Source organism: Hermetia illucens, chromosome 1, assembly GCF_905115235.1.
Source record: "Hermetia illucens chromosome 1, iHerIll2.2.curated.20191125, whole genome shotgun sequence".
Classification (NCBI taxonomy): Eukaryota; Metazoa; Arthropoda; class Insecta; order Diptera; family Stratiomyidae; genus Hermetia; species Hermetia illucens.
This window is the reverse complement of record NC_051849.1, coordinates 164,150,796-164,222,884: the sequence shown is the minus strand read 5'-3', so window position 1 is coordinate 164,222,884 and position 72,089 is coordinate 164,150,796. Positions and strand designations below refer to the sequence as shown.

At 43.2% G+C, this 72,089-nt stretch overlaps 4 protein-coding genes across 4 annotated transcripts in view; 1 reads left to right on the top strand and 3 right to left on the bottom strand.

Annotated features, from left to right (window-relative positions):
• LOC119661620 (pancreatic triacylglycerol lipase-like) overlaps positions 1-12,680 on the bottom strand; it is an 18,987-nt gene extending 6,307 nt beyond the window's left edge. The window contains exon 1 of the mRNA XM_038071040.1: positions 12,195-12,680. Coding sequence (XP_037926968.1) covers positions 12,195-12,469 — 275 coding nt within the window. The 5' untranslated portion in view covers positions 12,470-12,680. The remainder of the gene's footprint in view (positions 1-12,194) is intronic.
• Positions 12,681-19,190: 6,510 nt separating this feature from the next.
• LOC119661575 (pancreatic triacylglycerol lipase-like) lies at positions 19,191-31,413 on the bottom strand. The gene is made up of 2 exons (XM_038070974.1): positions 31,107-31,413; positions 19,191-20,008 (listed from the first exon to the last, which is right to left on the bottom strand). The coding sequence occupies exons 1-2, from the start codon at positions 31,385-31,387 to the stop codon at positions 19,276-19,278; spliced, it is 1,014 nt and encodes a 337-aa protein (XP_037926902.1). The 5' UTR covers positions 31,388-31,413; the 3' UTR covers positions 19,191-19,275.
• A 10,888-nt stretch (positions 31,414-42,301) lies between these two features.
• LOC119646495 (lipoprotein lipase-like) lies at positions 42,302-52,138 on the bottom strand. The gene is made up of 3 exons (XM_038046953.1): positions 52,002-52,138; positions 43,070-43,211; positions 42,302-43,004 (listed from the first exon to the last, which is right to left on the bottom strand). The coding sequence occupies exons 1-3, from the start codon at positions 52,051-52,053 to the stop codon at positions 42,302-42,304; spliced, it is 897 nt and encodes a 298-aa protein (XP_037902881.1). The 5' UTR covers positions 52,054-52,138.
• A 4,868-nt stretch (positions 52,139-57,006) lies between these two features.
• LOC119646486 (phospholipase A1-like) lies at positions 57,007-59,375 on the top strand. Its single transcript, XM_038046947.1, has 3 exons — positions 57,007-57,062; positions 58,664-58,767; positions 58,861-59,375. Exons 1-3 carry the CDS (start codon positions 57,007-57,009, stop codon positions 59,373-59,375), a joined length of 675 nt encoding a protein of 224 aa, XP_037902875.1.
• The last annotated feature ends 12,714 nt before the right edge of the window (positions 59,376-72,089 follow it).

Here is a 72,089-nt window from a genome sequence, read left to right as displayed (position 1 = left end):
CTCACAAGTCCTTATGTATTAACTTTTAAAACTCTTCCCTTGGTATACCACATTTTCGTAGTGGGGTAGCCAGCAGTAGTTCGCTACTAAGCTAGGAGTGCCCAACTCACATCAAGATGGAAGCAACGGATTTTAACTCTACAAGTGTTAAATAGTCTCATCAGATTCATATTCCTCAAAGAAAAAATCTATAGAGGACGTGCTCTCAATTTCAACCTGCACTCAGTATCTACAGGAACTGAAAACCTGATTTCGGTCGAACTTCAGCTGAAAAGAGGGGCCTGTCAGAACCTTCTTTTCCGCCTCTACCAGGAAAAGAGGAAGAAAGGCAATCTAGTTATGTGAAAGCAACTGGTCTAATACTGGTATGGCGGAGCAATACTTTAAACTCGCTCCACATGACTGACTACAATGAGCAATAAACGGCCCGGAGGACACGCTGAGAACTAAGGTCGCATAGGATGTGCCAGTCAGACATGCCGACAACCGAAAAAGGACGCGATCCGCCGTAAGGTCGTTGAAGAAGCGGGTCTCTACCCAGTGGAGCGGATTCTCACGACAAAAAAAGTTGGTCCAAAGCTGTCATTCTCGTCATTCCGATCTATACAACTTAGGTAACGCCGTGCATTAAATTACTAGCGTCTGGTAAAAGTTCTCCCCTAAAAGATTATTCTGCGCATGCAAAGTGTACCCCATAGACACCACGAAAAAGGCAAAGCTTCTTGGGAATGAAAACGTGGAACGCAAGAAAGCGTAACTTTTGATGGGAGACTGGAACAAGTTATTAATCCAGGTGAGACTCACACTGGACGCAGCACACTCTCCAGTTAGTGTTAGTGTCACGGCGTACAATATGTTGAACTTCTAGGGGTTTCATTTGGTATCCCCGCAGCCAATAGAGCCTTCAACTCCTTCATTCATCGATCCCCTTTCACAATTCAACATTCCACCAGATCTTATTACGCCCCTTCGGGACGAGGCTGACGACCTGTGCAACATCCGAGAAAACAGCATTTTTTTTCTGGCAGCACAATGTTCAGTGATATTGTTTGCCGGGTTACTCAGTATATTTGCCGTCCAATAAGCAACTTAGCTCTCCCACTGTTCGTGTTTCCCCATCATATGCCCGAGCAAGGTGTTCTCAGAACCTACCTTGGAATTCAAATCACCCACCACAACCACAATGTCACCTTTAGGAAACGTCTCCTAAACTGCCTATTATTGCTCGTAGGCGGCATCCTTATCCACTATATCAAAAGTTTCCGTTAGTGTAGAAATGAGATGCTCATTAACCTAGACCGAAATTTTGCAGTTAGGAGTCTTCCAGAAACCGACTCCTAGGTGAAAAGAACGCGCCGTGCGGTAGCCATCAGAAACAACCCGACATCAAATTCGCATCTCCTACCACAGTACAATGACGATATAGCAAACCCACTTCGAGGGAAAATAACTCTCTGCGGGGGGAGAAAGAGCTTTCATCAACAAGGAAGGGGGCCGCCCTTATTTTGCTCCGTATATAGTCATGCTGGGAATCAAATGAAAGGTCTCGATTTGGAAGCGGTTGCGAAACCAGTTGAGTGAAGAGGTCGCATAAATAAAGGGGCCATTCTCAGAAACTACCTACCAAAAAAATCTGAAAAAGATCATGATGATAACCCTATATGACACCTAGGCCTCGAAATACCCTCCATACCGATATCTGCTCAAATGAGGTTAATACTAGTATATTATTAAATTTTTAAAATTAATTGCGAACCTACGAACCTACGAAATCTTACTATTATTAACAAAATTATAGTAGGTCAAAGTTGCCTCTTTCGCGTCAAATTACTACTACCTACGAAAAAAATGTTAGTACCACATAGAATTGAATATCGGGTATATACAACGGATGTCTACTACGAGCTATGTATAAATGAAAACATAATGTACCCAAATATTATGACATAAAAGATGAACAACCTTTCAAACATGAAGCGCAGACCTTCCGGTGCCTGACTTGTTATATAATAGACTAGCCGAACCCGGCAGACGTTGTTCTGCTTTTGTATATTTGTAAAATCTGCGGGTTTTCTTCGGATAATGGAAGCAGTGTACCAATTTGGTGTACCTTTGTCCTTGCACTTTTGCGCTCTAAGGTAGCGAGGTAGAATAAAGGGCAGCAGCCCTGTCGGCCGAATTAAAACCAAGTGGCCGCGGGGAACCCTCACATGATGACACCAAGAAACGCTATACTCACATTGACTTGCTGGTCATGATATAGTAGGCGAATGCCTCAAGGCCTAATTAAGGCGATCAAACAAAGCGTCATTAAAGGTTATCTGATACCATGGGACCCGGAATATGAGTTCATATGACTCCGGAGAATTCCTGGGGCATGTGTTCTCAGTCCGGTTACTCGCAGTTGGCTCCCCACTGGGAATTTCACGGGATTGTGGTTATGTCCTAGTAGACAAAAGAGCTTCGGGCCTCAAGCATGGAGTTGCACTCCCAACTCGGGTGCCGTATTCCCTAGTTCGACAGAGATTTGAGTAGGTCTTACATCGACCAGTATGAATGCTGATGCATTCTTTAATCGTAGTCTCTATGATAACTGAATGCTGCTTTATTAAGATCGATCTTCATTCTTGACCAAATCCGCCATGAGCGTTCAATTTTCCATCATGTGTTGCTCCTCAATTATTGCAACAGCTCTTAAAGTAATTCTTCCTCGAAAATTATTGATACGTACATCATGTTGCTGAGATTTTCTAGCACCTCTTTAAGTAGAAGCTCGCAGGTTGTCAAATCTTGCGTTTCCCCCTTTTAGTATTTCTCGAAAAAGATGCTGTGATATTTGACTTAGAAAGGGATGCTCTAATTACAATATATTTCGCAGATAATAATCATACCCGCCTTCTTCTCGAAGACGGTTGCTAAGAGTAAGTCCTACGCTGCCTAGTAGTAATTAAGTTTAATCAACCACGCTTCAATATAATGTTGAAACCTTTTACAAATAATAATGAGTATATTCTGTTCCCTACGGACACCCTCTTCCTGATTGTAAAGCTTCATCTAGGCCTATTTCTTTTCATTTTCCCCATATTTTCGTTTTATATCTTTGAAAAACGCTCCCTGTTGAGAAGTGCGTATTTCTGGGTTCTGTAAATTACAACACTTTTGTAGATATTGCATCGCATATGGGTTACACCAATATTATTATAGGTTTTTTTTGGATATGACATGATTCTTAAAACGTTGTTCTTCGCCATCTTTGATCTGAGGTCTGCCGAACCCTTGTTTCCCGCCAATTATGTCTCCTTCAAGTGAACTCAGGACTGCGAGGACTTGTATTCTACCTTATTAAGTAAAGCCACACATCACTTTGAGCGTCTTTATTCGGAATACCGGACAGAACTGGATAGTATGCTTCAGTGAGTGGTGATGTTTAAATATCAGAAAATTTCTCGTCTAGTGAAAATTCTTCCTTTTCACTAACTTCAGATATATTAGCCACCACATGACACTTTGGAGAACTTAATTAAATTGCAAATTACGTTAAATCCACTGAAGAGAAAAATACACTCATTACATGACATTTTTCAACTTATCAATATTCATATTTTTTAATTCAAAAAATTAATTAATTATGGCCTGCTCCGCCACGGAGAACACCGATGGTGGCCACTGTCAATCGAATTAACAACATTCGAAATTTATTTCGACAGGGTCCCGCATCAACTTAATGCCTGACCGGACCAAATGGGAAGCAAGTTACTCCCTCTTTTTTCGGTCTACGGACCCCTCGTTTAGGGCTTAGCACCCAAACATTACAAAAACTAGGGGGACCCCACAATTCTCAAAAAAAAGATATTTTCAGCTCTGGCCGAGCTCTGGCCAATAAGGCGGATTTGAGCTCAATATAATTGGTAGTCATGTTGTGTTCTGCGAATTATATAAAGGAGCACTTCACATCTGCGAGCCGCTTCGGTCACGCTGCTCTCAGGGCAGAGGTAAGGCAGCGTCTAACGATTTGCCTCTGTCCTGGTAAGAAACCGTAAGCCGTCTTCTAATTTTTATAAAATATTTATCAATTTGTGGCGCGGCAGGATCTGCAGCATTCGAAATTTATTTCGGATGTTGCGGATGCGGACGGGTAGATGGCGCTGAACTCCGAAACTCTCCACTCACTCGTTTTCTGAACGCACCAGGGGAGTGGAGAACCAGCGGTAAAAAAAATGCCGTTGGTTGGGACAGTAAGGAGCGCATGGAAATAAGTCGGTCTCTTCTGTTTCCAACCACGGCGGCGTTGACACGAATTGCAAATGTCCGGTCGAACTGTTCGAAGTTTACTTTAAAAAAGTCAAATATTTAAAAATAAAGTTAATGTGTACAGAGTTTTGAATTGCTGATGTTTGTTTTGATGAAACTTAATATTTAAATATACAAATTTTTATTTATTGCCAACGAGGAGAACGAAACATCATAAGTAGCGTAAGTGCTAAAAATTTATGGGGTTATATCTGGTTGAAGCCTCCAAACAAGGTTTTTTCGAGATATTTCTGTGAGGACATTTTTGAATCCGTAATATACCAACGAATTAAGAAACTATTCAGGAGTCCGAAAAAAATTGTAGGACCGTGCAAACAAAATAAGATTTTTTGAGAGTCCTCCGCGGCGAGCGGTAGAACTCCCTTGGATCACCATCTAGAAGCATATTTTTTTTTCATAAAAGAAGCTAGTGAAGTGCACACAATTATAATTTTCGAATTTTTTTTCGAAGAATGGGAGGGCTTGAAAAAAAATTCATCTTTTCAACAAAAATGCACAAATTAAGAAGTTCAATTTTTACGTCGATTGGCTGAAAACCCTTTGAGTTCTACTGCGCCCCGATTCCGAGAACATGGAGAAAAGCGTATTTGAAGTTTAAAAAGGCTATAACTCTCCGAAGTCATAATATCATGGTCCATATTCAATGTTTTTAATTTCACTCTCTTACCCCAGCATCAGACAATTGCCCTTTTGCAACCATATTTTCCTCTTACATATTGAAAGTGAGTGCGTTTTTGTTTTCGTAAGAGTTCCTCCTGAGAAAGTAATTTAAAAAATTTTTCTAACTTGTTTTTGTACAAGATCGCGATTGATTATGAATCTAGGAATATTTGAGCGTATTCTTCTTCTAAACAGTAAAAAATTGAAAACAAAAAAAATTCAATAGATATAACTCCTTAATTCGCAGAGTGTAAAAATTATTATAACATATACCGTTGTCATAGGCCCCTATGTGAGGTAAAGTACGTCAATCACACGTACGTGGCGTTTGCTATCAGTCGCTGCTAATGGGCTTCAGCAACTCCCACGATTTGCCGAGCAACATACATTCATTCTCCACCATTTTACGCCACCTATTCACTGTCTTCTCATAGATATGTTCACGGGTATCTGATCGTAAGTCAGACATCAGTTGGCGAAAACTTCAAGTTTTTGAGTAAGAGTGGTAATTTTACATAGGAAAAAAGATGTTGAGCCAAAATAGCATGACAAACGTCATCAAGAAGAAAACTATCAGTGATAAAATGCAACCCAAGTGAACTCCCCTTTCGAATTTAAACTCCCCTGAGATTCTACATCGATGCCGCACACGAAATTTTGCGCCCTTCCTGTTTAGAACTCTCCATTTACACTCCTCATTCACCCTGTTGAAAGTGTTCTCGAAATCAAAGAAAAACAGATGAAATGGTGTACTAAACTCTCTACTCCACAATAATCCAAAGGGTGTTAATGTGTGTTAAAGAAGGATCCAGAGCGGAAACCAGACTACTATTTATAGGTCAAGCTTTCGAAGTGTCTTCACCAGGAAGCTCGCAAATACTCCTCCAGCTGTCACAGTCGAGATGGGTGCCCTTCTTCGAGATCTTAACGATCACCCCTTTTCCCACTCATTAGGAAAGATCTTCTTCTTATTTCCCTTTTCCACTTTCCTACTCTTTAATTTTCAGGAAACCTGTTAGGCTCTCCCTTCTTCTTTGATGATTTTATTTATCCTCGTATTATTATACTGAATCTTTCACCATATTTTTAATAGAACAATACGCTTGCCCTTGATGAATTCAGACGGATCAATTGTTCTTCCTCCGGACAGAGAAACATTTCATATTGAACTGAAACAGTTTCAGCGTTACGAGTATGCAATAAAATGGAATCCTGATTTATTTTATAGGTACTCCCGAAAATTGATAATCCCGATATTTTCTACCAACTTGACAGTCCCTTGACGATACCAATTAGCGGGATTCTACTGTATTATAATACCATGAGAGAGTGGACCAAAACGTGACGGTCAGGAAATCGCGAGCTACCATTTTCTAACAGGAAAGGAAACAAGTCGGGAAACCGGAAGCTGGGTCGTTTCTGAGAATGGGTGCGTTAAAGAAATCATCACTTTGCACCCCTCCCACTTCCCGCCTTTTAAACAAATCTCAAAACTAAGACCGGCTTCGAAAAGTAATCGAGACCTTTCATTCGATATCCCACATAACTATATTTGGTGAAAAAAATTTTACAGCCCCCTTTTACATGTATGGGGACCCCCCCTAAATCTCAACGTAGAAGGATATCACTCACTGCATGTCGGGGGGTCCACAGTTCCCACCTTCTCACCAAATTTCGTGTCAATCGGTATAGCAGTTTCTGAGAAAAATGCCTGTGACAGACAGACAGACAGGCAGTCAGACAGACAGACAGACTGACCTGTGAGGAGTGGCCAGATCTCCCATCAGGCGCGACCCCAGCTGGCGGATAGGGGCATACCTATTGATGTGTAAATATGTGTTCATGCACTTTTCTTTTTTGATTGTGCATGGGCTAGTGTTTGCTCATCTCTGGTGCGCGGACCAAAATGGCTATGGGAAGGATACCCAGAACATAAAACCACCATGGAAGACGAGAGAAGGAGGAAACTTACGGTGCAGGGACTCGGAACCCCAGTACCGGCGGCTTTTGGGAGTGAGCAAGCGGGCTCCCGGTCGTCGATATCCCTCGACCGCAGTGCCTCGGTGGTGGACAACTTGGCCACCTTGGCATATAATGCTACAAGTGATTTGGATCTGGAGAAGGAAGTATTCAAGCGAAGTACGACTTTACCGAGAACACCAATAACAAGACCAAACAAAGATGAACTAAAAGCAGCTTTTTGGACAACAAAAACCGTGACAACACCCACCGCACATGTTCAAGATGTTCGACAGCAGGAGGTGCTCCAGGAACAAGGAAGAGATCCATTCAAAAGAAGCTCATCAACTTTGAGATCTCCACCAATGCCAAAGACGATGAAGGACAAAGTACAGGCAAGGTCAACAAACGCCAAAAGTGAAGGACCGTGTAAAAGGGGTAACCCTGCCGGGACTTATAGGGAACATAGTCCTGATCTGGAGGAATTACCCTTCACCCAGCTTGGGGCAAAAATAGTTGAGCTGTCCGAGTTTATCAAGGACAAGCACAACGTGCACCAAGCCATAAAGAATATGGTGAGGGCTATTAGAGTTCTCTATAATAGATCACAGATGGAGGAAAAGAACGATAAGAACACGCCGAACCACGCTGTGCCAACAGTATCACAAGCGACCCAAGTGACGCCTAACCGTACTACCATCGAATCCCAGCGAAATAAGCGAGTACGTGAAAAAGAGGGGGATCCTTTAAGTAATCAGCAGGCGCCTAAGAGAAAAAAAGACGGACAGGACATCCGGAAAACCAACACCAACAGGTCAGAAGGAGGAAACCGTACAGCGAATCTAGGAAACTCGACCAGCGTTGCGAAGCCTAAGACCAGCGAAAACGATGGATGGACTAAAGTTACCAACAAAAAAGCGGAACGAAAGGCAAAAGTGCGAACTCGTCCAGATGTAATTGTTATCTCCAGTAAGGGCAATCTGTCCTACGCGGAGATACTCAAAAAGGTCAAAGCGGATCCCGGCCTAAAAGATCTGAGCGGAAATGTAAACCGAATCCGAAGAACCCAGAAAGGGGATCTCATGTTCGAGCTGAAAAGATCCAGCGTGGGCAAAACTGATGACTTTCGCACTCAAGTGAAAAACTCACTTGGGGAGAATGCCGCAGTGCGTGCCCAAAAACATGAGATCTACCTTCAATGTAAGGATCTCGATGAAGTAACATCGAAAGAAGAAATTTGTATTGCTCTGAAGGAGCAATTCAAGTTGAAAGAACTCACCGAGGAGTCTATTGTGGGCTTACGAAAAGCCTATGGTGGTACTCAAACAGCCACAATACGAGTACCAGCGGAGGCAGCACAGATGTTATTGGCTGCCGGAAGGGTTCGGATTGGATGGGTTGTCTGCCGTTTAAGGGAACAAATTTCACTGAAGAGGTGCTTTAAATGCCTCATGTTTGGACACTTCGCGAAGGCATGCACCAGCAGTATTGATCGATCCGATCGATGCAGAAGGTGTGGGGAGAAAGGCCATATTGCCAGAGAGTGCAATAGGGACCCCAAGTGCCTATTGTGCGAAGTAAAAGAGGGACAGGATAACCGGCATATTGCCGGGAGTGGTAAATGTCCAGAATTTAGGAAGGCGCTCACTGCAATGAGAAAATGAGGTTTATTCAAATAAACCTGAATCATTGCAGGGTCGCTCAGGATTTACTTGAGCAGGCCACGTTCGAATCTGAGATGGAAATCGCCATCATAAGCGAACCGTATAGACACCGTCACGGTGGCATATGGGTCAAAGATTCGACTGGTGGAGCGGCGATATGGGCTTGCGGTCGACAGGCCATACAATGTACTGCAAGTCAGGCAGGCAGTGGCTTCGTGTGGGCGAAAATAAGTGGTGTATATGTTTACAGCTGCTACGCCCCGCCAAGTTTGACACTGTCTGAATTCGAGCAAATGCTTGATAATCTTGTTCTCGACGCGAAGGAACGAAGTCCAAAGGTGATTGCTGGTGATTTCAATGCTTGGGCCCTAGAGTGGGGTAGTAGGGAATCAAATGCTAGGGGGCGCAGTTTATTAGAAGCTTTTGCGCAGATGGACATAGTTTTGGCTAACGAAGGTGCTGTAAACACCTTCCAGAAAGGGGGATCAGGCTCGGTTGTAGACCTGACCTTTGTCAGCCCTTCGCTGGCGCGTGGTATGTCCTGGTGCGTCAGTGAACGCTACACCCACAGCGATCACCAGGCAGTTTTCTTTGAGACATGTGTCGAACCTCAGGGCAAAGAGCTATCATGCCCGAAACCGAAAAAGATTTCAGGCTGGTCTGCAAAATCTTTGGATGAGCAGAGCTTCTTAGAGGTGTGGTTGGATCAACCTGATATAGCAGGCGCCTCTACGGAAAGAGCTGTCCATCTGGCTCAATGCATCGCCAAAGCATGTGATGCGTCCATGCCTAGGAGGTGCGCATTCCCCCGTAGAAGACCAAACTACTGGTGGAATGATGAACTGACCGGCCTTCGATCAGCCTGCCACCGAGCGAGAAGAGCGGCTCAGAGGGCGGTAGGTAGAGTAGATCAAGGGCAGAAAGAGTGCGCCTACAAGGCAGCCCGCAAAACCCTCAAGCTCGCCATCCAGCGAAGCAAGAGGAAATGCTTTAGGGAGCTCTGCTCAGAAGCGGACGTAAATCCGTGGGGAAGAGCTTATGGAATCGTGATGGGACGATTTAGAGGCCGTTCGTCTCCGCAGATCACGTGCCCCGCCCTCTTGTTGAAAATCATCCAGGGGTTATTCCCCCAGCAAGAGGAGAACACCGACACATTCCAACCACCTCTGAATGTGACGGCAATCCCGCCAGTCACCAGAGACGAGCTCCTCGTGATCTGCGGCAGAATAGGAGACAATAAAGCACCGGGTCTGGACGGAGTACCGAATAAGGCCCTTAAGCTTGCCGTCAAATCCAGGCCGGACATGTTTGCTGAGTTGTTCGAAGCGTGCATGTCCGAGGGAATATTTCCAGCGGTATGGAAGCGGCAGAAGTTGGTGCTTCTGCCTAAGCCTGGTAAACCACCAGGTGAACCATCCTCATACCGACCCATATGTCTTTTGGACACGGTGGGGAAAATGCTAGAGCGGGTAATCTATAATAGATTACTCCCAGTAGTTGAGAGCCAAGGCGGCCTTTCACATCGGCAGTATGGATTCCGTAAAGCCAGATCAACCATTGATGCCATCAAATTGGTTACTGGCTTGGCCGAAGATGCAATCCACGGAAAGGGTAGTACCAGCAAATATTGCGTGGTAGTAACCCTGGACGTGAAAAATGCATTCAATTCGGCCAATTGGAATCTAATCCGGAAATCCCTAGCGAAGGTTGGTATTCCCGCCTACCTCGCCGCAATTGTCGATAGTTATTTAACTGAAAGGGGACTCTGGTACGACACTGATGACGGACCGCAGGAGTACGTCGTTTCCGCGGGTGTCCCGCAGGGCTCCGTATTGGGCCCACTACTGTGGAACATCATGTACAACGATGTACTTAATCTTCCCCTTCCGGAGGAAGCCACAGTGGTGGGTTACGCTGACGACATTGCACTGGTTGTTGTCGCAAAGCATCTCGAAGATGCTGAGTTATACTCAAGCGAGGCAATCAGTGCTGTCAAATGCTGGTTAGAGAGCTCTGGTCTGACGCTTGCGGAGGAAAAAACGGAAGCGGTCCTCATCACGAAGCGCCGGAAGAGAAATTACGCCTGTGTTAGAGTCGGGAATCATATCATCACTTCCAAGCCGGCCATCAAATACTTGGGGGTGGTGATAGACAGGAAGCTCAGCTATAAGCAACACGTACAGTATGTTTGCGATAAATCATCCACTGCCAGTATGGCCCTGGCCAGGATGATGCCGAACGTGGGAGGGCCACGGCATACCTCTAGGTTGCTTATAGCCAGGGTGGTGACCTCAATTATGCTCTATGCGACCCCAGTTTGGAGCGAGGCGTTGCGGATGTCAGTTAACACTAGCAAACTGAATGTAGTCTACAGGAGGACAGCCCTGAGGGTATGCTCTGCCTTCAGGACTGTCTCAGATGATGCAGCATTCGTCATCTCTGGAATGATGCCCATTGACATCTTGGCAGATGAGATGGCGAATATATACCATGCGAAGCCAATCTCTCCCTTATTGCAGACGAAGAAGGCTGAGAGGGAGAGATCCATAAATAGATGGCAAGAGCGGTGGGAACGCTCGGGAAAGGGTCGGTGGACTCACAGGCTCATTCCTGCCATCAGGGAGTGGTTGGAGAGACGACACGGTGAGGTTAATTATAATCCCACCCAGTTTCTCACGGGACATGGAGGATATCTCCAATACCTTCACAGGTTTAAATTGGAGACTTCACCCGACTGTCCAAATTGCGATGGAGTCCCAGAGGACCCAGAGCATGTATTCTTCCACTGTCCGAGATTTGTGGAAGAAAGGAGGAACCTAGAGGAGACTCTAGGAGAGGTGCTGGTACCAGAAAATCTGGTGCCGAAAATGCTAGCACATCAAGAGAATTGGGATGCGGTCAACTCCATGATCGCATCGATTCAAGATAAGTTGCGAAAGGCAGAGGAAAGCAGAAAAGCGCGGTCACGTGCGCCGCGTATAGAAGAAATGGGATTAAGCTAGAGTGAGCTGACTCCGCCCCGTGATGTAATACCTTATGGTGGTGCCGCGGGGCAGGGAGGGAGTCGGGGGTGGTTTTAGTGGGTAAAAATCCCACACGCTGGTGTGTCCAGACCAGTGTCTTTTGAAGATTTCCACCTCCTCAAAAAAAAAAAAAAAAAAAAAAAAAAAAAAAAAAGACAGACAGACTGACTGACTGACTGACAGACAGACAGACAGACATTGAACCGATTTTAATAAGGTTTTGTTTGTAAAAGAAACAGGAAAAAAAGCCAGTTTTAACCCACTAGCAAAGTATCTTTTGTTTCTGTAACATTTCCCAACAGGTAATAACAATAATACAGACGGAGTCCTTTGAGTGGCATCCTAGTTTGATCGGAGCTGTTCATATTCGTAACATAGATTTGCTCATATCTTCATCGTAAATTGCCTGCCCAGATGAGTTCCGTAAAAAACTTTTAATTCTTACAGCTAATGCCTTAATAGAAAGGACTAACTTTGTTTGTGGACGCATGATACTTGATAATTTTACAGATGGAGGAGATCATACAATATACTTTTCGTAACTGAATTTCAATAATTTTCTGTTGTTTTGGTTTACCTTGTTGGATGTGCTGGATTAAAATTGGACCGTTGTAGACTATCCACATCCCCAGTAATGATTTTCTGGCCCCAAAGTAGATTTCTCCTCGTAAACAGAAAAAAATATTCGTTAAAATCACGCACCCGTGCTACTGTTGAGTCATCGAATAACGTAGATCTATTTACGGGAAATAATTGACCATTTTGATCTGATATCCACCCCAAAAAAGTGGGATCGAGAGCTTCATGACACTGAAGTCCATAAAATAGGAAAGCTATTGTAAATATTTTCATCGCGATGGAAAGGGTACAATTCAAATAACACGTGCCTAAATGCCTTGAAATATTCACACACACAAAACGCACTGATAGTCCAATTTCCCAAGATATCAACTAGAATCTAATTTCGCAAGCAGAGACATAATAAATTTCTTTTAACATTTGTGTCTAGAATATTTAAAAATTTATTTCTTTGTTATTCTGAAAAATATTCAGCCATAGATACATTCAATCACGAAAAACTAGTTAAGGTGTTCACATGCCGTTAATTATTGGCGACACACTCGGAGTCGACTGGCGATAAAAATGAAATAGTTTCTATATTTGCGATATACTATGTTGCTTACTTAAGCGTTACACTCAGTAAAAATAAAAGTGCTTAAGTAAGTTGCAGTAGACTTTTCAACCTTTTTGGCCGCTAGAATCTATCTTCAGACGAGCTAAAAGTGTGTAGAGCAGAGGTTTTGTGGGTTTTTGCAACTATCGAATCTGGTATTCTGGGGATCATCCTGCACTGTAAAAGGCATTATTAAGACCCTTCCCCTGGTGGCCAAGCTAGCCAGGGTGAACATTCTTACTGGATTACTCAAATTTAGAAAAACCGACTAAAATCAAAGAAGAAAAGTTTTGATGCCAGGCGCATCATCAGAAAGTGGGTTGACGGCATCCGGATGGGACATAGCAGCCGCTGAACGCAGTACAAGAGTTATGCTCAAATGAACAGCAGACACCACCAGAAGCGAACCTGCAGTCCGTTGGAATCCTGCTCGAAATCTAGTATCGGAAAACCCTCCATATTCCGAACAAGGTTGCACATAATAAGCAAGTCGATCATCATCATCAACGGCGTAACAACCGGTATCCGGTCTAGGCCCGCCTTAATAAGGAACTCCAGACATCTAGGTTTTGCGCCGAGGTCCACCAATTCGATGTCCCTAAAAGCTGCCTGGCGTCCTGGCCTACGCCATCGCTCCATCTTAGGCATCCTTTTCTACCATAGATATTGCCCTTATGAACTTCCCGGGGCTGGATCATCCATAGGGATTAAGTGACCCGCCCACCGTAACCTATTGAGCCGGATTTTATCCACAACCGGACGGTCATGTTATCGCTCATAGATTTCGTCATTGTGTTGGCTACGGAATCGTCCATCTTCATGTAGAGGACCAAAAATTCTTCGGAGGATTCTTCTCTCGAACGCGGCCAAGAGTTCGCAATTTTTCTTGCTACAGTACAGTATGAGCTTTGACTCTATGGTGAGCCGTTTCGAGCGGAACAGTCTTTGTAAGCTGAGATAGACTCCGTTGGCTGACAACAACCGTGCACGGATTTCATCATCGTAGCTGTTATCGGCTGTGATTTTCGACCCTAGATAGGAGAAATCGATACTGCAATGAAAAGACCTTGTTAAATATTATGTGATTCGGGTGTATAGACCAGTAATAAGGCTAGGCTGCAGAAGCTGGACATCAGGCATCTCCTGACCTGCAAAGGAGATGTACCTCTGGCTTTAGCACCTTGCACACGCTTCGTATATATGACATGACAGGATGCGAGAACCAGTCTTGGGGCTATCTCGGTCCGTGCGTGGCTAAGATCTGCGACGCCTGGGAAAAAGTGAAGCTCAAGATCACGCCATGCGATGAGATTTCCAGCAGACCTACGCGTCGTATCTGGTTACCGAAGCTCCGGATGGATGTATACAAATTACTCGAATCCCAATACCTTCAGATGCCCAGAATCCCTATGGGCGGAAAAAGAGACACTGAACGGACACGGAGAACGTATATATATATATATATATCTTCTTCGTTTACCAAGTTCACAGCCGATTAGTTTCACCAGAGAAATTACAATACCTGACATATTAAATCACATCTTCGAAGCCAACCTGTTACGAGAGTGTGGTGCCAATGGGAGGCACACTCTTGGGGCTATTGGAAAATTAACGGTACTCTATTCGACTTTACTTTTAACACAAACCCATCGGCATATAACACGGGCAATGCATCAACTTTCGACTTTCAAATCGACTGAAGGAAGTTTGGTCAAGTTATCAGGAATAAAATCTCCAATAGACGAAATATCATAGACAAGCAAAAGACAGTGCAAAAGTGGTGGAGCGAAGGCCTATACAATCTCCAAAAACTGGCCCGGGATGTCTTCAATAGCAGCCATAAAGGCATTGCTTGAAGAGGTGCAAGTCGGCGATCAGAATTGCCAGGAAATGTGCCTAGCTGAATTACTGCCAACACGTCGAAGGTATCGGCGATTTTTCGAGACTCATAAGATTCTGGCCAAGGAGCCTTCCCTTCTTAAGTTGTCGAAGGCTCCCTTGGATGTAATCTTCTGATAAGATCCTAGGCCCGCTAGTCCGGACGAGTTTCCGCACCAAATGCAGAAACCCATTTGGGAGTTATGCGTCACCTAGGGTCTAAACAACCCACTGCATATAAATCTCTGGGTGCAGACGACATAATGTCGACCATGCTCCAGAAAGAATAAGAAAAGATTGTCCTATGGATTGTAGAGATTTATCGGAGCCATTTTTTATTTGAACAAGCACCACACTCCAAAAGAAATACGCGAAATCGTGTTTATAGTCCGGAAAGGACTCCAGCGCCTACCCTAATGGCAATTCCGCAAAAAGTGCTCAGCACGAGGCAAGGAATGGGCGTTTACTACATTACAAGCAATCCATTTTCGTGGATATGAAGTAAACATTCAACAACCAAACCATCAAGAAGGCTTGCACCAAAATGATTATAGAGGGGCTGTTGGGAAAGTAGAAGATCCGGACTCAAGTTATGCATGTGTATCTAACCAAAATAAACCTGATGCTATCTACCACCATGGTACTTAAATTCGTCCTCCCGTGTTGGATGTAGATTGACACTTTCCTTGAAGGTAAAGTATCTGGGTGTGATCCGGAATCATCATCATCATCAACGGCGCTACAACCGGTATCCAGTCTAGGCCTGCCTTAATAAGGAGCTCCACACATCCCGGTTTTGCGTCGAGGTCCACCAATTTGATATCCTTAAAAGCTGTCTGGTGTCCTGACCTACGCCATCGCTCCATCTGAGGCAGGGTCTGCCTCGTCTTCTTTTTCTACCATAGATATTGCCCTTATAGACTTTCCGGCCGGGATCATCCTCATCCATACGGATTAAGTGACCCGCCCACCGTAACCTAGTGAGTCGGATTTTATCCACAACCGGACGGTCATGGTATCGCTCATAGATTTCGTCGTTATGTAGGCTACGCAATCCTTCATCCTCATGTAGGGGGCCAAAAAGTCTTCGGAAGATTCTTCTCTCGAACCCGACCAAGAGTTCGCAATTGTTTTTGCTAAGAACCCAAGTTTCCGAGGAATACATGAGGATTGGCAAGATCATTGTCTTGTACAGTAAGAGCTTTGACCCTATGGTGAGACGTTTCGAGCGGAACAGGTTTTGTAAGCTGAAATAGGCTCTGTTGGGTGACAATAACTGTGCGCGGATTTCCTCATCGTAACTGTTATCGGTTGTTATTTTCGACCCTAGATAGGAGAAATTATCAACGATCTCAAAATTGTATTCTCCTATCCTTATTCTTCCCGTTTGACCAGTACGGTTTGATGTTGTTAGTTGGTAGGTTTTCGATGCTGACGTTGCCACCATATATTTTGTCTTGCCTTCATTGATGTCCAGCCCCCCTCGGGTGGTTCTTCCCATGATGTCGATATCGTCAACATAGGCCAGTAGTTGAGTGGACTTAAAGAGGATCGTACCTCTTGCATTTACCTCAGCATCACGAATTACTTTCTCGAGGGCCAGGTTAAAGAGGACGTATGATAGGACATTCCCTTGTCGTAGACCGTTGTTGATGTCGAATGGTCTTGAGAGTGATCCTGCTGCTTTTATCTGGCCTCGCACATTGGTCAGGGTCAGCCTAGTCAGTCTTATCAATTTCGTCGGGATACTGAATTCTCTCATGGCTGTGTACCGTTTTACCCTGGCTATGCTATCATAGGCGGCTTTAAAGTCGATGAATATATGGTGCAACTGTTGTCCATATTCCAACAGTTTTTCCATCGCTTGCCGCATGTGATCCGGAATACCAACTTAAATTGTGGACTAAACATAGAAATGAAGGCTGTTAAGGCTGGTATAGCCATCCGCGCCTGCAAATGGCCCTTGCCTAGTCGATTTAGTTAGTCTGAGACGCTCACAAACAAAAAACTGTTCCAAAAAAGCTAAAAAAAATTGCCGACATTAACCGTAATTACTGAGGCTGCACTGAATTGTGCCGTCGACATACGCTTGTACGCTTCTGTGCTAGCCCAGCGAACAAATGTGGTTGAGGTTATTTTAGACATTTCTTTCTAAATAAATGTTTTGGGTCTAATATTATGTCAAAATGGGAAGTGGGAATCGAGAGGTTAAAAGAAAAAGGAATATTTTGCATACAAATAAAAGAATCTTCCCGTCTTGTTGTCACATTCTGGTGCCCTTCTTCGTAATTTGAACGACCATCCGCTTCTTCCACTCATTAAGAAAGATCCCAGATTCCATTTGAACGAGTCTATAGCAAAGACGAACGAAGCAAGCCACAAATACTACAAAATGAGATCTACAAGGATGTTTTCTTGGATGTATGCTGCCGTTTCACATAATTGGTTGCGCATAGGGGCTCTGTAATCCTTTCCATTGGATGCCTTAGTGTACTCCTACTGTCCGTCTTGACCTCCAAATTGAATACGCTTTATCGTGCAATGCAGTCAGACTCCGTTATTCCGTATGTGAAACAGCGCAGCTGCAAGGCGAAGTATCTTGGCAGCTCTAGACATTCTCGAAGGAGCACAGCTTCGCAGTAGGCCTCCTAACCAGGACGAAATAGGAAACCGGAGATGTGCTACGATGTTCCGGCACAGTATTTTTTACGAACGTACCAAGGATGGACTGTTGATCGAACGAATATACACAGTATAACTGAATTAGTCTTCTGGAGTACACTAGTGTATTTCAAACAGAAGTAACGTCGATGCCAGAGGTCTGTTCATGGGTAGATATGACCCAAGCCTCAAGGATAAGATAGACATTCTGAACGGCAACCAAGCGGCTATTAAGACTTCGTACTTAGTGGCGACATCTTTTATTTGAGAGGGGGAGGGGCAGAGCAGAAATACGCTGGACAATTTGGGCAACATGCTCAAAGTCAGGGGAATAAGCACGCCGACGGGTTAGCCAGACCTCCGCCTCATGATATTGTCCGAAAAGCCACAATGCTAAGTCAAGGAGGATTTGGTCCTCCTGCAACAAAATCGGATCGCATCCACGGATATCCGGCTAGTTCGCAAACCAAATTCTTCATATGCTACTATATTAGGCCAGGGTGTTGAATTTGTTGAGTTCAGTTGTGTTGAAAGCAGCATTTCAGACAAACTAGAGATTTAACACACATTGAATTCATCGAGCAACGTCAAGTTCGGTGTCGTCTTCGACAGAAAAAACGCTATTTGGATATACGAATTGATCGACGCCTTCAATGTAGTTAATGCAAATGCAAATAGGAGGAGGGCGGCCTAATTGAAAAGCTTCTTTTTATTGCTAGCTGAAGTTTATCTCTGCTTGTCTTTTTTTCCAGATTCCATGACTCGGTGAGAGATATGATCAGCATAGCCGTTGGTGTTAGAGGAAAGATGATATTGTCACATTGAACCCTTCCTAGTGTCCACAAGCAAAGGTAGCATACATAACGCGAATTTGAATTAACGTACAATTATTGGAAAAAGTACCCGCGACAAGATGCAACCCTGGTTGATCCCGGTTTGGCTCCAAACTCCCGTCTTGTTGTCACATTCAGGTGCCCTTGTTCGTAATCTGAACGACCATCCGCTTCTTCCACTCATTTAGAAAGATCCCAGATTCCATTTGAACGAGTCTATAGCAAAGACAATCTCGCGTTTTTTTTGGAGGAGCCGTCCGTATTCGTATCCATCGTTAATGTCTCTCACACTACCCATCTTTAACGTCTCTAACACTAACATTGACAGTCAACCGGTATTTTGGAACATGGTCGCCAACTCCATTAGCACCAGAGATAAAAACATTTTTGATGACGATCGTTTGCTGATTTGCCGAAAGCAAACTGGTTTTGTAGCTGGTTCTGTGGACAAGCAGTGTGTCGTCGATGACAAGGTAGTTAGAATTGCACCAAGACCAGGCCGCCTCATCATATATCGCAACTAAATCACCCATGACAATCATAATATTACCTTTAGAAAGCCTAATGAATTGCGTCTAGTTTTTCATAGAAAGCATCCTTCTCCTCTGCTACTGAAATCTTCGTTGACTCATTGCACTGCGCGATAGTGATGCTCCTTAATCTGGACCACAATCTCATATTCAAGATCCTGTCAGAAACCGTATTCCTACCTCAAAAATTGGAATGAATTAAATTCATTATTATATCCTGCCTGAATGTGCATTACATTTCCTCTCAACGATAGTTTTACCACTGATAATCTGCAGAACACTTCTGGTATATAAATCCCGTTCGCTGAGATATCACTATTCAAAACAAACACAAACACGAGATTAATGCTAGTCCTCTTCTCGGATAAGCCTTTAAGATTAGGAAATAATTGAAAATGCTCTCTGGAGTTACTTACAAGTAATCTGAAAATAAAACTAGCCAGGAAATAATTTAATATTAATTAATAATTACGAATTAATATCATCTATTATTTTAATCTGCTAATTAAATTTGATTGGGGGTTTGAAATCACATTTAACATCTAACGGAAAATTGAAACACAATTCGATTCATTAAATGCATTAAAATGTTCCGAGAGCATAAGGCGGCTTAAAATTTATCGGCAAATAGTAAATACCACTCACTCCTCTGTCATAATTCGACCGTTCACCTCCCATGTATGCCACAGGTCCTGTTTTATTGCAATCGCGGAAAATTATATTATTAAATGCTGAACATTGCGCCGCATAGAAGTCAACCGAAGCCTCTATAGATTCACCAAAGTAGACATAAGCGCGAGCGTGACTGCAGAGTGTCGTCACACCAATGCAACCTGGCTGTAGTGTGCCATAATTGGGAAAAAAAGATGCATTTCCAATTGGCATGTTCGGACCCAGAATACCAATATCAGTGTTAATTGTTTCCACATATGACCCGTCCCCGATATTCAGGCGATCATTAGGACCAGCAGTATTGAAAGGTATACCTGCAGGATCTAATCCGAAAATCGTGTTGATCTTAGGAGTTTGAATAAGTTTCCCAGCGAAGCCAACAATATGTGCTCCCAAACTATGTCCGATCAAGTAGGTGTTGTTCACATCCAGCTTAGCATTAGCTGCGAGATACTGGATAAAAGATGCTAACTTCGATCCAGCTGTTCTAGTATGAGCTGCTGCCTGGATATAATTTAAATCTTTCGATCCCTCACTCCAGTCCAGCACGATGACATTGAAGTTACCAACCGCAAGGTAAGCATTTCGAAGTACTTTGTTCATGTCCGTATCGTTGCCACTGAACCACCCATTGCAAATTATTCTGCAAAAGTGAGAAAAATGCATTATTTTGTTAGATAATATAACACACAACTCCAATGTGAGAAGTAAAATGAGACATTTCTTACGAAATCCAGGAGAACCGGAAGAGATATATTCTTTACAAGCCCAACGAGATAGGGGGAAAGAAGTGATTCCTCCAGGCAGGAGATTTTAACTTCCATTTTAGGGTTATAAAAGGTTTAACCTTTTGTGTGAAATAAAATTGGCGGCTCCCCATGCAAGCAAAAGGACGGTGATATTTCTTTTTTTACAGAATGTGGCCATGCGCCCTCCACGAAGTAATTGGCACGGTTGAGCGGTCGCTACAGTACAAGCAGTATGCCCTTGCTGTCTTCTTGGATATAGAGGGAGCTTTTAACAACGGATAATCCAATCGGATCTGGGAGGCAACCACTTGATCAGAGCTGTGAACAGAGACACGCCCCAGGGTGGCGCAATTTCACCGGTGCTCTAGTTAATAGTGAAGGTGGTGGCGTATGCTGCCGACTTGGTGATATTAGTATCAGGGATGTTTCCATCCATTATAAGCGACATCATGGAAGGAGCTTTGCGAAAGGTGCGCCTGTGGGCCTCAAGATGCGGACTCAGCATAAACCCAACCAAAACGTAGCTGATGCTATTCACCACCTAGATAAGCATACCTGAATTCCATCTACCACGGCTGAATGAACAAAGATTGGTTCTTTCCTCTAATGTAAAGTATTTGGGTGTAATCGTGGATCGTAAGCTAAATTGGAGATTGAACATAGAACTTTAAGAACGTTAAGAAGGCCTGTATAGCCTTCTATGCCTACAAGAGAACCTTTGCAAAGAAAGAGGGTCTCCGGCCGAGGATGGTTCTCTGGATGTACACCGCTGTAATGCGTCCGATCCTAACGTACGGCTCTATTGTATGGTGGCAGGCTTTGAGAAAAAAATACAATGAAGGAAGCTTAATAGGAGTCAAAGAACCGCGTGTGCGGGTGCTACTGGGACTCTGCAGTCCTGCCCGGCAGATGCCCTCAATGTACTCCTGCATCTCCTCCCCCTAGACCTCCACATTAAATATGTTGCAGCGTGCAGTGCCGTCAGACTACGTGAGTCCGGATGCTGGGCAGCGAAGTCCCACGGCCACAGCAACATCCTAGGCGAAATACCTCGGGAAATCTGGGCACCCCCCACAGACTATGTCACACGCAAACTGAACTTCAAGGGAAACTTTGCTGTGGACCTTCCGACCAGGGCAAAGTGGAAGACCGGCGGCGTGTTGCAAGACTATGATATAGTATTCTTTACGGACGGATCAAAGATGGCCTATGGGGTTGGCGTGGGGATTTTCTCGAAAACACACGCTGTATCCAAGTCGTATGGTCTCCCAGGTTTCGCCAGTGTATTCCAGGTGGAATTACTGGCGATATTGGAAGTCTGTCAATGACTGGAGCGTGATTTGAGCCCCAAGCGTAACATAGCCATTCTGACCGACAGCCAAGCGGCCATCAAGGCCTTGTACTCAACGACGACATCTTCCCGGCTGGTGGGGCAGTGCAGAGATGCGCTTAACCGTCTGGGCGGCACGCTCAAGATCACTCTCCTCTGGGTTCCCGGGGGTAGAAACATAGAGGGGAATGTGCGAGCTGCCGGATTGGCCAGGCAAGGCTCTGCTATTGGTGGTCCTTGGGCGAAAACAGTCGGTGTTCTTCGGCGGCTGTCGGAGGCCGAGCCTTTTCGCACTACTTAGCAGCCGCGTGACTAAGATTGCGAAGGCTTACAAGCTGTGCCAAGTCAAGGAAAATTTGGCCCGCTTATAACATAGCCTGATCACGAGAGCTCCTCTGCCAGACGTGTACAAATGCATTCAAGATTACGGCGGTCTGTACGGGGCACTGGCCCATAGAAGACCATGCCGCTAGGCTCGGCATAGCCTACAACTCGCATTGCCGAAGCTGAGGAGAAGGAAGGGAAACCTTCATGCATTTTCTCTGCCATTGCCCAGCTTTGGCTAGAATCAGGGTGCGGACACTGGGTAAACCATTCTTTGGGGACCTCAGAGAGATTTATAGCTGTAGAGTGGGAGAGCTGCTTTCCTTCGTGAATGCTACGGGCTGGCTTTGAAGATCCGAGCCGGCTGGACTCTGCCTCCCTGCTCTCATAACAACAGTCACGGTCTTAGGAGTTTGCGGCATCAAAACGGCGCACCAAAGCGCTAATTTGGCTTGTCGGAGCGGGCACTGATACCTACCTACCTACCCGTGGCCATGTGGGGTATCAAACGATAGGGCTCAATTAATATTTTTTCGAAACCACAAAATGTAGGAGATAACATAGCGCATAACTCTGGAAAATTTGAAGGAAATGGGAGGTCGGAAAGAAATATTTCGGTTTAGTTTTTTAATCATTTATATATCAATGCCAATTGCTCCCGACAGACATATGTATGTATTTATATGTATATGTAATTGAAGCTTTGGGGTAGTTCCTAATTCAGAAGATATATTTGTTCATTGATATTATGTACGAATATCGTGTGGTTTGAAAAAAATATCATGGAATATTTTGTGTTCTTAGCCATATACGAATGGGAGAAGTGCATAGACAGTTTCTCACATAAGATGAATACAAAACCTTTACACCCGAAGCGCCAGCTTCCGGTATTCCGACTTGTTTCAAAATAATTTCTGTACACATACAAACTTACAGAAAGAGAAGAAAAACAAAGTAATTGTAAAATTGCTAATTTCGCATAGTTTCTTGTACTCATATTAAAATTTGAACAATTTTTTCTGAAGTACACCGCAGCATGTTTATTAGGGTAAGCAATTTTAGGTTAAGGAAAATTGTTGGTAATCAGTGGCAAAAGCCTTCACTTTCTTTCCTCTGGTATTCTAGTACTGAATTAGAGTACAGTCCGTATCTTGAAAAAAGACCTAAAGCAGTAAAGAAAAGCCTTTATCGGGGTATAAATTCAATTTCTATTAACTTCGTCTATGTTATCAGAATAGGATGTTTTAATAAATGAAAATACGTAGATGACCCGTGTTAGAAAAGCTTCGATCAATCTGCCTATGTTAATCCTGCCAAAATTCCAAATAAATACCACACGATACTGAAGCGTTCTTCTACCTAGAAATTAATGATACCAGCAGTGAGTTGAGATATTCTGGATCCACCTTACAAGTTATCAAGAGTTTGTACAACTCTCTTACTTCCTCAGCATAATATGCCTTGAAACCGTTCGGCCAAGGAGGAAGACATCCGATGCCATGCATACCTTGAGTTTGTTGAGCAACAGATCAGGCTGGAGTTATCAGATAAGGGTTTATTATCCTTCAAGTGCACTAAAATATCTCAGCGTTGAGAATTTTTAGTTAATCTATTTGGACTTTTGCTCCTAGCTGATAACTATTAAGAAGTCTAGTACAATGTTTTATCCTAAACAACCCAGACTGCCAGTATGCCACGTTGCCACTACCAAAAATCTGCCACTCTGAATTTCGAGTTGCATCTTCTAGAACCCAAAGCAACCCAGGGTGAAAATTGCCGCAGGGATTTGTATCGCAAATGGAAGTCGGATAAAGAAGAGACTCGATAAAGTTATAAAAGTCAAATTAGATTCCCAAGTAATCAACTTTAGACGGATGTCAAACGTATCGTAAGCCAAGTAGAATTTCCGATTGAGAGAGTTGAAAAGTTCGTGGAGTACAAGTAAGCTCGCAAACACAACAAACCTGGACTACACAAGAATGTTGGGAAGGATGAGAGGGAGCATCTTTTGGAACTATAGAAAAGCAGTTTAGACAGCTCCATACGCGATAAAGGATGAGATTGTTCAGGCCGGCACTCAAATTAAGACTATCAGTCTACCGAAAAGAAGCAGTAAAAGACAGCACGAACTAATTTTGACAAATAAAATGGCAATAGACTAAGGATCGAAATCAAAATTACAACAACAATTTTTAGAAAATAACTATTAATTTTCAACTATAAGCATTTCAAATTTAATTCAGATTCAAAGGCGCTGAATAGCGCCAATGCTATTTGACGTCGCAAGTGAAGCCGACGAACGACAATAGACCAACGGATTGCCTCGTTTGCACTCTCCCTACTGCATCCTCTCCGTAGTTTTAGGGTTCTTTAAATCCCTGTTAAACTGACATTTCTCATATAAATTGGGAAAGATAAAACAAGCCCCAAACCGGAAGGTGCGCGCTTCAAGTACGTAAGTTTTTGTTGATTTCTTATGTAAAATATTTGGACACATAATTGTTCCATTTATATATACATAGCTCGTAGTATATATACGTTGAATATACCCGATATTCAATTCGGTGTGGTACTGGAATCTCCCAGAGAGTAGTCATTTTGCACAAAAGATGCAGCTTTTCTATTGAACTTCGTGTCAACGGTTTCTCGGTTTCTGAAAAAAGTGCGTATGACAGGCAGACAGAGACTTACAATGCCATTTCCCATACTAGAGCTGTATAGAACAATATCAAGCTCACATCCCTAGCCTCCAACCTTAGCCACAAGCAGACTTTACAAACCCAAGGATGTCATCTCAAGACTCATACCGATTGACATACTGGGAGAGAAGATGACGAACATATATCAATAACGTCAAAACCATCAATCCTTTTTCGCAGGCGAAGAATGCAAAGAATGAGAGATCTATAAATAAAGTGCAAGATCGTTGAGAAATCTCGGGAAAGAGTCGGTGGACTCATAGGCTCATCCCTGCCATCAAGGACTGGTTGGAGAGACGGCACGGTAAAATAAGTTGTAGCCTTAGCCACGGGGAACGGGGGATATCGCCAGGACCTGTACCGGTTCAAACTAGACACCTCCCCTGATTGTTCAAACTGCAATGGAGAGAACCCGGAGCTCATATTATTTCACCGGCCGAGATTCGTAGAAGAACCTTGAGGCAACTCTAGGGAAGTTGCCAGTACCTGAAAACTTGGTGCGCAGAATGCCAGCATGTCAAGAGGATTGGGGTGTAATTAACACGATGATCGGATCCATCCGGAGTAAACTGCGGAAGGCAGAGGAGAAAAAGCGCGATTACGGGCGATAGATTTCCACATCTACCGAAAAAGCACTTTGGCTTCGAAGCTCATCCCCCGATCAATTATCTTTTCAGCATTTTATTGAATACCATCCCAAAACCTTCCACTGTTTTTTTCTCATCCGAATCTCCAAAAACCAGACACCCTTGTAGTATCATTTCTACTTCACGTCATGCAAATTATCTTCGTTTGAAACAAAACCTTCTTAAATCCTTAACTATGACAGGGAAACACACTTTTCTCAAAAATAGCCTTTCCAAACGGAATTAAGTAGACATACCAAAACTGTCAAATCCCGCGCACCAACTGAGTGACATAAATTTGTGTGGAATTTACAGGATGTAAAAATTAACCTAAAAACTTCAAAATACATGCCATTCCGATATCTCTCCCTCGATGTTAACCTACCCTGTCATGCTCAGGGGGCTTCGTAAGGAAGATTCTCCAAGAAACCAAAGATTACACCTGAAGCTACCCCAAACCAAACTGTGACTACTGTGCCGAGGGCGGAATGCTCACAGAAGTTAGGATGTGGTCGTGACTGTGAACTCTAGGTACCAGCTAACACCTAGTTTCAACTAGCCTTGTCTCAGCAAAAGGAGGCTCTGCAAAGATCGGCTTATATTCCACGGTAACACAAAGGCCATGGCAACCAATTGTGAAAAAATTCAAAGCCCAAAACACAAAACAAAACATAAGCACTTCGATCATGACGATTCAACCTCCAGGCGAGTGCCAACTGTGAGCTCACCGATGAAAAACCTGAGTACAGACGCAAATTGTCCATTTATTCAAGTAGAAACCAACCCAATTGGGACGGACGAACTGAAACAGTCCCTTTCTGTCAGCATTCGTTACCCCAGCTCCAGTCGGACCACCTGCTGAGAATAAAGTCTGGCATACGAGTAAGCATCTGTCTTCGGGCAGCAAACAGCCTCCGGGCAAACCGCCTTCGGGCAAAAGGATGCATTTGAGCAAAAAGCCTTCGAGCAAACCGCCTCCGAGCAAAAAAAAACACCGGGCATCTGCGGCTAAGAGCAAACCAAAGCAGCAGCGACCATCTGGCGATCCCAATTCTTCAGTTCAAATGGCTATAAAGCCGGCTCTGCCAGCAACGGTCATTTGCAGCCAAGGCCATCGATACCGATTGATGGGTCTTTTATAACGATATTAATCCATTCAGCTACGATACCGAGCAGCGCAAACAGCTTAGAGGAAAACTCATCCTAGCTGTAAAGACTGCATCCTCGCAAATGATTACATAATGCTTTGAGCTTTGGGACCACTTAGTGTCCATAATAACCTCAACACCTTTATATGGATGCGGTTAGGCAGCAAAACAGGAGAAAATGCCTTTCCTTTCCTCCCTATCGGCACTCTTGAATTGGATATTAAGGAGGTTCGGGAACAAACGGGCTTCCTGCTCTACTGCGGGCTTGGGACCGTCAGATTACAAGCGTCGGTACCGAAAACCATCGAAGGGACATGCAGCCCACGGCATATTCGTCTGAATGGTAGATGAGGTGTCACATCTCTCAAATAAATATCCAGCATTGTAAAGTAACGATTCCACTCATCAGTCTTCGGATCAATATCCGCAACACACACATATATTGCATACAAGAACCATGGTTTGCTGGTGAGAAAATTATGGGCTTAAACTTCCGAGATGCTGACTTATTGAATGCCAATGGAAGTGATAGACCCCGTTCTTGCATTGTGGTTTCAAAAGACCTCCATTCTAGCTTGGTGAACGACTTATGTAGCTGATGGCTGCACAGCCACGATCAAATTGACCATAAAAAGTCAACAGGGAGATAAAGAGATTCTATGGTGCTCTGTTCATTTCCTTTATGACGTAGATGAAGTTCCCAGTGGGACATTCATCAGACTTAACCAATATTCCAAAAGTAAAGTAAAGTAGACATGGAAATAATAGCAGCATGTGATACCATATATGTTGAGGAAGTTTCAACATCAACACGAGAGGATCGAGTCTACTGGAGTATCTGCTAGGAACCGTATTGCAGATCCTCAGTTTGGGTAATGAACCCACTTTCTCCAAAGTGGTCAGGCAAGAGGTTATCGTCATCACTGACATTGCAATTCTTGTCGAAGAGTGAAGAGTACACACTACCGGATTACAAACGCATTGATTTCGTATTGGGCATGGATCCACCTCCACCCTCTCTATTTCGAATCCACGTAAGAAAGACCGGGCAACGTGCAAAACAGACCTGAGCGCCCGAGTTATGATCCCTGGGAGAGGCATCAACTCCAATGCTAGAATTGAGAAAACAACCCAGATGATCACAACTAGCATGAGAGAAGCTTTCAAAGAGAACTATTCACTCAAGATGTTCAAGAAAGGTAAAATGTTATGGTGGAACTCGGCTGGTGCTGGAAGGGTGCTCCTCAACCGTGCTCTAAAATCTGATTCAGCCACTGACTGGAATCAGTGCAAAGATGCAAATCTTTAAAAAAGAGCATAAGATCGGTTTCCGGGTAGCTGAGTGGTTAAAGCACAAGGCTGTCGTACTGAAGGTCGCGGTTCAAATCTCCCTGGAGACAGGGGGATTTGTATCATGATTTAACGTCGGATACCAGTCGACTCAGCTGTGAATGAGTACCTGAGTCAAATCAGGGTAATAATCTCGGGCGAGCGCAGTGCTGACCATATTGTCTCCTACGGTGTACTGTAGTGTACCGTTACAGTCTTGAATGAATTGTTCTAACACACTTGAAGGCCCTGATCTAATATGGATGCTGCGCCAACGATTATTATTTCCGTGTTATCACAATCTCGGCAGATGCCGGATTTTACCTAATACTAGCACTAAGTGCCAAGCATTTAGGCTCGGACGATCCTACCTACTTAAAAACTAAAGGGGCACTGGTGGTGGTGGCCGGTGGTGGTATTATTATTATTATTATAAGATCGGCTAAACGATCATCATAGAGACGCTTTTGTGAAGAGACCAACTCCCTTGAGGCAACCTAAAAGCTGAAGTGGATCCTTGTCAAAGAGCATAGCCAGCAGCTGGATTATCTAAGTTTACAGAGCAGGAGGTACACAGAAAGCAGTGAATAAATGGCAAACCCTTTGTTTGAAGTCCCAGGCAGCATCCAAAATCCTATCTCAGGGCCGACAATTGCATGGAGTCTTCAACCGAAAAGTTCGACTCGAGCATGCAAAGTTCAACTCTAGCATGGAACGAGGAAAATAGGCATTTAACTTGTTTCATAGATACAACTCTGCACCGACCGATCAGTTTTACTCCCTTTTTGCTAAAAGGACTTGCAAGAATAGTAAATTGGTTCATAAGGGATGCACACATCCCTAGATGGCGACCTCCCTCTTGACAATATGCCTACCAGAAAGGCAAATCCACGGAGGCAGTATTGCGTGAGTTAACAGGAAAAATTGAGAAGGCGATGGCTAAGAAAGAATACGCCTTAGGTGTTCATGGACATCGAAGGCGCTATTAATTATGTCTCACTTCCGGCGATTTGTAACGCTGCAAGGGTGCAAGGAATCGATCCGCTGTTAGTCAGTTGAATCCTTCACATGCTAGAGAAAGATCCACATGTTGATCGGACAGAATTCTATTGAGACATGATGTCTCAGAGTTGCCCACAGGGAGCAGTTCTCTCCGTCTGTTATGACTTCTACCTATGGACACCTTCCATGGCTCTTAAAGGACACAAAGGTCTTCGCACAAGTATTTGGGGACGCTCAAGCCGCAATAATTATCGACAAGTTTGTGGACATAGTATGTAACCGCCTGAATGGACTCAAGGTGAGCGCTACGAAGACTGGACTAATAATGTTCACTAGGAGCGTCAGGTGGGGAAGCTGTACGCTAGCTTTGCAGAGGTGGATATCCAGCTGGTACAAACAGTCAAATATCTAGCAGTGCCTCTCGACTCCAAGTTAACGTGAATGCACTATATTCGGGAACAATATCAGAAATCCTGCAGACTGGTCTGTACACCTGGAATAGATACGACCTGGGGATTTTCCCCACAATGGAGTCATTGGATGTATACATTCATAATAAAACCCACTTTGAAGTATGCATGCATCGCCTAGTGACCGAAACTGAACTTTGCTAACAGCAGATTCAGAGGCTCAGTTGCCTAAGTATTACTGGAGCAATGAGTAGTGCGCCGATCGCGCACTCGAAAGCTATCCTAACTCCACCCCCATTCACCCCAATTCCTTGGCAAATATCAGGTGTCTCTGATGCCGCCAATTATATGGTTTCCAGATTCGTCTTTAAAAAAATATACTCCGTCGTATTCACCAAAAAAGAAGAACCGTCGATAAATGGTAGTCTTTCGGGATTAGAGACTTAATGATTTTCACCGATGGGTCAGCCATGAATTCGATTATTTAACTGGTTCGACATCTCGGAAAAATGACGACCATATTCCAGGCGGGGCTATATGCCATTTCATTGACAGCAGAAGAATGTTTGCGACAAAAATAGAGGGGTCGCACTATTCGAATCTATTGGGACAGTTGGGCAGTAAACCATACGAGAACCTCTGTGCTAATACATGGCTCACTGATTAGACTGGTGACGTAGCAAAATAAGTGTTCGTTGGCTAGCTTATACGCGATTGTCTGAGACAACTTTGTGTCAGCTAAAGTAAATGAGGTGTATTGCTGCTGTATTTCCTTAAATCTTAACTTGATGAATTGGAGAAAATTATTTAACAACCAGCTCTTCTTTGTCCAAGTGCAGACTAGACAATACTGTAGCTAGAAAAGGAACCTATAAAAAACCTTCAGAGTTTAAAATGTGAAAAACCAGCAAGACCGATGGATGAGCACACTTTTGAAGAGCAGTGGTGACATCAAGTATCAGCAGTAAGAGAGTTTTTTACAGAATAAAATGTGACTTCCCCACTAAGTTGCGGAAAGTGATTCGAAATTTTGGAGGATCAATTTTGATGCTGGGGAGTGCGCAATTCATGTACGTAATAGCACCTTTGTCTGTGATGTTGAAAAAATGCGGGCACCTTTTCAGTGTAAGTGTAACTCCTAAAGAATTCTTTATTTCGACCAGCCCTTTTCTGAAGAAATTTCACTCTGCATCACGTTACCCTGGAATCGAATCCTGGTTGTCTTGGACGTTTATGTTCATATTCGTGTTTTCCCGCCGCTGTAAGCTTACCAATTGCACAGCATTACGTGTGATGATAATGAAACTAAAACACAGTCTTATTGAAGTCTGAGGGCATGCCCTATATCTCACAAACCAGTGAACAGAAGGAATGCAAACCGAGTTCCGATCATAGCTGGATAATCGATTGTTAGCTCTGAAAAGGCACAACATCCCCAATATTTCATAAAGACGCTGGCGTAAGTAATATAATCAATGAAGTCGCATTACTATAAAATCACTAAGGTATTAATATTGCTTTAAGTTGTTTTGTAGAATTGAGAATGTTTCATCCAAATCTGCACTACGAGAAGCAATACCGAAGCATAATTTGACATCCATATATGTATGTTCTATCCTTTTGGAACACATTGCAGGTATCGAATAGTAGTTTTCCTAAAAGAGCTCTGCCGAAAAGATCTACCTTCTTTGGTATTTCAGTTCACGAGTTTTCCGACTCCATGCGGCTCCCAATGCACAATATAGAATTCAAATTCAGTTTTGTGCATAATGTGGAGGATTGACGTGTCCAAACGTAACCACCCCCAATACGCTTTCCACATTCCCGAGACTGGCTAGCAAAGAGGAGTGCATGCGCGTGATGACAAAACCCAGCAATGGAGCTGTCCTTGGGTACGGGGGATCTTCACGATCAAATTTCGCCCCTTCTATTGTTTCTGGGATGCTCTCATCGCTGACAATAGGCAACCCGGCCATTCCGGTTATCTTCCATATTTAGGCTCATTACACTTCACATGAAATTTAGAGATGTTCTTTCGGTACACTCCTTAATTACATAAACTTCGTGATATTAACTTTAAAATTTTCTAATAGCAATGAATAAAATTAATAACAAAAGATCTACCTTGTTGGAAATTGTGCATTGAAGTTTGAATTTCGAATAGAGCTAATGTTACCATCAACCAGTTGTTGGGATATTGTTGGATTTAAATTGGTAAACAAGTTAAAATAAACATTAAAATCGGTTAGTCTGGCCAAATTTGCTTGTGCTGACACTTCATCTGCCGACATTGGTATCAACGCACCCTTTTTATCAGGGATCATAACGACCTTCGCCGTTCTAAGATTTTGACCGTCTGAACACAGAAATCTTAAGACAAACACAATCATGACTATAGGTTTCATTTTCCTTTTCAGATTAGAATAGAATACGAATACGAATAATAATAACAAAATGCACATCCGGTTATTTGTATATTTTGGCGTTGGCCAGTTTCCACAAACTGAATTATTTGCTGAATTTTCCGCGTTAATTTTTTATTGCCGCCTTATATTTCATTTCATGACTTCTATAAAAAGTTTATTACCCCAATGGCACGACATTGTTAAGGGAGTAAATACTATAAATAGATAGTACATACACTGTTTGCGATGTACTTAACTTATATTGGTTCAAAAGTAAATAAATGAACACTTTGGAAACCGGAGGTTGGCCGGTTTTATGATTTCATCCCTTGTAGATAGCAAAGTAGACGCCTCCGTACTTCGTTGCAAAATGGAGAATTTCGATGTTCAGAAAATCGTCCAATCCAGACCGCCTCTTGGCGGTCTTGATGGCCGACTTATACTTCTTCAGGCAGTCCAATATCTATACCTGTAGGTGTAAGGTGTTAAAAATTTCCGTGGTCAACTTCCTGAGGTATTTAGCAGAGTACGCGACTTTAAAGGCGGTATCGAATGCCTTTTCTAGAACCCCTACCTTTGACTTCAGTTCGTTTGTCGGATGGAAAAGTCTCTATTACCAATATGAGGACATAAGAAATAAAAGCTGGTGGGTGAAAAACCGTGTAGGTTGTACTGGGGAGCAGCGTGATGGGATTTTAAACCTGCATGCATCATCCAGTTAACGCTATACTAATCTCATTCAGGAACTCATTTTGCGCTCCTCGAGGGAGACTATGAAGCGTCATTATCACTCTGTTTGTCCAAGTGTACCCGTGTCACAAAGTTAACTGGTTGAGAAGCTGGTAATGGTTGGTGAAAGGCGGATATTGTGTGGAGGTGAGATGTTGATCTCACGTTTGAAGATATCTATCACAAGTTTTACTTTCAAAGAGCGTGACTTTATTATCGGTAACAATGAAGTCTAAGAGGGAAATGGATGCCGCAATAACCGCAGTCAGCAGAGGTCGTGGAGATGAAGCATCCACAAATGATCTTCACAACCACCTGAACAACGTTATCATCGATGTGGCCACAAAAATACTTGGCCCCAGCCGCAAAAAAAAGTCGGAACAGCTGGTTTGACGATGAATGTAAGCTAGCAACGGGACGGAAGAATGCTGCATACCGAGTAATGTTGCATTCTCAAAGAACGCGGGCACGCGCAGAGACTTATCACGAACTCCGTCGAGCGGAGAAGCGACTTTACAGACGGAAAAAGGAAACCTAGGACAACCAACAAGTCTGTGAACTAGAAAAGTACAGGGAGCAACTGCTACAGGCGCGCAAGTTTTACCAACAAGTCAGCAGGATGAAGCCTTATACACCACGATGCTCATCCTGCCGAGACAAAAAGTTTGATTTCCGACAGAATAGGCATATTGGACCGATGGGTCGAATACCTTGATGAGCTACTGAACAAAAAGAACATCGACGAGTTGGAGGTCCCCCCAACTGAAGACGACGGACAAATACTGCCACCACCAAGTTTAGGAGAAACAGTCCGTGCAATTCATCGGCTTCAAAATCATCAGTCTCCAGGAGCCGATGGAATTACAGCCGAATAAATTAAATATGGAGGCGACCAGTTACACCAAGTGGTTCATCAACTTGTGCTCAAGGTATGGGACAGCGAATCAATACCTGACGATTGGCAACGAGGTATTATCTGTCTCATACATAAAAAGGGAGATATCACACAGTGCAGCAATTATAGAGGTATCACGTTGCTGAGTACTATCCATAAGACATTCTCCGCTATCTTGCTAGGCCGGATAACCCCATACGTCCACATCATCATTGAGCCATACCAAAGAGGCTTCACTTCAGGCAAATCAGCAACAGATCAGATTTTCTCTCCGTGGCAAGCGATGGAAAAACTGTTGGAATATGGACAATAGTTGCACCACCTATTCATCACCTTAAACCCGCCTATGATAGCATAGCCAGGGTAAAACTATACACGGCCATGTGAGAATTCGGTATCCCGACGAAATTAATAAGACTGACTAGGCTAACCCTGACCAATGTGCGAGGCCAGATAAAAGCAGCAGGATCATTCTCAAGACCATTCGACATCAACAACGGTCTACGACCAGGGGATGCCCTATCATGCGTCCTCTTTAACCTGGCCCTGGAGAAAGTGATCCGTGATGCTGATGTAAATGCAAGAGGTACGATCCTTTTTAAGTCCACCCAACTATTGGCCTATGCTGACGATATCGACATCATGGGAAGAACCACCCGAGACGTACAAACTGCCTTCATCCAGATCGAGCAGGCGGCGATTAGCGCGATATCTTGGGCTGCACATCAATGAATGCAAGACAAAGTATATTGTGGCAACGTCAGCATCGAAAAACAACCAACCAACAACATCAAACCGCACTGGTCAAACAGGAAGAATAAGGAGAGGAGAATACAACTTTGAGACCGTTGATAATTCCTCCTATCTAGGGTCGAAAATCACAACCGATAACAGTTACAATGATGAAATCCGCGCAAGGTTGTTGGCAGCCAACAAAGCCTATTTCAGCTTACAAAAACTGTTCCGCTCGAAACGTCTCAGCATAGGGTCAAAGCTCTTACTGTACAAGACTATGATCTTGCCAGTCCTCATGTATTCCTCGGTAACTTGGGTTCTTAGCAAGAAAAATTGCGAACTCTTGGCCGCGTTCGAGAGAAGAATCCTCCGAAGAATTTTTGGCCCCCTACATGAGGATGGACGATTACGTAGCCTACATAACGACGAAATCTATGAGCGATACCATGACCGTCCGGTTGTAAATAAAAGCCGGCTCAATAGGTTACGGTGGGCGGGTCGCTTAATCCGTGTGGACGAGAATGATCCCACCCGGAAAGTCTATAAGGGCAATATCTATGGTAGAAAAAGAAGACGAGGCAGACCCTGCCTAAGATGGGGCGATGGCGTAGGTCAGGACGCCAGACAGCTTTTAGGGATATCGAATTGGTGGACCTCGGCGGAAAACCGGGATGTCTGGAGTTGCTTATTAAGGCAGGCCTAGACCGGATATTGGTTGTTGCGCCGTTGATGATGATATATTCCGTAGCTACGTGTCAAGGGTTCTGTTTTGGTGAACTAGGGACTTAAATAATTCAATAAATTGACCCCATTCTAAGGCCGGTAAAGAATGGTATTTGGATGGCTGCAAGTTTTGCCAGCTCTTGGTACCTGATGTAATTGTTGCATTTTGGCCTCGATGTATGTCACGTTGGGATGTAACTGCTCTTGGTCCTTCTCGATCAAGTCCTTAAACGTGCCAAATTTGCCCTCTATCTCTAGATACAATCGAAAGTACGAATCCTCAGGCGAATAGGTTGATTGATACACAGGCACTGTCTTTTGGTATAGGAGACTAGGAGTTTTGGAGACCTGGAATATTTTTTCAAACGACGTTCAGCATTGCCAAAGGAAGTGATAAGATAAGGAATTTGAGAAGGAGGTTTAGCTTTATATACAAGCTATAAATTCGAGACCAAACTCCAGGCAAAGAGGTTCGTTTAAAAATCAGAATACCATCTATTGTAGTAGTAGATAGAATCCCGTATGAGTGTAGAAAGGATAAAATTATTTGTTATATTTTAAACCGTTTATTGTACACTGAATCTTAACATACACAATATTGATTTATATACGTAGTTTATTGAACTATATGAATGACAATTTGCAAAGAAATAAAATGCAACGTACTGAATTGTAATTAATACTAGAAAACAGTGCAAATACTTATGACTATGTCCGACCCATTTCATCTAGATTAAACTGAGTCATAACATTTGAACAATTAAAAATAATAATAGGTAATTATAGGTAGGTAATAATAGGTAACTCCGCCGAAGCCGGTGCCAAGCCCGGTTGTGAAAGGAGGAGGGATGGATAGCTTCAGTCTGAATGGCTGTACGCCACCGCAGCGTCTCAGGGGGTAGGTGAGGAAAGTGCAGGAACTTTGCAGTCATGTAGATTACTCACTAAGGAAGCTATCTATACACCTGGCAGCTAAGGATAAAATGCACCACCAAAAATGAGAAGAAGGAGAAATTTAAGGTCCGGTACGGATAACCGGCGGGAGTCGTCTGACTTGGTGACTGGGTCGGGCTCTCGTAATGGACAGCACGCGTCGAAAGCGCTAGTCGTGGGGCGGTTCGACGTCTAGGCGCCGCGACGACCAGGAGCACAACTCCGCCTGCTGCAGCTGTTTCGCCACAATCTGTGGCGACCACTTCAGCAGGTTCGCGTAGGAAGCGGATGAAATGGACTGAAGAAATGAACCTCTCCATCATCCGCTCCTACTACGAAATAACGGCGGGGGCGGGTACAACATCTTACCGCCCCTTGTTGCACCAGAGATTCGTCGACACAATCCCGGCCACCATCAGGGAACGTGTTCGACTTGAAGTCATCGGGGAAACTGGTGACCGAGAGTCGATGGGGGCAGAGGCGTCGGCATGAAGAACACCACGCCGCACTGCAGGCAACAGGTTCAGTACTCGCCGAAGCACTCTTCTCCACCGTCCAGCTGAGGTTTCCACTGAGGTTCGGGACGAATTCCAAAGAGCGTGTATAGAATTCTCGGATATGGATCCTTTGCATAGACCAGGTATTCCCAGGCTCTATGCATCTCCAGCAACTCCGGGAATTCTATCTCAAATCAATGATGAGATTGCATCTCGAATGTGTGCTGATATGTCGCTGCTGCAACTACAATCACTTGTGTATTGTGCTGCAGTTGCGGCTATCAGATTGCACGGTCAGAAGATTCGCTTTCGCGTTATTGGTTTGAGTGACAAAAGAGATCCACCATGGAAAATTCGTCTGGAACGTCGGCGGGACTCACTAAGGCAGGACATTGCTAGACTGATTCAGATCAGCACTGGCAGTGCCAGCCGACGGGTGAGAAATAAAGTGCAGAGGGTTTACCGGAACTATGCCATCCCCTGTGAGACACCCGTTGTTAAAATTCTGGACACACTAAAACAGAAACTTTCTGTCATATGCAGTCGGTTACGACGGTATGGCGAAAGTTATTCCAGACGTGTCCAGAATGCAACATACGCGAGGAACCAGCGGAGCTTTTTCAGATCTCTCAACGAATCCCAACAGAGCGCCCAGACAATACAGTTCTCGGTGACGGAAGCGAAAGAGTATTGGGGTGGACTTTAGGGATTACCTGCCTAGCATGCTGAGCATGCTGAGTGGATCACCGCCGAAGGTACCCGCCATGCCAATACACCTGGCATGAATTTCGCGGATGTTACCGAAGAGAAGTTCGACGAGCCATAAACATCTCGAAGAACTGGAGGGGCCCAGGTCTGGATCGGGTGCAAAATTTCTGGTATAAGAAATTTACCAGCGTACACAGTCGGTTGGCACGCAGTATAAATGAGGTCATGAGTCGGCCGGAGGAATTTCCACCTTTCCTCACTGCGGGGATTACCTACCTTATCCCTAAGAAGGGCACGGTGCAGGACCCCGCAGACACAAGACCGATCACTTGCTTACCAACCCTCTGCAAATTCATCATGTCCATTATTAGTGGAAGGATCAATGCGCACCTCCAGACCAACAACATTCTGTCCGAGGAGCAGAAGGGCTGCCGAGTTGGGTCAAGGGGTTGCAAAGAGCAACTCATTATCGACTCGGTAGTTGTAGGACAAGCAACTAGAGGCCAAAGAAACATCTTCAGTTGCTATTTCGATTATGCCAAGGCTTTTGATAGCGTTTCGCATACCTGGCTAATCGTTATCCTACATCTGTATCGCATTGATCCGAAACTAATAAAGTTTTTGGCGACAGTCATGGAAGGGTGGCATACCACCTTATCGGTGCGTGTATCTGAGGGTGCTAATACCTCAGAGCCCATCCGTATACGGAGGGGCATCTTCCAGGGGGATTCGTTGAGTCGCCTTTGGTTTTGTATGGCACTGAACCCCCTTTCATGGCTACTGAATGATGCTAGAGGGCATGGTTTTGCAATAAAGTATGGCCTACGTGCTAAGTGCGAACTGACACACTTGATGTACTTAGGTGACATCAAGCTGTATGCTGGTACTGACAACCATCTTAGAAGTCTGTTGCGAATAATAGACATGTTCAGCCGTGATATTCGGGTGGAGTTTGGATTAGACAAGTGTCGAATCCAAGCCATCTGCAAAGGTCATGACGAGCCGCATACCGGACATAGCATTGACCTTCGTGACCTCCACATCGAAGCTATGACCGAGACAGACTTCTACAAGTACCTAGGAATTCTGCAAGGAACCTATGCTCGAGTTGGTGATCTGAAGGAAGCTCTGCTGTCCGAATTCCTGCGACGTGTAAAGCTGGTGCTGAAATCGCGTTGAATGTATTCGCTATCCCTTCACTGGCTTATGCATTCGGAATATTGCCGTGGACGAAGACCGACCTGGAAAACGTCCAGCGGCGGATACGGACAACTATGTCCAGATTCCGAATGCATCACCCAAAGTCTGCCGTGGAGCGGATGAACCTGCCTCGTGACATCGGAGGTAGGGGCGTGGTTGACGTGGCGGCACAACATCATCGCCAAGTCGACTCGCTGCACGCTTATTTTTACAGCAAAGAGCAGGCGAGTCTCTTGCATGCGGCTGTCTGTAAGGCAGACTGTGGATTGACTCCACTTAACTTGAAGGATCGATCTTTCAATCCTCTGAGTGGGGTGAAGTCGGACCAAGAGCGGATCGATGAATGGAAGTCGAAGGCAATGCACGGTAAACACGTGAATTGTCTTTGGCAGCCATTTGTCGATTTGCATCAGTCGAACAGATGGCTGTGTGCTGGGGAGCTCTTTGCTGAGACGGAGGGGTTCATGTGTGCCATTCAGGATGGCGTGGTCGCCACCCGAGCTTATAAAAAGCTCATCATGAAAGAACGGGTGGAGAACGACCAGTGCAGAATGTGTGGTTCGGCGGTAGAGACGTTGGACCATCTCATTTCTGGCTGTACTGTTATGGCACCGGTGCAATACATCACCAGGCATAATGCTGTATGTAAGGTTATCCATCAAAACCTTGCATACAAGCATGGGCTGATCACGGGGACATGTCCGGTTTACCGATATGAGCCGCAAGCAGTACTTGATAGTTCTGCTTATATAATGTATTGGGACCGGCAAGTTCTGACTGATCGCCATACCGCACACAACAAGCCAGACGTACTGTTAGTTGACAAGACGGGTCGCTCCGCGTATATTATTGATGTTGCTATCCCCCATAATAGCAACATTGAACGGAAATACATGGAAAAGAAGGTGAACTATGAGCCATTGGCTCGGGAAATCAAAGAAATTTGGCGTCTCGAGCGGGTGGTTGTAGTTCCCATAATATTGTCAGCTACAGGTATTGTACCTAAATCCCTCACGGCTTCCCTTGATGTCCTGGAATTTTCGCACAGTCTGGTTCAAACCATGCAGAAGTACACCATTCTGCATACGTGCTCGATGTTGCGGGGAGTACTCGACGGATTCTCCCACTGACCTACCACCGGCCACCACTACCAGTGGCCCTTTAGTTTTTAAGTAGGTAGGATCGTCCGAGCCTAAATGCTTGGCCCTTAGTGCTAGTATTAGGTAAAATCCGGCATCTGCCGAGATTGTGATAACTCGGAAATAATACGTAAAATTTTTCGTGTTATTGAACTTTATGATAATTAACCCTATGGTACTTAATTCTATGTTTAAATGATTCAATCACTACAGTTACACCAACAGGGTAAGGTATAAAATATATTCGCGTATATATACATATATATTTTTTATGGATGGAGGTGGAAATCTTAGAAAGACACTGCTGCGCCAGGTTTCACCAATATGTGGGATTCACACCCACTAAAACCAACCAACCCACTTTTCCGTCTCTCCCCGCGGGACCACCGTATAGCATTAAGTTGATCCGGACTTAGGACCCCACAATTCTCAAAAAATATTTCAGGCTGGTCTGCAAAAGCTTTGGACGAGCAGACCTTCACAGAGGTGTGGCGATATCAACCTGACGCATCCATGCCTAGGAGGTGCTCATTCCCCAGTAGAAGACTGGCCAGCTTTTGATTACCTTTCCACCATGCCAGAAGAGCGGCTTAGAGGGCTGTGGGTAGAGTCGATCAGGGGCAAAAAGAGTGCGCCTATAAGGCAGCCCGCAAAACCCTCAAGCGCGCCATCCAGAGAAGCAAAAGGAAATGCTTTAGCGAGCTCTGCTTAGAAGCGAAACCCTTGGGCAGTGCTTATAGAATCGAGATGGGATGATTCAGAGATTGTTCATCGCCGCCGATCACCCTCTTGCTGAAAATCATCTAGGTGTTATTCCCAATAAGAGGAGGCCACCGACATATTCCAGCCACCTCTGAATGTGATGTGGATGTGCTGGATTTCTGCTGTTGAATAGGAGACAATAAAGCGCCGGGCCTGGACGGAGTATCGAATAAGGCCCTTAAGTTTGCGTGCATGTCCAAGGAGATATTTCCAGCGGCATGGAAGCAGCAGAAGTTGGTACTTCTACCTAAGCCTAGCAAACCTTCAGGTGAATCATCCTTATACAGACTCATATGTCTTGTGGACACTGTGGGGAAAATGTTAGAGCCGGTAATCTGTAATAGATTACTCCCGGTTGTTGAGAGCTAAGGCGGCTTTTCAGATCGGCAGTATGGGTTCCGTAAAATCAGATCAACCATTAATGTCATCAAATTGGTTATTGGCTTGGCCGAAGATGCAATTCATGGAGAAGGTAGTCAAATCCTAGTTAAGGTTGCCATTCCCGCCTATATCGCTTCTATCGTTGACAGTTATTTAGTTAAAAGGGAGCTCCGGTGTGGCGCTGATGACGGACCCCAGGAGTACGTTGTTTCTGCGCAGGGCTCCGTATTGGGGCCACTACTGTGGAACATCATGTGCAACGATGTACTTAATCTTCTCTTTCCGAGGGAAGCCATAGTGGTGGATTACGTTAACAACATAGCGCTGGTTGTTGTCGCAAAGCATCTCAAAGATGCTGAGTTAAACTCAAGCGAGGCAAACAGTGTTGTTAAATGTTGGCTAGGGAGCTCTGGTCTGACATTTGCGGAAGAAAAGACAGAAGAGGTCCTCATCACTAAGCGCCGGAAGAGAAGTTACGCCTGTATTAGAATCGGGAATCATATCATCACTTCCAAGCCGACCATCAAATACTTGGGGGTGGTGATAGACAGGAAGCTCAGCTATAAGCAACACGTATAGTATGTTCGCGACGAATCATTCACTGCTAGTATGGCCCTGGCGAGGATGATGCCGAACGTAGGAGGGCCTTCATGACTGCCTCAGATGATGCAGCATTCGTCGTCTCACAAATGATGCCGATTGACATCTTGGCAGATGAGAGGGAGAGATCCATAAATAGATGGCAAGAGCGGTGGGAACGCTCGGGAAAGGGCTCACAGGCTCATTCCTACCATCAAGGAATGGTTGGAGAGACGATACGGTGAGATTAATTCTAATCTCATCCAGTTTATCACGGGACACGGAGGATATCGCCAATGCCTGCACAAGTTTAAATTGGAGACCTCACCCGACTGTCCAAATTGCGATGGAGTCTCAGAGGACCAAGAGCATGTATTCTTCCATTGTCTGAGATTTTTGGAAGAAAGGAAGAATTTAGAGGAGGCTCTAGGAGAGGTACTGGGACCAGAAAATTTGGTGCCGAAAATGGTAGCACATCAAGGAAATTGGGATGCGGTCAATTCCATGATCGTATCTATCCAAACCAAACTGCGAAAGGCAGAGGAGAGGAGAAAAACGCGGTCACGTGCGCCGCGTATAGAAGAAAGGTGACTAAGCTAGAATGAGCTGACTCCGCTCCGTGATGCCTCGCAGGGCAGGGAGTGAATTGGGGGTGGTTTTACTGGGTAAAATTCCCAAACGCTGGTGTCTTTTGAAGATTTCGACCTCCTGAAAAAAAAGACGTGCTTTAAGAGTTTACATTCGTCTTTGAGCAGAGTGTTATCCTTAAAGGATTGATCTTTCGTGCGATTGCCTGGCTCGATGATGGTCCGAGCAACGAGCACTATTCTACCAATAGTTAGGTTTCCGGATGTGCTTCAATTCACCGTTAAGTTCTGTACTTTTGTGTAGAAAGCTTCTACAGCAGTTTCCTGGCCTATCGCCTTTGCTGAATAGCCTGACGGTCTAATTCATGTTATGCACCAGTACCAATGAACGCCAGTTCCACAGCTGAATCAGACTTGCGTTTTTAGTACATATTAATATCCTTTTTCGTTAGTCATCACCGTCCTCCCCTGAACCAGATTATTGTGGTCCTTTGAAACTCTTCCCAAGGCCTCTGATTCATTTAAGAATCTCAGGTTTCTAATGAAGACTACAATATTTCTTTGACAATTGTGTTAAAAAGTTACCTTTTAGAAACAAGAAAGTTACCTTACTACCAGTACTGCGAGTATTGATTTATGGTAGTCATATCATGACGATTTCCTGAGATGAAAGAATTAAGTTTCCTAAAGAAAACGGGTCTAAGCATGAGCTTCATAGAGAAAGGCAACATGAAGTATCCAAGAGCTTATGCAAAAGATTTGCTTTATCCACGGTGTAGTTATAAATTTTGGAAGTATCTAGATTAAAGTTCAACTAATCGATACAGCAAGAATTGGGTAAGTTTGAGCTCATCTGAATGTATGCCACACAAACTAATGATGTTTTGTCTGAAATGCTAATGATACACCATTAAAATGATATTTTGACATCAATGTGGCCAATGACCGAGATTTACGAACTACTGTGGAAAATATTCTACTGAAATTTGGATAACATTTTTATTTGATCGATACTTCCATAAATATTATGATACACAAAAGTAAACTCATTTAATTGTGAGATAGTAAATTCCTTCAACTCCTCGTCCGAAATTCGATGGTTCGCCGCCCATCCTAGCCACGTTTCCAGTAGATTTACATTTCTGTGAAACTTTGAAAATCAATTCAGAACACTGCACAGCAAAAAATTTATAGTTGACATCTAAGGAATCAGCAAAGTACTGGTAGGATTTCTGATGCGAGCAACTTCCAAAGAAATCGCTACATCCTGGCTGATGGGTTCCTCCATTCGGGAAGAAAGAAGCGATACCGATGGGTTTCGAAAAACCATTAAACCCGGCATTTGTGTGTATGGTTTCGACGTACAACGCGTCTTTCGCTGTTAATCGTATGCTGGGATCAGCAGCAGTGAACAATGGACCAGCCGGATCTAAACCAAAAATAGTGTTAACCTTTCCTCTTGTTGCATGTTTGGCTGCTAACCCGACGACGTGCGCACCTAGACTGTAACCAATCATATAAGTGTTGTTGAAATCAAGATCATACTCCTCGTTTAGCCTGTCAAGAAATGAGGCAACCTGCTTTCCTGCTTCTAATGAATCTAACGCTACTTGAACATAATTGAGGTTCTGGGCTGAAATGCCCCAATCAATGACGAAGATGTTGTAGTCGCCTCGAGTAAGATATTTCTGGCGAATGAGGTTGCATGATTCCGAAGTTTGGTCTCCCCTCCATCCATGTGAAATAAATCTAATTGAAATATTTATGGTTTTATCTATTGGTGTACAATGAATTGCTGTATGTATGTTTTTTACCTTGTTGGGTTCTGTTGTTTGAAAAGTTCCTGTAAGCCTCGCTCATTACTAAGTGATACGGTGTGACCCTCTATAGCGTTGGATCGCGTAAAAACAACATACTCCACAGTGAAGTTTTTAGTTGATCTTTGAGCATCGAAGCCTGCAAGTTTCGGAAAAAAGAGAGACTTTCATAGGGTATCTAGTCACTCGTTGCGATATCTACATAATTTTGAGAGGAACTTTGACTTAAATGTATTCACATAATTAAGTGTTGGTTTATTTCATACTCGTGTGAAATCAAAAACTGATGTCTGAGACAAGGCTCATAATCGGCTGAATTATATTTGAAAGTTTAGTTTTTATTTTAAGAATTTTCTCTCATGCCATTTAGGCGCATTCGCCTATTTATGTCTGTTAATCCTTTTTTGGCAATCTACTTATTAATATGGAATGAAATCATAATTGGAGAGTCATTTATAATGGCCGCGGTTTTTTCGGGATTAATTTCATCAAATAATGCATTCTATACTGTGCAATTACTTTAAATTTCGCCGCATATTTCACGTTATTGAATGCCTTCGGGCGAATTGATCCTGACAGAGGGGAATGATATGCCGCATCCGTCAACGCTACTGCGTATGGTGCTGGCAGCATGAGCTCTTGCAGTTCAAGACCAGGTTCAGCGAGATCGGCTGATCGAGGGACAGCCGATGTGCATGGGAGAACAAAGGAACAGGGCAAAACATGAGTTTTTAGCAACGGAGTCACATTAAACGGCAGAAGTGTTTTTGTTGTCCGTGATTTTTTTTTCAATCAAGGAGAATTTATCTAAAAAAAGCTCATAGGATTTTCCGTAGTTAATTAATTCGTGCAGTTTCCTTTGAATTTTTGTGGGTTTCAGCCTGAAAACCACCGAGGGTGATAAATTACATAATTTGGTCTTTGTCGAGTGGAAAATTTGAATCGCATAAAGCCTACTTACAGCATTGATTTTCTTTCCTGCATCAGTTTCGCTTGAAATTGTGTGACATCGAGCGCGCACTTGGGAAATGATTGATAGTTTTACGTCCGGCGTAGAGGAGATGCTATGCTAGTTTTCGACTCCAAGTGTTTTTGTTGATTTTCGATTTTTATGAATTGTACGATCCCGAAGAAATACTGTTCGCGAAGTAGTGTTGGCCAAATTGTATCATTGGCTGGTTGTAATTTATGTATTTAATATTTAAGCGACTCCGTGCTCATTCAATAACTTGACAATCTTATCGCTCCGTCCGGTAATCGAGTTGCCCGCGAATTGCGCGTACATGAACAGAATTTCAAGAAAATTAAAAAAATGTCTCGGTGTTCATCTGGACAGTCGTCGCGTTTCCCCGCATTGTTTGTTATTCTTTACCGGAGAATTTACACGAAAATCAACCCTTTAACAACCCTGCCTCAATTTTACGCCAATATTGACTCAGTATTTCAGTCGATCATCCTGCCAATTTTCTGTCGGTCAAAGTTGTCGGTTCAGTTCAAATTCAAGACTATGTATCAATATCCCCCGTAAGTGGATGCTCTCACATAAAATATACATATATTACTAATGGCAAATGCACACACAAATGTCTTTATATAAGAAGTACACAAGACCTTTGATACTTGAAGCGTCCAGCTTCCGGTTTCCCGACTTGTTTTATTTTAAACTATATTATATTGATTTTATTATTTATATTTCGAGTTGTCGAGATCTTGGCAGATGTCGGATTTTACCTAATACTAGCACTAAATGCCAAACATTTAGGCTCGGACGATCCCACCTAATTAAATTATAAAGAGGCACTGGTGGTGGTGGACGGTCGTAGGTCAATTGGAGAATCTGTTGAAAATTTCCGGCAACTTCGAGCACGTATGCAGAATGGTATACTTCTGCATGGTTTGAACCAGATTGTGCGAAAGTCCAAGGACATCAAGGGAAACCGTGAGGGATTTAGGTACAATACTTGTAGCTGGCAATATTATGGGAACTACAACCACCCGCTCGAGACGCCAAATTTCTTTGATTTCCGGAGCTAGTGGCTCATAGTTCACCTTCTTCTTCACGTATTTTCGTTTAATGTTGCTTTTAATGGGGATATCAACATCAATAATATACGCGGGGGCGACCCGTCTTGTCAACTAACAGCACGTCAGGCTATTATTATTCTTATTTATTATTCTTATTTATTATTTAGTTTAGTTATTCTAGTATGTTTTATTTTAGTTCGGTTTTTGCTCTTTTGAATTGATTCTTTTTTTGAATATATCACAAGTAATAAAGCATAAGTAATCTTCTTTGATTTGAGGATTCCTTTCCTGTCACCTCCCCCTCCTCAATCCCTGCAAAGCTCTCACCATTCAGGGACATCCTCCAGAATAATTGTCTGAGGAAGTCAAGGAAGGGAGCGAACCTCAGGGGCCGTGTCTCAACAATCCCCTGAGTCAGAACAAACAGGGATCGTGACTGTGATCTGTCGTGGATTTCCTCTCCTTGATCGTAGCAATCGCGCCCGGAAATTTACGGCTCCACGCACGTGGTAGTGCCGTTTTTATTTTCAATTTTCAGATTTTAGCTCGTGTTTTGTTTTAACTCGTTAGGCTTATGCGATTCCCTAAGTTTGTGCGATTATTTTCAAAATCAATCAAGAGATTTTCTAGTGCGGTGGTCCGGTGCAGACCGACGTACTGGTATAGACACGTGAGGAATTGTAGCGTTCAAAGGACTCCACGCACTCCACATTCCCCAACCTGGCTAGCACAAAGGGGTGCAAGCACGTGTCGACCGAGCGCTACTATGAAGCTTCAGTAATTGCGGGTGGACCTTCACGGTCAATTTCGCCAAATTTTTAAGTTTTTGGAATAGCTCTTCCCTCTAGGTCGTCTCCGGTTACTCAGGCTGGTCGTTTGACCATAACCAAATCCCATTAGATCATTACACATTCACATAAGGTATTTCTGTGGCAAAATTTCGCAAATAGCAGTTTTTGGACCAAGAAATTTCTATATAGTTTTATTTTTTTATGGCAATATTAATAGTACTATACCAATACTATAGTACTATTTTTCAAAGCGTATAAACGAATTAAAGTTGAGACTCAAAATTAGGGTTCTGAACAATAAGCCGTGAGAGGATCTCAAAGAATTGAAGGAGGACCCTAAAATAACTCTTTCGAAAGTAACGTTGTCGACACAGATGACAGCTACATAAGCATACACCTGGAGACGTGAGAAGAAACACAAGGGCGATCACCATTTCTAGCTCTGGTACTATGTCCTACGAAGACATACTAAGAAAGATGAAAGCTAGCTCCGATTTTAAACACTAAAGGAAAATGTCATCAGGCTCTGATGTTAGATGTTATTTTTCATATGTCGGGATTTTGGACACCAGTCATAATCTTCCTCAGTGAATTTGATCTGGTTTAAGACTAAGATTCATTGAGGAAGTAGTTCGCTATTGCACATAGTACCGATTCGCAAAGAAGCACAACCGTGCGAGAGCAATAGAAGTAGAGTAAATATAAACAACCATTTAGTTACTTTAAGAGTGTACCGAGCCTTCAGGACAACATCAGATGATGTAGCATGTGTTATTGTAGGAGTGGTACAGATGGATCTCCTGCATGATCTCACTTCATCTTAAATGTAGGTGAATAATTGAAGACCCAGAGCATATTATGCTCTACTGTTCGCGATTTGGTGTACACAGGAGGAGCTTGGAAGATTGTATGATAGTTTTTCATGAACCGGCATCGATGGTGCATAGCCGTGGTTTTCGCCTTAAGTCCGAAGTATGAGTTACTGCCAACTATATTTAGTGAAATTTTGATTGTTTGTATGGATAAAATAAATGTTTTCTCGCGATCCGAAATGTGGTAGGTATATCAAAGTTGCTTTATGTCTCTGTCGGTGTTCATCAACAAACATTCTTTCGCCCTCCTTCTCTTTGCTGTTGTTATGGACACTGTCATTGACATGGGATATCCAACGTCCAGGAGTCTATATACTACTCGATGCAGGTGATCTTTTTTTAGCAAAAAAGTTTATCTAGAGGACCTTATCCAAAAGTGGAATGATCACCTCATGCAACATGGTTTGATACTGAATCTGAATAAAACTGCATTTTTCACGACGAATCCAATAAAAGAGGTGCTATCACTGCCAGTGGAAGCGACTTATGAGAATGGGGAGGTTTGAATACCTCGAATCAATGCAATCATCAGCGCAACTTGGATGAAATGGTCTTCCACAAATGATGTTTTCTTTGTGGCCGGCGCATCAACAAAAGTATAAAATCGAAAATTTACCGCAGTGCCGTCCGCCGTGTCGCAGTTTATGATCCTGACCTCTGTCCGTCTATAAAAGGCAACCACTGGCACTTTGGCGTAGCAATCCTGAAAAAATGCGAGGGGGACGTATTCGATGGTCCAAATGATGCACATGTAATGTACGCTGTTGAGAATTGAAGTGACTTGATGCACTAGATATTGATTTGGAAGCCTCTCAACTCCATGGATTTCAGACCTACGTCCGAGAGAAATAGCCTAATCTGTCAAGATGAGCCGACCTAGCTTTTGAACCGAGCAAAGGTAATTGCTGAAAAAATAAAAGTGACTCGATCTATACTTTGTTTGAGAAATTGAGCGAGTCATGACTCCGCCATCTACTTTATAGGAAGCAACTTCCTCCTCCTCCACTATTCTCTCTCTTGGGTTAGCACCCAATTAGCAACATTAGACGTCTAAGGAAATGAAGGACCCAAGACTCCCTCAAATTGTTAAAGAAAATTACAATTTTTGTTTTTTATAGTGCTTAGAAAACACTAACTTTATTTGAGCAGATAGCGATATGGAGGGTTTTTTTGAGGGTTAGTTTGATTTTTTTTCACATTTTAGGCTGATTGGTTGCTGAAAATGGTCTCATGCGAAAAGTGGTCATTTTCCCAATTTCAACTGGTGTCAAAACTAAGACTTCGAAAGGTACCAGTCGAGGCCTCCCGGTCTTTCATTTGATGCTCAACATACCTGTACTTGGGGGAAAAAACTGTACACCCTGTTTTTATATGCATGGAGACCCACCTTAAGCTCAATGTAGGCCGATGTTACTCACTGCATGCATGGGCGTTCACCGTTCCAGGTTATTCACCAAATTTCGTGTCAATTTTTCTGCTTCTGTGAAAAGTGACAAACATACACATAGAAAGATAATCGGCCGATTTTAAGAAGGTTTTGCATAAATAAGGTTTCATTTCCACAAAACCTCAAAAAACACTCTCTGCCTCATGAGAAAAGAAAACCGTCAATACACCGACCGCATGTTTATGTCTGGTCGGTGCGATGGACTTCTTGGCTGAGCGTCGGTTTGTCAATATCATCGTTCCCGGTTCTAATTCTTCTTGGTCGTGGATTTTTGTGTGAGTCTTTGGGTTGTATCGTTTGTCATTTGTACAGTATTAAGTTTTGCTGTAATGAAACTGAAGGGCTGACTTATTGCAAGCTAAATAGGAAGAAAATAACAACAGGAAAAAGAAACTGTGTGGTTACTCTATTCTACGCAAGGGAGTGAACCGCGACTTGTGGATGTGCAGAAAGGATACTCGGGGAGCAAGGATGGTTGGGGAACAAAAAAAAATATTTGGGAAAGTCAGCCAACGCCATTAGTGTATAGAGCGCTATTTCGAATTGTGAGGTATTAAGACAATCGCAATTTTGAGCTAAGGCGATTTGAGGCTGCATGAAACAGTATCCCAAGGCAACTTCCAGCTTGGCTTGAATTCAGTTTTGTATATACAGGGTGCGGCAGCATAACTTCCTTTTTTCAAAACTCAATAAAAACTATTGTATGCATCGGAAAATATTTATTTATTTTTTATAATGTAGGTACATGTCTAAAGTTTTTATTTACATTGTTTTGAAGATCAAATCTGTTAGGTGACGTCCCCCATTCTCCATACATTGCGTAAACCGATTTCTGGCGTTTGTCATGACTCTTGTTAGCATAGCAGGTGTTATGTTGGCAATTTCTTCTTGGATGTTGGTCTTCAAATCTTGTAGGGTTCTTGGACGGTTCACATAAACACGGGATTTCAAAAAACCCCATTGAAAAAAATCACAAGGAGACAGATCGGGAGAGCGTGCCGGCCATTCCAAATCTCCTCTAATTGAGATAAGGCGCTCTGGAAAGTGTTCCCTGAAAGCATCCATCGATGCTCTTGAAGTATGTGCTGTTGCACCGTCTTGTTGGAACCAAGTGTCCCCCAAATCCAAATTTTCTAGCCGTGGGAAAAAAAAAATTCTGTAGCATGTTTACATACCGGTCCGAATTCACTGTCACTGTAACCTCATTTTCCTCAAAAAACCAGGGACCAATAATTCCAGCTGAGGAAATTGCACACCACACTGTGACTTTGGATGAATGCAAAAGCTTTTGATGCAATTCTCGAGGGTTGGTGTCAGCCCAGTAGCACATGTTTTGTTTGTTAACCGACCCACACAAATGAAAATGGGCTTCATCGCTAAAAAAAAAAGCACCCTCGGGAACGACATCAAGAAGAAGCTCACACGCGTTCATCCGAGAATTGAAGACACGTTCTGAAAGTTCCTGCAATATCGCCATCTTATAGGGATGAAAATGAAGATCATCACGAAGAATTCTTCTCACAGAACGATCGGATATTCCTAGGGTAGATGCGTGTTTGCGCGCAGAACGCCGTGGCGATCGCAACATTGGCGCTCTCACTGCTTCAATGTTCTCAGGTGATCTAACGGGCCGAGGGACTCCAGTTCATCCTTTTGTCGCACTTGCAGTTTGTTTGAATGTAGTCACCCACGTAACAATTGATTTGCGGTCTGGGACGGGAGCCAACGGAGCTAAATTAAAGCGATTCCGAAATGCACGCTGTGGTGCAATAACCGAACATCCGCTTGAAAAGTAAACCTCAACGGCAAAGGCATGCTCCTCACTATTCCAACGCATGATGGCGACTGAACCATGTCGGGACAAAACTTTACAGTATCCCCTCTTGAACGAGACCACTAGCGCTCCGCTATGACATCAACTAACTGAGTGGCGCGCATTTTATAAAAGGAAGTTATTGCAGGTTGCTCCCTAATATATGCTATGGATTCTATCTTTTCTTAACGACGCGATGGTTGGAGGGCTAGCCTCTTGATTTTGTTGCTCAGGGTTCAAATCCCATTAGTCGGATTCTTCTGGCTGCTGCGAGCTTATCACATTCATAGCATTAAGTGTGATGATAATGTGGCGGCACATCGAAAGCGCGAACGCTGAACGCCATCGAGAATGCGCCTCTGCCGCCTCATTGAACGGTCGTGGAATCAGCTGATGGCTAACAAGGGGCTAGAGGATGTCAACAAGGGCTCATTTTCGAAGCAACTCAATCCAGCTCAAGGTAACTACAGTGCCTAAGATCGTGAGCTACTCGCTATATAATATTTCTGATTCTCCTTTTCACCGTGCTCACGGACCACAAGCCCCCTACTTTCGCACTTAGACTGATGCCCGACAAAGCGTCCCCTCGTCAACTTCGGTATTTAAGTTATATCAGCCAGTTTACTTCTGACATCCAACACATGCCTAGAAAAGGCAATGTTGTTGCAGACACTTTGTCTCGAAACTCGGAGATCGCAGTCCCTGTCGCGACCAATTATACCGCAATCACCAAGGCACAAAGAAACGACGCAGCGCTTCAGAATCTGAAGCCAAACTCCAAATAAAAATTCAAGCAGGTTTGGCAGGGAACTATTTTATGCAATACACAATTTTACGCACCCAGGCATCAGGACGGTGAACCGGTTAGTCACTGGGAAATACTTTTGTCCGTCCATGAACAAGGACATAAACCCTTGAGCATGTCAGTGCATCGCGTGCCAGAAGTGCAAGGTTAACAAGCACGTACGGAAGGAGGTATGCGTATCCCCAAGGTTGACTAAGCGTTTTCACACCATCTATCTCGACATCATCGGCTCTTTGCGAGGCTCACATGGTTATAAGTATTACCTCACAATTATCGACATGTTTACGCGGTGGCCTGAAGCAATACCTTTGTCTGATATTACGGCGCACTCATGTGCCGAGGCCCTCTGTCGAGAGTGAATCCCGTGCTTAGGTGTACCAGCCGTGACCATCATGGACCATGGCATGCAATTCGAATCTACTCTTTTCACGGAGTTAGGCAAGTTCCTTGGCTTCAAACTGCATACCATCCACAGTCCAATGGTATGCTGGAAAGTTGGTACCGGACGCTGAAGGTTGCCTCAAAGGCTGGCGACGCTCCGTGGAGCTTGCAGTCCATGCCTTTCGTCCTCTTCGGCCTCAGTACAGCCCAACGAGAGGAATTCACAGCTAGCCTCGCGAAGATGGTGCACGTAGAGAATCTGCGCCTCGCTGTGCTGGAGATCAGAACAAGGTTAAGCGACTCTAGCATGCTGCGTCTCATTGTGCAAAGCTGTCCTCATGCTCCTAGATATTCTTCTTCATTTTCGATTTGGGAGGTAAAGTCAACAGCAGTATTGAAATTTACTCTACAGATATAGATTGGAGAATGTATACACTGTGTTTTTGGTACTCTAATCATTCTCTTCCCTTCAGAGCCACTATCAGTTTAGAAAAATAACTTTTGAAATGAATGATCAAGAGGTATTTATATTGATGTAATCTTATGCCTAGTCGGGTTGGAAAAGACCAAATCATTCACCTCACACTGAACACAGACGATTTAGGTTCAGTAAATTTTGTTTTAGATAGAATAAGATGAAAATGATCTTATGTGAATACTTATCCTCCTATCTAAGGAGATTTCCGCGAAACAGAAACTTTACATAGGTAATAAAACGGTGGTTGGATATCAAAGAGCAGCTATAATATTATAAATTTCCAATATTCACCATTTTGCAAGTTATCACTAACGCACCTTCAACGAGATATGCATTCACGACTAAAAAAAATATTAAGACAATTCCCATTTTAGACTAGATACAGATTTTATGTTTTCCTTATATCAAATTGAAATGTGTCTTTTAATACTCAAGTTTAACTATACAATTTGAAACAATGGTTAAACAAGGTTAGATTGCATATATTAGGAGTTTTATGATTTCGGCCAATATTTAGTGTTTATGAGCGTGGTTCACTGCGCCCATTAGGCGCTTATATAGTCACGTTTCACTTGGAGCTTATATAGTAAAACAAGGTATTTGAGCATGCTAGGAATTGAGTACAGTATAATATATTAGTACGAACTTATTATAAATGCTTTAACGTAGAAGCTATGGACTACCTGAGAGGAATCAAAGCAGGGGATGGATCCCGTGTGTTCGCCTTTGGCGTCGAGGAGATGTTCAATGACCATCTCCGACAACATGGCCTCAACACTGGTCCATACCTCCGGCGCTAGTTTGCCGCTATCGGAATTGCGCCAGACGTGAGTGGCTTCTAGCCACGTCGCTAAAGGGTTTCGCAGGTCGTGGCCCACCGGGTGACTGTTGCTGCTTACTTTTCTCCAGAGGTTACTTAGTATCCGAGCTCCGCTTGTACTTTTGTTCAACCTCGTCTTGAGATCGGTTGCGTTTGAGAGCGGTCGGCTTCGCCTTCTGCTCGTTTGCCAGGCATTTGCTGCTATATTCCTCAACATTCGCCTGGTATTTAGCGAGGCCCTTTCCATCCCGCTCCCCGACAGTACCGGGCTCTTTATTCATAGCAATCTTGCTGGGAATATGCATGGTTTTCTGGTACTGGGTGTTGAGCAGGATACCAAAGGACCTCACTTCTTAACCGGTTTCCGGTGACCGACGTTCTTGTCGGTCTTTACTTTTGAGGGATTCCCTGACGTCGAGGGTTTCGGGTTAGGAGTACTATGTCTGGTACTTGCTACACCCAGCTTCACGGCAGTGGATTCCACGCTACAAACCACTAATTTGTCTGTTGCTTCGCTCCGGGAGGTCGCTATTGTTGGTTTCAGCACAGCGGTATTACGGCTGGTCCCGAGTGTACTGCTCTCGACGGGTACTGTCCCCTGGCTGGATGCCAGAAGCTCGTTATCCGATAATGCGCCTGGCATCACCACCTCTTCTTCTATCATCGATTTATCTGTTTTTTAAATAATTGAGTCTATGTCTTGGTGCTACGAGCAGTCCTGGAAAAATGTTCACCCTAGCTAGTCCTGCCACAAGGGTAAGGTTTGAAACTGAAGGTGCCCAAGGCATTCAGAGGTCGCATACTAAAGACGAAGCTCCCCATTGGTCACGCATCCCTTGGCGTATGTTGTTCCACCTTGGCTTGGAGTCCTATTAGCACCATCTCCAGTGCAGGGAGGACGATCCCTGGGCTGTTGTTTCGGCTCATCCGGCGCCAGATTCACTTGCTCCTAATACATGACCAGCAGACAAGCAGATTCTCATCAGTAGAATGAGCCCGTCCCAAGCCTGTCTCGTTAGAAATCGAAGTGAAGTATTTAAGCAACTTTAAAAGGTTTATGCCGTATTACATAGCCTTAACCTTTGACTTGAGTGCCAGAGACATTTTTGGTAGGTTCGAGTAGAATATTTGTAATATTTACTACCTTAAAAATATCGTGTCATTAGGGTAGTAAATTTCTCATAAAAAACATGAAATTAAATATAAGGCGACAATAAAAATTTATCGTGGAAAATTTCTGCAAATGATTCAGTTTGTGGAAATCGAGCAATGCCAAAATTATAAATAATCTGGTGTGCATTTTGTTACAAATATTCGTATTCTATTCTAATCTGAAAAGGAAAATGAAACGTATAGGCATGATTGTGTTTGACTTAAGATTTCTGTGTGCAGACGGTCAAAATTTCCGAACGGCGGCGCCCGTTATGATCCCCGATGATACCAGTATCGCCAGCTGAAATGTCAGCAGAAGCAAATTTGGCCAGACTAACCGATTTTAACGTTTATTTTAACTTGTTTACCAATTTAAATCCTGAAATATCCCAACAACTGGTTGATGGTAACATTACCTCCATTCGAAGTTCGAACTTCAATGCATAACTTCCAACAAGGTACATCTTCTGTTATGAATTTTTTTCATTGCTTCTAGAAAATTTCAAAAATTAATATCACAAAGTTAATATAATTAAGAGAGATGATCCTGTAAATTTCTTGTGAAGTGTGTAATGGGCGTAGATATTGAAGATTGCCGAATCCCTGGATTGACTATAGTCAACCACGAAGGCAGAGCTATCTCGGACACAGCAGAAGGAGCGAAAGTTGACCGCGTGTCCTGTCGCAACGCGCTTGTAGACTCGGAATTGCGGGAACTGTGGCTGGGGTATTTTTGGACACGTCAATCCCTCCATATCGTGCTTCATTTGTCTTATACATCGTATGTTAGGATCACATCAGATCCAGTTTGAGGAGATTTCGGGAAAAGTTCCAAATAAAGATACGCACTGCAAAATGTGAAAAAAAAATAAAGTAAAAAATCCAGCTCAACAACTCACGTGGAGCCGGCAAACTCCTGACCAGAAATTCCCAAATAATTGTCTATTTAACGTCGGAAACCAGGCTCCAGGTAGAACAGACAATGGCAAAGGAAATTCATAAGGGTTACTTCCTCCCCTTCGCAGCTTCGACAATGCGAATTAGGTATGCTGAGCTTGGGGGCCAGGGGGTCAGGGGTTGAGGGTCAGCATCTAGTGAACCTTCGCCGTCTGAAGTCAGTAACTTCTTTCTGGGAGAGCTCTTTTAGGAAGGCCATGATTCGATGTGTTCCAAAAAGTGTTAATTTATGCTTCGGTACTGCTTGTTGTAGTACAGATGAAATATTCTTAATTCTTCAAAACAACTTAAAACTATGTTAATACCTAAGAGATTTTATAACCGTTTAATGCATCACTGACTTCTACGGGAAATTCTTCATTAATTATATTGGTTGGGACGGGTCTTTATTAAATTTTTGGGGTGAGTAATTCTATCCACACTTTTACATTCAAAACAGTTACCAATGCTTTTTACGAGTTAACAACCGATTACCAAGCCATGATCGGAACTCGGTTTGTATTGATCAGAAAACGGCTAGTTGTAATAAAAAAAAATAATTTATTTCATTAGGAGTTTCACGTTGACACTAAAAATCTCTAAAAATGTCTAATATAGAATTACTGTTATAGATGTAACCAGGACTTTTTCAATACCGCGGATTAAGGTGTTATTACGTATAGGAATTGCGCACTTCCCAGCACCGAACTTGATCCACCAAAATTCCGAATCTTTCCACACAACTGAGTGATTAAGTCATCTTTGTTCTGTATAAAACTCTTTTCCTGCCGTTACCTGATCTCATGTCAGCTCCTCATAAGTCTGCGCATTCATCGGATTAGACAAGTGTCGAATCCAAGCCATCCGCAAAGGTCATCACGACCCGCATGCCGGACATAGCATTGGTGACCTCCACATCGGAGTTACGATCTACAAATTGTACAAGTACCTAGGAATTCTGCAAGGAACCCATGCTCGAGATCGTGATCTGAAGGACGCTCTGCTGTCCGAATTCCTTCGACGTGTGAAGCTGCCGTGCAGCGGATGAACTTGTCTTGTGACATCGGAGGTGAGGGCGAAGTTGACGTGGCGGCACAACATCATCGCTAAGTCGACTCGCTGCGCGCTTATTTTTACAACAAAGAGCAGGCGAGTCCCATGAATGATGGATCTCTTAATCCTCTGAGTGGGGTGAAGTCGGACCAAGAACGGACCGACGAATGGAAATCGAAGGCAATGCACGGTAAACACGTGAATTGTCTTTGGCTGCCATTCGTCGATTTGCATTTGTAGGGCTTCCCTTGATGCCCTGGGACACTAACACAGTCTGGTTCAAACCATGCAGAAGTACACCATTCTGCATACGTGCTCTATGTTGCGGGGAGTTCGTGATGGATTCTCCCATTAACCTACCACCGGCCACCCCCACCAGTGCCCCTTTAGTTTTTAAGTCGGTAGGATCGTCCGAGTCTAAATGCTGGGCACTTAGTGCTAGTATTAGGTGAAATCCGGCATCTGCCAAAATTGTGATAACTTGGAAATAAATGAAATGAATGAATAAATAAAAATAAAATAATAAATAAAAATAGATAATTAAAAAGTTCAAAACGGATTCACCCAGAGATCTGCATGTTTCCATTCTTGTGTTCCTACGAAAGAGTATTTAAAATTCATTTTTGTTATCTTAAATACTACAATCAGCCGACACGCGCAATATCTTAAGCTTAGGTCTTCTGAGTTCTTGAGATCACTCGGTTATCCATTTGCGTTTATAATTAGATTCACGGAATAAACCCGAAGACTTATTTGAAAGCTTGCAGCAAAACAAACTTATCGGTTGATATACACTGAAGAACTAAGTGGAGGATTACTGAGCATAGCACATTTCCTTTTAAAATTCCGGCGAATTTACAACCAACTCTTCCTTCTTTCGTTAGCCTCTCCATTCGCTAGCCTCTCCGTTCATTTTCTTGTTTTTCCCACCCCCTTATATATAAATGGACATCTTTGTATTTTTTCACTGGATTTTCTTTTGGGATTTTAATTAGAGTCAAATGAATGCTTTCGTATGACGAACGGTAACTTTTAAAAACGACCGCAAGGCACTCTGATTGGCCTAGTCGACCTTTTCCAAATTTGGAGTTCTTTTCCCGCTTCAATTTTGGCACCGCTAGAAATCGAAGAGCTTGACTTCACAAAGGATAAAAACCTAATTACTGCTAAGCGATCTGAAATAAATATCTGCTTTTACAGAAATTTACCGGTTTCGATCCGCCCGGAAAATGCTCATCGAATCCCACTAATCTTTCACCAAAATCCTCCTCCTCGTTGTGTCGGCACAACGAACAGCACAACTGCCAAATCGTACTCACTTCTAGGAAGTTCAAAATCTAAACCTTCTCCAACAGCGAAAAATGATCTCCCCTGCTTATCAACTGTTCCTCGATCAACCGGCTCTGCTAAACCTAAGGTAAGTTCTAGCTCTAGTGTGGGAAAAGGCATTGCAGGTTTTTGTTTCACTTTTCACAGAAACGGTTATGCCAAATGACACGAAATTCGGTGGAAGGATTGCCTCTTCCGCGTAAAATTACTACTCTCTGGAAGACAAACTGCCAGCAACACATTGAATTGAATATCGGGTATATTCAACATATATACACAACCAGCTATATATAAATGGAATAATCGTGTACTGCAATATTTCTACATAAAAAAACCAACAAAACCTTTCATGCTTGAAGCACTGAATTTCAGCTTAACTTGTTTTGTCTTTCGCAACCTACAATACATCATAAATGACTGCTTTACATGGATTAAAAGAATCACTCTCTGAATACTACGGAGAGGATGCAGTAGGGAGAACGTAAATGATAAAACGATGAAATGGGCGCACTTTTCAGCGCGTTTTAATCTAAATTAAATTTAAAATGCTTATGGTTAAAAAAATTCGAATTTTTTTCACAAATAATTTTTGCAAGTTTTATTAGGTTGCTCTAGAGAGATGATTTCCATCATTACTGAAAACAAGGCGGGGAGTCTATTGCTATTTTATTTGACAGCGGTAGTTCGAGCTTTCTTTTACAGGTTCTTCTCGGTAAACTGTTAGTCTTAACTTGAGTATGGAATCTTCCCATCCTTTATCGCTGCTGGAGCAGTTTAAACCCATTTCAGGGGATGCTCCCCTACACTCTTGCAAGATTTTTTTTGTCATCCAGGCGTAGTTCCGTCCCCACGTAGGGCGATCAGACCCGAGTCTGCAAAAGACTCATCTGAAGTGGCTCTGCCACGAAGCCTCACCGGAGGTTATTTGGTACCATGGGAATCGGAATGGCCCTCTGGGAGCATATGCTCCAGGAGAATTTCTGGAGGATGTGTTCTCGGCCCGGTTATTTGCGGTTGCCTCTCTAGTGGGAGTTTCATGGTGGTTGTGGCTATGCCTACATCGCGGGCAGGGCTCCTCGGAGCTCGAGCGTGGAGTTGCGCTGCACAACTCGGGTGCCGTACCCCTTAGTTGCGGCAGAGGTGTTAGATGGGCCTCGCATCCACTGGTATGAATGCTGAGCCTGCACTCAGTATAAACCAGTACCGCTGTGCTAGTCATGGCCGGCCTCTGATTGTGGTCCCAAAATCAATACGTGTCCGAAGAGGACCGTGGGATTATGCCTACACAGCACGTACTCACGTTAAACCCCCAAGACTTTCATGTCATCCAGGCATCTTCTGCTTGCAACCTTACTTACAATCAGTGGATTTTTCAACTTTCTCCACCAGAAAGTCTTTTTAGCTTTCAATACGATTGCATCCGCCAAAAGTTGATTACGTGAGAATCTAATTTGACTCACATGCCTTTATTGGGTCTCTCCTTTATCCAAGTCGCCCGTCAGGCCTGTAAATAATCTATTATATCTGAAATGAAAGATTTCAAGCTATACTTATAAATTTGCTAAGAAATTCTATTATTACCAAGGAAGGTTGTTCCTGGATTTCATACGAAATGACCCATTTTACTTCTCACATTGGCATTGTGTGTTATATTATCTAACAAAATAATGCATCTGCTTCGCTTTGCAGGATAATTTGCAATGGGTGGCTCAGTGGCAACGATACAGATATGAACAAAGTACTTCGAAATGCTTACGCCGTTGGTAACTTCAATGTCATCATTATGGACTGGAGTGAAGGATCGGAGGATTGAAATTATATTCAGGCAGCAGCTAACACTAGAACAGCTGGATCGAAGTTAGCATCTTTTATCCAGTATCTCGCAGCTAATGCTAAGCTGGATGTGAACAACACCTACTTGATCGGACAGAGTTTGGGAGCACATATTGTTGGCTTCGCTGGGAAACTTATTCAAACTCTTAAGATCAATACGATTTTCGGATTAGATCCTGCAGGTATACCTTTCAATACTGCTGGTCCTAATGATCGCCTGAATATCGGGGACGGGTCATATGTGGAAACAATTAACACTGATGTTGGTGTTCTGGGGTCGGATATGTCAATTGGAAATGCATCCTTTTTCCCGAATTATGGAACACTACAACCAGGTTGCATTGATCCGACGACATTATGCAGTCACGCTCGTGCTAATGTTTACTTTGGCGAATCTATTGAGGCCTCGGTTGACTTCTATGCGGCGCAATGTTCAGCATTTAATAATATAATTTTTCGTGATTGCAATGAAACAGGACCTGTGGCATACATGGGAGGTGAACCATCGAATTATGATAGAGGAGTGAATAGTATCTACTATTTGCCGATAAATTCTGACCCGCCCTGAGTTGTCGGGACATTTTAATGCATTTGATGAATCGAATTATTTTTCAATTTGTTAAATGTGATTTCAAACTTCTAATCGAATACTATATGTACGTATAATTAAATTAAAAGAACAGATAGCAATCTCATTTTCCCGTAAATCATTAAGTGACTTCCTCGTTAATTTCATTTTTAGTTTACTGGTAAGTAACTCCAGGCAGCATTTTCTATTATTTTCTAATCTTAAAGGCTTAAAATACTCTTTTTCTTCGGCTTGGTAGAAGTTTTTTGAATATCTAAGACCATTATTGAAAGTTGAGCGTATCACTCAGCAATGTCAGACCCTTTCTGCAGATTGTCAGTGGTAAAATTATTGTTTTGGTGAAATGGAGACAGGATATAATAACGATTTTAATTCATTTCAATCTTAGAAGTGGGGTTCTGAATATGGCTTCTGGCGGGGTCTTCACTGTGAGATTGTGTTCCAGGTTAAGGAGTATCGCTATTGTGCAGCGATGTGGGCCAACGGAAATTTCAGATACAGGGGAGAAAGATGATTTCTAGGAGAAATTGCACGCAGTTCATGAGAGGTTTACTAAAGGTGACATTGTGATCGGGATGGGTGATTTGATTGCGAAGGTGGGTTCTAATAACAATATGCTCGGATATATGATGAGGAGCCCTGAGCTTGGTGTTGGTAGCAACAATGTTAAGTAGTTTTTTGATTCTTATAATTCTCATTACCTCTTCATCGACGGCACACTGCTCGGCCACAGGACCAGCTACAAAGTCACTTTGGTTTCGACAGATCAACAAAGGAACATTTAATTAGATAGACCATCTCCCGGCCGGTTTCCGGATAGCTGAGTGGTTAGAGCACAAGACTATCATACGCGGTTCAAATCTCACTGGTGGCAGTGGAATTTGTATCGTGATTTGATGTCGGATACCAGTCGACTCAGCTGTGAATGAGTACCTGAGTCAAATCAGGGTAAAAATCTCCGGCGAGCGCAATGCTGACCAAATTGCCTCCTACGGTATACTGTAGTGTACCGTTTCGGTCTTGAATGAAGTGCTCTTACACACTTCAAGGCCCTGATCCAATATGGATTGTTGCGCCAACGATTATTATTATTATTATATCCCGGCCAGCGGTACATTCAGGAGTTGTTTTCCAAATTTGCTGAACAGAATGGGCTCTGACACTAGCTTCGAACCGTGACTTACCCTTACTTACGTGCCTCAACTGCATTACCTTCCAGCAGAGCAGAGTGTTGGCCCCGCGGATTCAATATCGGCCGTCGCCGCGATCCGCCTGTCGTTCAGCAGTGAGAAAATTACTTTGCTGAGAAGACGGCACAAGGGTTAATCAACACGCTGAGAGTATTGATGAACCATCATTGAAAAAGTTTTTATCTCTGGTGCAAATTAAGCTGTCAGCCATGTTCAAAGAGAACGTTATAAAGCGGCGTAGTGTTTGCCGTAAAAAAGAAATTCCGCCGGGGTATAAGTAAAGCAGAATATGCCACAACTTGAAACGGTTTCACTACCGTTTATTACATCACAAAGAAACTCAGAGGTAGTTGGCAATCTTTCAACGGTAGTGTTAGAGACGTTAACAATGGATATTGGCAAGACGTTAATGATGGATGTGAATACAGGCGGCACCTTCAAATAGAAGCGAAATTATCTTTGCCATAAACGCGCTTAAATCTTTCCAAATGAGTGGAAGAGGATTTCTATGTTTCTATGTTTAATCTCCAATTTAAGTTAGGGTTCAGGACCACACCCACGCATTTTACATTCAAGAAATGTGTGAAACTACGTCCATTTAGCAGCAGGAAATTTCTGTTGCCATGGGGGTAGATAGCGTCAGCTTTATTTTGATTGGATAAGTTGAGCTCGCATCTTGCAACCCTTGTCCAGTAAAGAGCGGTTTCTGCGGATTTGCCATTTGGATAGGTGTGCTGGAGTTCTTTCCGGACTTATAGGCACTATTTCGTGCACATCCTAAGAAGTGTGGTACTCTTTTAACTGATATACCGCTGTCATCCAAGTACAATCTTTGTTTTACTAAAAATCATAGGACAAACGGTTTTGTCCAGGGCAGAGGCAACTCTTCAGACGCTGCCTCACCTCTGCCCTGGGAGCAGCGTGACCGTGAGTGGCATCAGATGGAAAACGCTCCTTTATATATTCAGGAAAACACGCGAAGGGTGCGAGATTGGATATAATTCGTCCGTCGTATAATTGTCCTATGATTTTTGTAATGCTTGGGTGCCATGCCCCAAACGAGGGATCCGCGGACCAAAGAGACGTGGGAGTAAGTTGCTCTCCATTTGGTCCCGTCCAATAACAAGTGGTTGTGGACTTAGGATCCCTCACTTATCCTAAACAACTTTGTTTTACTGTTTTTGGAGCATGGCTGATATTATGTCATTTGGACCCAGAGATTTATTTGCAGTGGGCTGTTTATGAACCAGGTTATTGATGATGCATAAATTCTAAATGGTGCCGAAGCTCGTCCGGACTCGCAGCTCTAAGGTCTTACCAGAAGATTACGTCCAGTGGAACATCCAATATCTTAAGAAAGGAAGGCGCCTTATGTTTTTTGATCAGAATCTTATAAGTCTCGCAAAATCAGGCTCGCTTCCTGGCAATCGTGATGACCACCTTTCACTTCTGGCAGCCCTTTCGCGACTGCTATTATTTATGTTTGCAAGACATCATGGGAAGAACCACCCGAGACGTACAAACTGCCTTCATCCAGATCGAGCAGGCGGCGATTGGCGCGAGATCTTGGCCTGCACATGAATGAAGGCAAGACAAAATATATGGTGGCAACGTCAGCACCGAAGACGAATCAACCAACAACATCAAACCGCACTGGTCAAACACGAAGAAGGATAAGGATAAGAGAATACAACTTTGAGACCGTTGACAATTTCTCTTATCTAGGGTCGAAAATCACAACCGATAACAACTACGGTGATGAAATCCGCGCACGGTTGTTGTCAGCCAACAGAGCCTATTTCAGCTTACACAGGGTCAAAGCTCTTACTGTACAAGACAATGATCTTGCCAGTCCTCATGTATTCCTCGGAAACTTGGGTTCTTAGCAAGAAAAATTGCGAACTCTTGGCCGCGTTCGAGAGAAGAATCCTCCGAAGAATTTTTGGCCCCCTACATGACGATGGACGATTCCGTAGTCTACACAATGACGAAATCTATGAGCGATACCATGGCCGTCCGGTTGTGGATAAAATCCGGCTCAATTGGTTACGATGGGCGGTTCACTTAATCCGTATGGATGAGGATGATCCAACCGGGAAAGTATATAAGGGCAATATCTATGGTAGAAATAGAAGACGAGGCAGACCCTGCCTAAGATGGTGCGATGGCGTAGGTCAGGATGCCAGACAGCTTTTAGGGATATCGAATTGGTGGACCTCGGCGCAAAACCGGAATGTCTGGAGTTCCTTATTAAGGCAGGCCTAGACCGGATACCGGTTGTTGCGCCGTTGATGATGAAGAGATATTAAAGACCTCTCGGATCAGCTTCTTAAGATTATGCAGGCCACCACAGTGCCACTGCTGCTACAGCGTTTGTTGTATTTTGCCGGGTACTAGATTCTAAATGTGATTTGCATTCTCTGGTGCCTCGACCCAGGACTCCAGTTTGGCTGTTATATCAATATTGACAAAACTTTCTCCATTTGATTCCTTTGGGGTCTCTGAAAAGATAGGAAGTCTCAATAGCAAGACTGAGACTGGAAAGTATTCAGCTGTGATCCAAGGTTAGCTGTCAGCTAATATGGTGATTGTGAAAACTTTCTTCCAACCGTCACAATTCCTCCCAGGAGGGGGAAAGTTGGTGTAATGTCCTCGCAAATAGCGTCTTACCTTTTTCGTTAATTTCCGAATAATCTCAAAATGGATGGTTTGCATTGGTATCACAGACACTTAACAGGTTGGCTTTCTCGATGAGATGATACATGTCAGATGTTGTTATTTCTCTGGTGAAACTCATCAGTTGTGGTCCAGATAAACGAAAAAAATATATACGTTCTTCACTCCGCCTGCTCCAGTTTCAATACCTGCAAACCGCTAGAACTCATGCCAGGACACAAAGAGGTGTGGAAGCTATTCCTGGCAAGGGCATATGAATTAAACTTGTTTCAATCAAAGTCCCTTGTCCTTTGGAATAAAGTATAATATTTACTTTGGCATCATTCGGTTTACTGAGAACTAGCGACGTCTACACATTCATGCGGAGTTTTCATAACCAGACGCGACACATTGGTTTGCTGGAAATCTCATCGCATTGGATAATCTTGAATTTCCTTTTTCCCAGGCGTCACACATGTTAGTGACGCACAGACCGAGAAAGAAGCTGGAGAAATGGTTCTCGCATGTTGTCATGTGGTAGCCTCGAAGCATATAGAAGGAATTAAAGCAAGGAATACATCCCTTTTGCGGTCCAGGAGATGCTTGATGACCAGCTTCGACAGCCTAGACTTATCATTGGTCAAAACATCCAGCCGTTAACGGAGAAACCAACCCGACTCCTGGTCACCTCACGGAAGGGTTTCGAAGTGCGTTCTCCGCCGGTTGACCATTATTTGGCCTCTGAGCTTTGTAAGCTCTGCTTTTTTTTTCTTGGTTGCTCGACCTCATCTTGAGATCGATTGCAGGAAGGCGGTAGGTTCCGTTTTTTGCTAGTTTGCCAACCATTTGTTATTATATTGCTTAGGAATCACCTAGTATTTAACAAGGTCCTTTCTATTCCGCTCGTTGCAGTATCAACCCTTATGTTTTGCACCCTTGTTCAGAATATGGAGGGCCTCCTGATATTAGTTTTCGAGCAAGTTTGAAGGGTATTTCCGTTCCTTTGTTGGATTCGAGCTGTTTTTCATTGATGGTGATAATCGACTGACTGACCAACTATTTCTTAAAAATGGTTTAGTTGAAAAGTCTACTGCAGTTTACTTAAGCACTTTTATTTTACTGAGTGTAATGCTTAAGTAAGCAACTTAGTAGTTATATCGCAAGCATAGAAACTATTTCATTTTTATCGTCAGTCGACTCCGAGTGTGTTTCCAACAACTAATGGTATGTGAACAACTTAACTAGTTTTTCGTGAGTGAATGTATCTGTCTGGATATCTTTCAGAACAACAAAGACAATAAATTTTTAAATATTGGAGAACCAAATGTTGAAAGAAGTTTATTATGTCACTGATTGCAAAATAGAATTTTAGCCGAAATCGCCGGAAATTGGACTACCAGTGCGTTTTGTGTTTGTGGACATTTTTAGTTATTTAGACACATGTTATCCGATTTGTATCTTTTCCATCGAGATGAAGATATTTACAATAGCTTTCCTACTTTATGGACTTCAGTGTCAAGAAGTTTTCGATCCCACTTTTTTGGGGTGGATATCAGATCAAAATGGTCAATTATTTCCCGTAAATAGATCTACGTTATTCGATGACTCGACAGTAGCACGGGTGCGTGATTTTAACGAATATTTTTTTCTGTTTACGAGGAGAAATCTACTTTGGGGCCAGAAAATCATTACTGGGGATGTGGATAGTCTACAACGGTCCAATTTTAATCCAGCACATCCCACAAGGTAAACGAACAACAGAAAATAATTGAAATTCATTTACGAAAAAGCATATTGATCTTTTAAATCTCAGAAATGAGGACCTGATAGAAATTATAGAAAGAGGATGCTAAAATCAACAATAGTGAAGATTTTGCCAAAAAGGCGGAGCTCACAAAAAAACAAGAAAAGTAAAAAATGTGGTCGCTTTACACACCGTCTTCCAAGCAAAGTTCTGTTTTGAGGGAAAAATTAGTTCGAATTAAATTGGACCTGCTCCACGCATCGAACTCAAATCTAATTTCCACACATTGTGGCGAAAATCACTTTGGGAAAATCATGTGTGACCTCAATGTAAATCGTAGTAATGATAATTAGCCAAGACACCCAAAATGTATAATAGTAGAGCGAATATTTAGTTAGGATAGTTCTTCTTCTTCTTCTCAGTTATTGTCGAAGGTGCAAAGTAGTTTTCTAGCAAAGTCCTTGCATGCCGAAGGTCTGCTCTCAGTATCACTCTAGTTTCAGAGTTAGAACCGACTGCGTCGGTTAATTATGCGTCTCGAAGTGTACCAGTTGAACGAACTGCTTTATAATTATGTTGTATGGTTGGATAATTTAGTGTAAAATAAATGAAAGTAGAGCAGTTGAAAAGGGAGCTATCAGCGTTAGAGCCCCTACGACGGGAACTAAAACAGAAATACAGAGGAGACTTTGCGAAGCTTTGGAGTCACGAGATATTAATGTCGAGGAACGTGAACTCCAGTGAACACTGTCTATCGAAGGAAGCAGCTGAAACCTCCACGGTAAACAACAATTGCTGTAGATCATGAAATGGAGGTCTTAGGTGAAGGGGTAAAATGGCGGAAGGATCCCATGCGAGACAATAGGAACCAGGAGGAAGAAATTTCTAAGCAGGATGAACATACCTGGCGGGACACTACAGAGTCGGCGGAGATGACTATTCAAAAAGCGGTAAGTCGACAGATCGAAATTGTGAAGTGGCGAGAAGCGTGTGACAAGAACTTGACACTTTTAAGGATAAAGGTAGCAACAAGCATATGCTGGACGGCAAGGAATCTAACAACACTGTGACTTGAAGGTAATGATTCGTCAAGTTATGAAATTAATGAGCGTAACATTTATGCGGATTTTTAGAAGCGAATTCCATGATGGGAGTAGAGGAAGGTACGTAACATGGAATTATAAGAAGCGTCGCGGGAAGTGAAAGGAATCAGAAGGGATGGATAAATGGACATGGAAAAGGCCTGAGTTTTGGGAAAATTACTGTGAAAAAGTGAAGCGATAGATAGAAGAAAGTTGAAAAGTAAGAAAGACATGCGAGTGGGTATCGTGGAGTGATCCAGTAATGCTTATCGTTTGAGTGCTACTATAGAGGAAGAGCAGACTTTCGAGCAAGTATGACAAGGCTCTGGAAAAGTGGTAAAAGTAAGTTGTTGTTGTGAAGTAAAACCATCTTCTAGAAACGCTTATATTGGGTTTTTGTCTAGTGCTACGCAATCTAGTGATACGAGCTACCTAAAGCAGAAACGTAATAATATCATGCAGCGATGTCTGTCAACTTTATTGTAAATAACATCCATGTTCATTATCTTTCATTGTTTGTAGCTACATGATACAATAAGCTCAGGAATTACTTTGAACAACGACGTGAATGTAGTTTTAAAGGCCAATATATAATCACAAATTTAAATTAAACGGCAAGACATAGTAAGGAATCTTTGTCATAGAAGAAAATCTTTACCTATTCCACTTCTGTCCAGACCAGATTAGTTCCACCGTATTGAGTCTAGAGATAGAGTTCAATCGGTTTCTACAGGGGCGCACCCTGCGTTCGTGGTTATCACAACAGCTGAAGTCATAAAATAAAAGAGTTTCTCTCTTCTAGGATTGCATTACTAATGCCCAAACAGCTGCTGAAAAGTTTAAAGTCACTGGAATCTGTACTGTAAGTAACCGGAGGCAAATATGATCTACCTGCTCTTGCCATCAACTTGGTATCGCAAGTTAAGCGAAACTAAGCCCTGCGGACAGCATTGTCTCAGTATGGTTGGTTGGTGTCGAAGATCTCTCATGGAAGAAGATCCTTACCCCCCTTTACTAATCGGAGCCTATGCCTCTTATTCCGGAAATATATAATAGCAGGCTTGCAACTTTACAATGTATGCTTCCAGTTTGCATGATGTAAGGTAACTTGCCTAACTTTGACGTAGAATATAGCCTAATATGTCCTGAGGGTTAACAGCTTGTCTTCATTCTCAAAAATCTCCGCCTTATTTCGCGGTATCTTGCATTGACGTCAGCTGGAACCCTTCGAAGGTTCACGGTGTTCGGGCTGAATGGATCCGTTTCAACATACCGGTTTAGAGGGTACTTAACTTTTTGGAATTTGAAAATACTTTGCAGAAAGCAAATAATGAAACTAGAAGAAGGACGCTTTCCACGTGAAGGATAATTGTTTAAGAGAGAACTTCTACTAGAGGCTTTTAATTTAATGCACTGCGTTACTTAAACTATACATATTGAAAGTAACGGAAATGAGAGCTTTGTGCTAACTTTCTTTTTCGAGAGATTCCGCTCGATTGGGTAGAGTCTAGCTTCTTCCCCGAACTTACGGCGCTCGGACCCTTTTCCGGTTGTCGGCGCGTTCAGCCGGTATCGCTCAAGCATAAGCAAATATTAGACCAGTTGCGTTCACATCTCCAGCTTCCCCTTCTTCCGCTTTTCCTAGTAGACGTAGAAAAGAAGGCTCTGACAGGCTCCTCTTTTCGGCTAAAGTTTCCTTCTTTCGGGGCTTCCATTTCCGTTTTTCGGAAGAATTAGGCAACAGTGCTACCAACAGATCGACCGTAATCATGCTCTCGGTTAATCTCACAGTTGCTATACTCTCGTTTCTGGCTGACTGCATCGTATACACTGAGTGCAGGTTTTTCTGTGAGTAGTTAGCGCTTCGAGAGGTAGAAGCGTAGTAGTGAATTACTACAAGGGAGAAATTTTAAAGGCAATTTGCAGTGAGTAATTTCTGCCGCGAAATAAGACCCATCCCTCCTCCATTCTGAGGTATTGAGATGACAGTTGTGGAAGAATCCATAACAGAGCAACTCAAACGAAAATCTTACATGGAGCAAACTTTTGGTTTAAATTGAAGGTGTATGAAGCAAAAATGAGGATAGGTTGATGAAACGAATGAATTAGTTATCTCTGCATAAGGGTATGCATGCAAACATTAGGTTGTTGCAAACGAAATGGCCGTTTTTGTACTAAAATTTGAAACGGCTGTAAAGCTTACAAAAATTTATTTATTTATTTAATTAAAATAGGTGCCAGTCGATTCAAAACACTTCTCCTAGCGAGATTCAAGAGCATTTTTGCCAGTTTCGTAGAAGTCCAACTGTGGGCTGTTAATAAATTCGCCGACGGCAATTTTGACAGCCTCTTCGTTTCTAAATTGTTTTTCTGCCAAAAAATGATCCAAATGCTTAAAAAAGTGGTAGTCGGTTGACGAAAGATCCGGATGGTGGATGAGGCAGTCTCATACAGCAATTCGTTCAACTTTTGAACCGTTGTTCTGGAAAAATGAGGTCGTGCATTATCGTGAAGGAATATCACACCATCTGTGTTGATCAATCTCGGCCGTTGAATATTCAATTTTTGGTGCATATCCTCCAGTTGCGCACAGTATTTCTGTGCATTTCTCGTTTCTCCAGGTGCCAAAAAAGAATAGTGGATAACTCCAGCTCTAAACCACCAAACACTCACTATTACCTTCTTCGGATGAAGGCTCCGTTTCGGCATGTGCTTCGGTGGCTCATTAGCATCTAACCCACTTTTCATCACATTTCACTATTCTGTGCAAAAAGGGATCGCTTCTGTTGCGGGAGAGTAAAGAACTGCAAATTTCCATTCGAAGCACAATGTTTTGTTCCGTAAGAGCATACGGAACCCATCTGTCGAGCTTTTTCACCTTTCTAAGTTGTTGCAAGTACCGGCAAACTGTCGAATAGAGTACGCCCAGTTTCTCTGCAATGTCTCTCACAGACTGACGTATGTCGGATTCGACTAGCAAACGCAGCTCGTCGTTGTCAATCGATGGTCCTGGATGTCTATGTGGCTCACTTTGAAGGTTTACGTTGCCTGACCGGAATTTTTCGAACCACTGCCGTGTGGTTCGTTCGGTTACAGTATCAGCTCCAAATGCGCTGTTAATGTTCTTGGTCGCCTCCGCCGCTTTATGACCGAGTTTGAACTCATACGGAAAAAGTATACGTTCTTGGCTTTTTTCCATCCTTTTTCTCCTTTCTATTCACTGTCAAAACCGAAATGACTGCTTGATTAAATGTAGGAGTATTTATACTTCAATATTCAACACCAACAGCGCCAACTGGTGGTAGTTTGATACAGCAAAATCCCAACTAACTTCACTTGATTGCCAAAACGGCCATTTCATATGCAAGAATCTAATAAAAGTAAAAGGCAGAGCTCAATAACGCGCCTGAAGCCTCTCTCTACGGTATTCAAGTATATGTGGGTTTCACTAGACAAAGCAATTAATGCAGAAAATGGGGGATTTGGAAAATCTCAAATTTTCAACCGCCAGGACTCAATAAGTTCGACTGTTACTTGTAGACCAAAGCTTTTATTGACCAATGTGGCCTGCCTATTCCGATTTGTTCCTGGGCAACATCTGTGGGGAGCAAGTGTGGATGAGTTTTGGAAAAGCATCTTTTTGGCTCATGGTGAATTACATGAGAAATGGGTTCGATAGAAAAGATGTTTAAATGAATACTAATGAATCTTTAAGAAATTTTATTTGTGCTTCTTTCAGGATTGTCGTCGATGGCTATTTCAGTCAGATCGTCAACACACTGGATATTGATCTTCGCGTGAAATATTTAGGACGTGGGGATTACAATGTGATCATTATGAACTGGACTGATGGCGCAGTGGATATAAATTATATTGAAGCAGCGGTCAGAGCTAAAGTTGCAGCTAACAAGTTGGCCGCCTGGATGAAATTTATGCGGAGATATGGAAGACTCAACCCGAACAGTACATACTTAATCGGGCACAGTCTGGGAGCTCATATTGTTGGTTTGGCAGGTAAACAAATTAAAAACCCGAAAATCAATACGATCTTCGCGTTAGATCCTGCGAATTCACCTTATGAAACTGCGCTACCAGAGGACCGTGTGTTTATAACCGATGCTCAGTATGTGGAAGCGATCTACAGCGATTATGGAATACTGGCTGAAGCTAGATCAAGTGGACACGCATCCTTTTATGGTGGGTTCGGTTCATTTCAACCGGGCTGCCCACATCTGACCACATTGACAGTGTGCGATCATGCAAGGTCATTTGAGTATTTTGTTTATTCGTTGGGACTTGTGAATCACTTCTTTGCTATTCAATGCGCGAACCACGATCTAGCGATCAGACGTTTCTGTGAACCTACTGGAGAGTATGCGTATTTGGGAGGAGAGCCATCAAACTTTAATAGAGGAGTGAGTGGTATCTATTATCTACCCGTAGGTTACAAAAAACCATATTCTTTGGGTCAGTATTTCGGACTATAAAACTGCATTGGATCTATGACAATGAATAAAACAACATTTTATGTTTTTAATTTTGGATATTATATGTTATTGGACAACTAGTAAGACAAGATTTAACAACGCCCATTAAATTGAACTATTAAATTATATAGATATATATGCGAATATATTTTAAGGTAAGTACCGACGGTGTAACTGCAGTCATGCAAGTCTGCAAGCTATGCACAGAATCTCAGTTTTCCGAATAGTCGACGATACAAAAATTTAATTTGAACCTGGGCCTGCTAAACCCTCCCCTCCCTCCCCTCTTTTCAAGGAAGGATACCCAGAAAATAAACCAAATATGGAGAAGGAGAAAGGAAGTTTTTTTACGGTGCAGTGCTTTGGAAACCCAGTGTCGGCGGTTTTTGGGAGTGAGCAAGCGGGCTCCCGGCCGTCGATATCCAACGACCGCAATGCCTCAGTAGTGGGAAACTTGGCTACTGTGGCATCTAATGCTACAAGAGATAATGGTGGAGTGGAAATTAGGTCCACACCGGATCCTTTTAGAAGAAGTTCGAAGCTTAGGAGATGACTACCGATGACAATGGTGGTAGTCGAGATTCGTCGCGGCACTCTGAAAGAAACATGAATAGTCCCTTGATCGATATCATTCCTTGTGGTGCAAGGCGCGAGAGTAAACGAGAACTTACCGGACTGGCGTTCGTTACACTCGGGGAACGAATAAATGAACTGTGCACGTTCATCAAGAAGAGGCGGAATATCCATAAATATTCGAGCCTTGATAAGAGGCATTAAATTGTCTTATATCAAGGCAGTCGAAAAAAAGAATTCCCAAGGGTCAGGTGGCAAGGTCACAAGGGAAACACAGGTGACGCCTCCCCCAAAATAAGGCAGGAGGGAAAACGGGAAAACGGACTAGAGACGGTACCAGTGAGTCTTTAGGACCGCAGCAAGTCCCGAAGAAGAAAAAAGCCTCTTCACCAAAGAAGGCGGAGCCGGCGAGAGTACCCGCGAAAGTCGGTAATGTCACGATTGCAGCCACAAAACCTGCAAAAGAGGAAGAGACCAATGCTCGTAGGCCCGAACAATGGACTAAGGTGAGCAACAAGAGGAAAAAGGACAAAAAGAAGCTTCGCCCAGAAATAATAATTATTTCCAAGAAGGGAAATACGTCCTATGCCGACATTCTCCGAAAAGTGAAATTAGACTCTGAGCTGATGGATTTGGGAGATAGTGTAAGCCGTATCAGGCGAACGCAGAGAGGGGATTTGATGCTGGAACTAAGTAGATCCGCCGACAAGTCGGCCAATAACTTCCGTGCCAAGATGGAAAAGGTATTAGGAGAGGAAGCTGAGGTAAGAGCTCGGAAGCAGGAAATAGTGGTTGAATGTAAGGACTAGATGAGGTCACCTCCCGGGAGGACATCCGGGCTGCGCTAAAGCAACAGTTCAACCTCAGCGATCTAGACCAGAGTGCCATAAAAAGGATGAAGAAGGCATATGGTGGCACACAGACCGCTATTATTAGTTTGCCGGCGGAATCAGCTATAAAGT

Bases quoted from the DNA above. Each gene is read 5' to 3' on its own strand.
- LOC119646486 (XM_038046947.1), top strand. From the start codon at position 57,007: ATGATCTCCCCTGCTTATCAACTGTTCCTCGATCAACCGGCTCTGCTA. The intron at 57,063-58,663 runs GTAAGTTCTAGC...TTCGCTTTGCAG, and splicing joins CCGGCTCTGCTAAACCTAAG to GATAATTTGCAATGGGTGGC. The intron at 58,768-58,860 runs GTGAAGGATCGG...AGTATCTCGCAG, and splicing joins TGTCATCATTATGGACTGGA to CTAATGCTAAGCTGGATGTG.
- LOC119661575 (XM_038070974.1), bottom strand. From the start codon at position 31,387: ATGAAACCTATAGTCATGATTGTGTTTGTCTTAAGATTTCTGTGTTCA. The intron at 20,009-31,106 runs GTAGATCTTTTG...TCACTTTTGCAG, and splicing joins AATGCACAATTTCCAACAAG to AATAATTTGCAATGGGTGGT.
- LOC119646495 (XM_038046953.1), bottom strand. From the start codon at position 52,053: ATGGGAATTGTCTTAATATTTTTTTTAGTCGTGAATGCATATCTCGTT. The intron at 43,212-52,001 runs GTGCGTTAGTGA...CGAAACTTGCAG, and splicing joins GAATGCATATCTCGTTGAAG to GCTTCGATGCTCAAAGATCA. The intron at 43,005-43,069 runs GTAAAAAACATA...TATTTCAATTAG, and splicing joins AAACAACAGAACCCAACAAG to ATTTATTTCACATGGATGGA.